Source organism: Dunckerocampus dactyliophorus, chromosome 19 (assembly GCF_027744805.1).
Source record: "Dunckerocampus dactyliophorus isolate RoL2022-P2 chromosome 19, RoL_Ddac_1.1, whole genome shotgun sequence".
Classification (NCBI taxonomy): Eukaryota; Metazoa; Chordata; class Actinopteri; order Syngnathiformes; family Syngnathidae; genus Dunckerocampus; species Dunckerocampus dactyliophorus.
In genome coordinates, this window is record NC_072837.1 from 12647933 (window position 1) to 12708880 (window position 60948).

The 60948-nt window shown below is 38.7% G+C and overlaps 1 protein-coding gene across 2 annotated transcripts; it reads right to left on the minus strand.

The window, feature by feature from the left end:
* Positions 1–17449: 17449 nt before the first annotated feature.
* On the minus strand, positions 17450–60309 carry meis2b (Meis homeobox 2b). Of its 2 annotated transcripts, none has more exons than XM_054762027.1 (13): positions 59959–60309; positions 59556–59800; positions 58854–58995; positions 57640–57690; positions 57230–57280; positions 54931–55077; positions 49181–49295; positions 31967–32106; positions 25439–25515; positions 22959–23017; positions 22755–22844; positions 22324–22417; positions 17450–19193 (listed from the first exon to the last, which is right to left on the minus strand). In XM_054762027.1, the coding sequence occupies exons 1-12, from the start codon at positions 59968–59970 to the stop codon at positions 22359–22361; spliced, it is 1188 nt and encodes a 395-aa protein (XP_054618002.1). In that variant the 5' UTR covers positions 59971–60309; the 3' UTR covers positions 17450–19193; positions 22324–22358. The 2 variants fall into 2 exon arrangements, with proteins under 2 accessions (XP_054618002.1, XP_054618000.1); XM_054762025.1 differs by having other exon boundaries at positions 17453–19193; positions 22319–22417.
* Positions 60310–60948: the final 639 nt, after the last annotated feature.

The window sequence follows — 60948 nt, forward strand, 5'->3', positions numbered from 1 at the left end:
GCACTGCGTAAGTCTAATGATGTTCGTAATATATTTTTATCACAAAACATTCTTGCTAGCATGGTTGACTTTGAAGTTCTTTGCTAACTAACTAACTACACAACAAGTCTCAGAAATATTAACACAAAACACTTTTTTATGGTTTTACTTTTATCGTTTTCAATGCATAAAACAATTCTAAATGCACATAAATGATGAATGAAAGGGATAAATTAACATTTAAGGTTGCTTTTACCTTCATTGAAGACGAGATGTTGTAGCGAGATCAACAACAGACACCACCTTCCTGTTTTGCCGTGTTATTTCTTGAATTCAATAGCGTTTCTCACCTTGTTTATCAAAATGCTGACACTTGCAACTTTGTCCAGTATGGGTTATTTTGAAGCCGTGGTCAAAAGAAAAGCATAGACTTGAGGTGAGAAACACAATAAAATTCATAGCAAGACAGGAAGGTGGTGTCCGTGTTGATCTCGCTACCGCATCTCGTCTTCAGTGAAGGTAAGAGAAACCTTAAATGTTCCTTTATCCCTTTCATTCATCATTTATACGCACTTGGAATATTTTTATACATGCAAAACTGTAAATGTGAAACTATAAAAGCGTGTTTTGTGTTAACATTTTTGGCTTTCTGGAACGGCTGCATTGGATTTACATGATTTGTTGTGGAGAAAATGGATCTGGTTAGAGGACGTTTCAGTCAGTCAAACCTTGTGGATTTTGACGCGCAGCAAGATTCCACTGTATTTGTTCCATGAAATTGTAGTTTTATTTGTATTTATTTTTATTTTAGTTTTTTTTTTAGTCCCAACAGTCTATTATCTTTGCTTTGTAGCGTGTTTCTTGGCTGCACTGCTTCCAGTATATGTGTACGTGGATGTGAGATATAATCAAAGCCTCGTCACAGCACATAATTGTGGTGCATTCAAGGACGGACGGACAAAGAAAATCCTCACGCTTGAGGAAAAAAACATTATCAGTGAAGCACAAAGACATAAACATGCAAAAATGTTGAGGTTTTTAAAAAAAAATGCTACATGTATTCTGTACGTTTTACCTGTCTTATCACCTGTTTATAAATTATCACCCAATAGAGCGAATGAGATGTGAATTTAAACACAACATAAACAAGAAAACACAAGGAAAAACTTACTAAGAGGTCATAGTTCAAATGTACCCTAAGAAACTTTTCCATAAAACTTTTTCCTACATCTTATGCTGATATTAGATCATAAATTAATACAAAATAACGTGTTTCATGGATAAATGATCCAAGTGTCCTGTGTTTGCGTAGCTAAAGTGAGCTTGATGTGATATGAGTAGCTCTGAGATGACCCTGTCAGGCCTCATTGCAAACAAAGAGCAGGGTGTTTTCTACCCGTGACAGATTCTTACCAAGGGAGTTTATTCCATCCAAAAAGCTCTCTGCCGTCTAGCCCAGTTTCTCCAGCAGAAGTCCACGGACTCGGTTGGTGGAGGAGATGAGCTTCATGCTGCTGTACATCAACGCTACAGACCACTCTTGAATGTAATCTAATACGAGCTGTAGATTTGGTAACACTCCCTTTGTCAAGGCTGTCTGACAGGGTGGGTAATGTGAGGCTGGAGGGAAATGACTCCAACTGTGGGACTTGAGAGTCATTTCTGCTTACTTTTCAGCAGCCGTACACGTTCAAGTTCCCTCTAAAGCTACCAGACCCTGACTATAAGGTGCTTAAGCATTTCACCTTTTAAGAGATGAGATGGTGAGATTTTAAAAAAAAGTCAAAAAATGTAAGATTTCATCAAAAGGTCTGTTTTTGCCATTTCTCTTTGCGATTGACCTTTTTCTAAATCTACACCGGGGGTCTCAAACTCGTGGCCCGTGGGCCATTTGCGGCCCGCCAAGTCACATTTTGCGGCCCGCGACTTGACAGAAAAGATTACTCTAAATGCGGCCCGCAAGGTCTAAGTCAGGGGTCTCAAACTCGTGGCCCACGGGCCATTTGCGGCCCACTGAGTCACATTTTGCGGCCTTGTCTTCAAAGATGACTCTAATACGGCCTGCGACAAGCCAATGTTACTCGTAGGATGCACACATAAGCCTACACTGACCTAAGAGTGAGTGAGTCACTTAAAAAACCCATTTTCTATACCGCTTGTCTTCATTAGGGTCACAGGTAAGCTGGAGACTATCCCAGCTGAATGCCGCAAAATATAAACTGTGAAATGATTTCTTTATTTATTTGATTCACCCTACTCCTGTATCAAGATATTATTGTTATTGTGAGCCATGTATCGCGTGTCGTTTCGTGAGGTACCCCGAGATTCCCAGCCCTACTCCCAATACTTGATGCGGCCCAGCCTCACTCAGACTCTACCTCCAGCGGCCCCCAGGTAAATTGTGTTTTGAGACCCCTGATCTACTCTGTAAAATGCAGAAGAAAGCTTCAGCTCAGTGATGAAGACATTGGAAGAAAACAGTAAACCACCACGACCTGGATGACATTGCTGGCGGACTATTTTGGCACTTTTCTATGGCCCTGTGATTTCCGCGTTCACGGAATTGCGGACGGAATCGCGAAATTGGCCAATAAAAACAGAATCTACTGTTAAAGGAAAACTGCCATTTTTTTGGAATTTAACCATCAGCCACAATCCTTACATGAGACAAGAACACACGTCTTTTCCTTTTCTGTGCATTCTATTTTTATTATTATTTTTTATTTTTTTTTTTTTTACTTTTTAAAATTTTTTATTTCTTTTTATATTTTATTTATTTATTTTTTAGGGTTTTTTAAAACTTTTTTATTTTATTGTTTTATATTTTATTTATTTATTTTTATTTTTTTTTTTTCTGTGCATTCTAAAGATATAAAACCTTTTTTGTAAATTCATTACTTTTTGGGTTTTTTTTTAAATGAGGGGGGTACATGGGTGTGGGCGGGTGCTGGGGGTTCTACCTCTGCCGCCCGGGCCTCCTTGGGTGTCTTCCGTTCCTGGGCGGGGCGATCCTGTGTTAGGAGCCGGGGCACAGCAGCAGTAGCAGCCAGCAGCTCCAGTGAGTAGCTTTACCCTGCGGTCGTGGCCTGAGGCCTTGTGAGCGCCTTGTGATGCGCTGCGGGCGAGTGTGTGGTGAAGCTGGTTGCTAGCCAGCTAGTGGCTAGCCGGTGAGGTGTGGTGAGGTGTCACTACGCCAGTAACGTAGTTCTCGACGTAACAAGACAAAGCCGCTGTAGCTTGGTTAATATGCGCGTCACATTACATGCCTTGTTGGCGCTTTTTGGAGTCTTTTTCAGAAGGCTTTAAAGGTGAAATAAGTGTTACCCATTACTTACATTCTCAGATCCATCTTTTTTGAATCTGTTTTTATATCTTTAGAAGGCAGAGAAAAGAGAAAAACAGATGTGTTCATGTCTCACATAAGGATTGTGGATGATTCCAAAAAATCCTCTAAAAAAGTGCAGTTTTCCTTTCAATGTGGAATCTTGCTGTGGTTGACATAATGTGAAGGAAATGCAGAAACGTTTTTCCCCAGCAGACCGCTCACACTTATCTTACGTTAATAAAGCAATTGGAATTTCATCGGTGACTACGTCTTCCTTAACCACAAGCCGTAGCAACACGTGCAGAGGCTGGCATCCCATTAGAAAACTACATCCATCCATTTTCTATGCCGTTTATCCTAATTAGGGTTGCGGGGTATGCTGGAGCCTATCCCAGCTGACTTGGGGTGAGGTGGGGTACACCCTGGCCAACCACAGGGCACATATAGACAAACAATCACATTCATGGACAATTTAGAGTCACCAATGAACCTAATGTGGGAGGAACCCGGAGAAAAGCCACGCACACACAGAGATGCCCAAGCAGAGATTCGAACACAGGTCTCCTGAATGTGTGGCCAACACACTAACCACTCATCCACCGTGCGGCCCCAAGCTGCATCCGTTTCTGGAATACAGGGCAACATTGATGGATTACATCAACAAATGTCAGGATTTTTGCATTTAATTAACTGTCACAAAAGTGCCGAGTCGGTGCTCGTAAAATAAGCGTAAAAGGCAAAAAAACAACAACAAAAAAACGGAATTTGGAAAAAAAAAATAAAACAAAAACTGGGAACAAATCAAACGGATTTCATAGGGCCCCAGTTTTCCTGCCCACAGAGCTTGACCACAATTACAGAATTGCTTGCAGATCCATCTTGAATATTGTGTGCTTTATTGTATTGATTCACTGAAACAAATGGTTACGGTTGCCACCAGCCACGAGCGAGCCAAACTAACCGACACTAATGAGCAAATCAAAGCAACTTGAAGGCAACAGAAAGCCGAGCGGGGGGGGGGGGGGAATCCAGGTGTTTTACGGGCCTGTTTTATTATTTTGGAGAGTTTTGTTTTATGTTTCGTTGTGAGTGAGTAAAAGAAAAGTGTGGATTGTATGAGTGATTTGTAAACCAACACAAGAGTGTCCTGATGACGGCTACTGGTCTTTGTTCATAGTGGATCCTTCTTTCCTGCTTCCTGCCAGCCTAGTTTCTCCGCTCCGGCTGCCCCTCTTGGTCCAGCTTCTTTCTTTGTTAACTTATTTAGTATTTCATAGATTTTGTGTTTTCCTGTGCACCATCGCCTTTAGTTCTTAGCTCCTTATGGACAATTGTGGATCCCAAAAACCACCTGGCACCTTTTACAAATGAGCACTGTCTTATAAATGTTAGAAACGTTACTGTAAATGTGCTGATGCTGCTGTTGTTGATTGTCAGCGTCAGTGTTGCTAATGTCAATCAATATAATCCAAATAAAAGTCCTTCAATGAATATTCCTAAACTCTTTAGACTAGCCTTTGGAAAGAGTACAAGTAGTGATGAAGGACTGAGGCTGCAGGAGCAGTGGGGTTGGGGGTGTTGGTCCAGCGTGAGGGGCTGTCACACAGGCTGGACAATAGTGTCGGGTAAAATGTCAGGTGAAAAACTTGGGACGACATGTGCCACTTTGATTCTGAAACAGAGGTCACTGCGCCAAGTTCTGTGTCCACCGTGCCGGTCCCAATCGTCCTCACTTTGCACTAATCTGACGGAAAACACGGATGTCCACAGCCAGATGGACAGAGCTGCAGGGGGAAAAAGCGCCAGGCTGACAGAAAACACTGACTTCCCAATAAAACTAAGAGGAAAGGACACTGCTGGTCTGGACGAGTTGAGATGATACAAGTGATGAATAACACTTCCTGATGAATGTAAACATTTCCATTACTAGCTAGCAAGCTCCTTTCTGATTCACGGCAAATGGTGACACGTACGGTATCATGCATACACCAATATATGAGCTATGGGAATGGTTTAGTTCAGGGTGTCCAAACTTTTTCCAGCGGGGGCCATATTGTGAAAAAAGAAAGGACGCAACTTTGTCATTTTGATATTTGAAGTAACACAAGTACATATGCTAAGACGTTAGATATATTTCAAGAAAAAAACTGCATCTCAGCTTTGTGATATTGGGGAAAAAAATATTATTGGTATTAACTTTTGCTCTTTACTCTTTTTCGCATTTTGCTGAGTTTTTTTCCAAATATTTCAACTTTCTTGTTAAATGATCTTGGCACATTTTCTTCTGGTAACATAAGGACTTTATTCCCATAATAATAACTAATAATAATAATAATAATAATAATAATATAACTTTTTCCCCAAGCTAATTTAGCAAAAATTACAACTTTATTTTGTTTTGTTTGTTTCTCATAATATTATGACTTTTTTTTTTAATATTTCAACTCTATGCTGCTAAAATGACGTTATTTTTCCTCATAATGTTCGTCATTATTCTTGTAATATTATTAAAATTATAAAAATTAAACTTTTTCTCATTCGATTACGACTTTTTTTTCTCTCTTAATATTTTGACTTTATTTATAAAATTACTGCAGATTTTTTTTCTTGTTTATTAATTTTTACTCATACTCTTCTGAGTTTATTCTTGTAAAATTGTTTCGTTTTTTTATTACAACTTTTGTCTCCTAATATTTTGACTTTATTCTCCTAAAATTACTGCTGGTTTTTTTTTCAATTTCTGCAGGGTTTTTTTTTTTATTTTCCAACTATTTCAAATGTCTTCTTGTAAAGTTTCCTCGATTAATTCTGACTTCTGATAATATTTGGGCATTATTCCCATAAAATTTCCCAAACTAATTTTTCAAAAATGACTTTGTTTTGTTTGTTTCTCATAATATTACCGCTTTTTAAAAAAATCTTTTTTTAATATTGCAACTTTATGCTGATAAATGACATTATTTTTCCTAATAATATTCATTATTATTCTCGTAACATTATTACAGTTATAAAAGTTAACCTTTTTCTCATTTGATTACAACTTTTTTCTCTTAATATTTTGACTTTATTGTTGTCAAATTACTGCAGATTTTTTGTTGCCTTGTTTATCAATTTTTAATGTGCCATGGGCCAATAAAAACACAGCTGTGGGCCACAAATGGCCCTCATGCTGCACTTTGGACACCCGTGGTATACAGTATATACTACACGGAAAAATCAGCAGTAACGTTTACTTTAAAAAAAAAGCTCAGTAACTTTACCATGTAGAAAATCTAAGTCAACAATACAAGGATCATTCTCATGTAAGCTATACATGGTTCTCATGTAAACTATACATCATTCTCTTGTACGCTATACATCATTCTCATGTAAGCTATACATGATTCTAATGTAAACTATACATGATTCTCATGTAAGCTACAGTATACATCATTCTCATGTCAGCTATACATGATTCCCATGTAAGCTATACATCATTCTCATGTAAGCTATACATCATTCTCATGTCAGCTATACATGATTTCCATGTAAGCTATACATGATTCTCATGTAAGCTATCCATGATTCTCATGTGAACTATACAATATTCTCATGTAAGCTATACATCATTGTCATGTAAGCTATACATGATTCTCATGTAAACTATACATGATTCTCATGTAAGCTATACATCATTCTCATGTCAGCTATACATGATTCCCATGTAAGCTACACATGATTCTCATGTAAGCTATACATGACTCTCATGTTAGCTATACATGACTCTCATGTAAGCTATACATGGTTCTCATGTAAGCTATACATGATCCTCATGTAAGCTATACATCATTCTCATGTCAGCTATACATGATTCCCATGTAAGCTATACATCATTCTCATGTAAGCTATACATCATTCTCATGTCAGCTATACATGATTTCCATGTAAGCTATACATGATTCTCATGTAAGCTATCCATGATTCTCATGTGAACTATACAATATTCTCATGTAAGCTATACATCATTGTCATGTAAGCTATACATGATTCTCATGTAAACTATACATGATTCTCATGTAAGCTATACATCATTCTCATGTCAGCTATACATGATTCCCATGTAAGCTACACATGATTCTCATGTAAGCTATACATGACTCTCATGTTAGCTATACATGACTCTCATGTAAGCTATACATGGTTCTCATGTAAGCTATACATGATCCTCATGTAAGCTATACATCATTCTCATGTAAGCTATACATCATTCTCATGTCAGCTATACATGATTTCCATGTAAGCTATACATGATTCTCATGTAAGCTATCCATGATTCTCATGTGAACTATACAAGATTCTCATGTAAGCTATACATCATTGTCATGTAAGCTATACATGATTCTCATGTAAACTATACATGATTCTCATGTAAGCTATACATCATTCTCATGTCAGCTATACATGATTCCCATGTAAGCTACACATGATTCTCATGTAAGCTATACATGACTCTCATGTAAGCTATACATGGGTCTCATGTAAGCTATACATGATTCTCATGTAAGCTATATATCATTCTCATGTAAGCTATACATGATTCCCATGTAAGCTACACATGATTCTCATGTAAGCTATACATGACTCTCATGTAAGCTATACATGGGTCTCATGTAAGCTATACATGATTCTCATGTAAGCTATACATGATTCTCATGTCAGCTATACATGATTCTCATGTAAACTATACATGATTCTCATGTAAGCTATACATGATTCTCATGTCAGCTATACATGATTCTCATGTAAACTATACATGATTCTCATGTAAGCTATACATCATTGTCATGTAAGCTATACATGATTCTCATGTAAACTATACATGATTCTCATGTAAGCTATACATGATTCTCATGTAAGCTATACATGGTTCTCATGTAAGCTATACATGATTCTCATGTAAGCTATACATGATTCTCATGTAAACTATACATGATTCTCATGTAAGCTATACATCATTCTCATGTAAACTATACATGATTCTCATGTAAACTATACATGATTCTCATGTAAGCTATACATGATTCTCATGTCAGCTATACATGATTCTCATGTAAACTATACATGATTCTCATGTAAGCTATGCATGATTCTCATGTAAGCTATACATGATTCTCATGTAAGCTATACATCATTCTCATGTAAGCTATACATCATTCTCATGTAAGCTATACATGATTCTAATGTAAACTATACATGATTCTCATGTAAGCTACAGTATACATCATTCTCATGTCAGCTATACATGATTCCCATGTAAGCTATACATCATTCTCATGTAAGCTATACATCATTCTCATGTCAGCTATACATGATTTCCATGTAAGCTATACATGATTCTCATGTAAGCTATCCATGATTCTCATGTGAACTATACAAGATTCTCATGTAAGCTATACATCATTGTCATGTAAGCTATACATGATTCTCATGTAAACTATACATGATTCTCATGTAAGCTATACATCATTCTCATGTCAGCTATACATGATTCCCATGTAAGCTACACATGATTCTCATGTAAGCTATACATGACTCTCATGTTAGCTATACATGACTCTCATGTAAGCTATACATGGTTCTCATGTAAGCTATACATGATCCTCATGTAAGCTATACATCATTCTCATGTAAGCTATACATCATTCTCATGTCAGCTATACATGACTCTCATGTTAGCTATACATGACTCTCATGTAAGCTATACATGGTTCTCATGTAAGCTATACATGATCCTCATGTAAGCTATACATCATTCTCATGTAAGCTATACATCATTCTCATGTCAGCTATACATGATTTCCATGTAAGTTATACATGATTCTCATGTAAGCTATACATGATTCTCATGTGAACTATACAAGATTCTCATGTAAGCTATACATCATTGTCATGTAAGCTATACATGATTCTCATGTAAACTATACATGATTCTCATGTAAGCTATACATGATTCTCATGTCAGCTATACATGATTCCCATGTAAGCTACACATGATTCTCATGTAAGCTATACATGACTCTCATGTAAGCTATACATGACTCTCATGTAAGCTATACATGGTTCTCATGTAAGCTATACATGATTCTCATGTAAGCTATACATCATTCTCATGTAAGCTATACATCATTCTCATGTCAGCTATACATGATTCTCATGTAAACTATACATGATTCTCATGTAAGCTATACATGATTCTCATGTCAGCTATACATGATTCTCATGTAAACTATACATGATTCTCATGTAAGCTATACATCATTCTCATGTCAGCTATACATGATTCCCATGTAAGCTACACATGATTCTCATGTAAGCTATACATGACTCTCATGTAAGCTATACATGACTCTCATGTAAGCTATACATGGTTCTCATGTAAGCTATACATCATTCTCATGTAAGCTATACATCATTCTCATGTAAGCTATACATCATTCTCATGTCAGCTATACATGATTCTCATGTAAACTATACATGATTCTCATGTAAGCTATACATGATTCTCATGTCAGCTATACATGATTCTCATGTAAACTATACATGATTCTCATGTAAGCTATACATCATTGTCATGTAAGCTATACATCATTCTCATGTAAACTATACATGATTCTCATGTAAGCTATACATGATTCTCATGTAAGCTATACATCATTCTCATGTCAGCTATACATGATTCTCATGTAAACTATACATGATTCTCATGTAAGCTATACATGATTCTCATGTCAGCTATACATGATTCTCATGTAAACTATACATGATTCTCATGTAAGCTATACATCATTCTCATGTCAGCTATACATGATTCCCATGTAAGCTACACATGATTCTCATGTAAGCTATACATGACTCTCATGTAAGCTATACATGACTCTCATGTAAGCTATACATGGTTCTCATGTAAGCTATACATGATTCTCATGTAAGCTATACATCATTCTCATGTCAGCTATACATGATTCTCATGTAAACTATACATGATTCTCATGTAAGCTATACATGATTCTCATGTCAGCTATACATGATTCTCATGTAAACTATACATGATTCTCATGTAAGCTATACATCATTGTCATGTAAGCTATACATCATTCTCATGTAAACTATACATGATTCTCATGTAAGCTATACATGATTCTCATGTAAGCTATACATGGTTCTCATGTAAGCTATACATGATTCTCATGTAAGCTATACATGATTCTCATGTAAACTATACATGATTCTCATGTAAGCTATACATGATTCTCATGTAAACTATACATGATTCTCATGTAAACTATACATGATTCTCATGTAAGCTATACATGATTCTCATGTAAACTATACATGATTCTCATGTAAGCTATACATCATTCTCATGTCAGCTATACATGATTCCCATGTAAGCTATACATCATTCTCATGTAAGCTATACATGATTCTCATGTAAGCTATACATCATTTTCATGTCAGCTATACATGATTCCCATGTAAGATATACATCATTCTCATGGCAGCTATACATGATTCTCATGTAAGCTATACATCATTCTCATGTAAGCTATACATGATTCTCATGTAAGCTATACATCATTCTCATGTAAACTATACATCATTCTCATGTAAGCTATACATCATTCTCATGTAACAGCTACTTGATTTTTAAGATGATTAAAAAAAAACATCTAACGTAACATTTATTAACATATTGCTTTATCTCATAAAACTTCACTGAAAAATATGAAAAACATCTTAAAGTACTATAAGATGTAATATTCAGTGTTTTTTTTTTTTTACATTCAACGGCGGTGCAGCTAATTTATGACCATGTCTAATCTCGTAAAGTCTCCTATGGTTCAAAACAACGACAAATCATTTAAATACGGCGCCGCTCGCAAGTCAGTGGCTCATTTTTTTAGCAGAAGCCAATGACGACTTATAAGAGAGCTCTCGAAGAGCTCGTCAAACCTTCGGAAATCGCAGGAGGTCATCATTCAGTATAACAGTCTGAGTCAAGGTGTCATCTTACAAAGAATGCTAAACTCATCACACAGCAAACTAACACTCAAACAAAAATAATAATGCGTATGTGTATCAGATGATGTGGTCCTGATGACCTCATCAGGCTGTGACCTTCAGCATTTACTGGGACGGTTTGCAGCTGAGTGTGAAGCTTCTGGGATGAGACTTAGCACCTCCAAATCCGAGGCCATGCTTCATAGTTGGAAAAGGGTGGATTGCACCCTCCGGGTTGGGAATGAGGTCCTGCCCCAGGTGGAGGAGTTCAAGTATCTCGGGGTCTTGTTTACGAGTGAGAAAAGGTTGGCGCGTGAGGTCAAGGTCGAATTTACTGGTTGATCTATGTTACCACCCTCACCTATGGTCATGAGCTTTGGGTCCTGACCGAAAGAACGAGATCACGGATACAAGCGGCGGAAATGAGTTTCCTCCGTAGCGTGGCTGGACTCACCCTAATAGGTAGGGTGAGGAGCTCAGTCATCAGGGAGGGGCTCATTGCAGAGCCGCTGCTCCTTCACATCGAGAGGAGCCAGTTGAGGTGGCTCAGGCATCTAGTCCGGATGCCTCCCGGACGCCTCCCTGGTGAAGTATTCTGGGCATGCCCAGCCGGGAGAAGGCCCCGGGGAAGACCTAGGACACGCTGGAGGGATTATGTCTCACAGCTGGCCTGGGAACACCTTGGTGTCCTCCCAATTGGAACTGGAGAAGGTGGCCTGGGACCGGGAAGTCTGGGCTTCCCTACTGAGAATACGACCCGGACCCTAATACTAAGTAAACACATTAATATTACAAAGATTTTTAAAAATACTGTAAATACATGAACTGCGTTTGTTTCACATGGTTTTACATAACTAAAGTAACATTTACTGTGTATAGTTTGCTTGCTTCCTGTGTTCAACATGTGCCTGTGCCAGTTTATCACTTTTCTATCACTTTCAAGTCTAATATTTGTTCCATGAAATTGTATTCATGTATTTCCACGTTTATTATCTTCATTTAATAGCATATGTCTTGGCTGCAGTGGTTCCAGTAGTGTATGTGTATGTTGCTTGGTTTTTTATCCAATCAGATTCCCTCTTCTATGTGTTGCCATATCAATGTAATCTGCCCAGGCCCTTCAGAATTAGGAGTGCTGGCCCATGTCACTCACAGGCTATTAGAAATGCTGCGGTTTCTTGAACCAATCAGAGTTCAGATTCACCTCACAGGGCCAGCTAGCAGGCATAGCAATAATGGTATTCATCACTAATTCTGTAATGTTGTGCATTGTTGTGTTGCATTTTGGATATTGTTGATCATTTGTATCATAGTGCCGTGATGCTGCTGCTATTTAGAGGTGTATTTATGGCGTTCTCGAAATCGCTGCATTTTTGTTGTTGTTGTGCGTGGAGAACGTAGTTGAAGGAGTCACGCACGGAGGAACACGAAGTAACTGAACGTGCGTTGGCTGCACTAATTACCTATATGGGGTGCACGTGTGGCGCCTGACACACACACGGAGTCCGCAAGTGTGACATTTTGCTCAAACATGACACCACAAAACGCACGAAAGACACGCAATGGCCGTACAGACGCACAAAGACGTGCGGAGTGCGTAAGTCTTGCAAGACTTGCGCCCGTAGAGTTTGTTTGACACGACAAAGAACCTCTGCGGCCAGACTACGGCTTGAAAATCAGCACGTCACACACACGCCCGCCGTGCGCTTCTTGTGACCTAAGCTTTAAGGACAAATGTTTTAAATGTAATTTTTCCCAAGCATCCATTCATCTTTTTCCGCCTGTATGAGGTCGGGTCGCGGGGGCAGCAGCCTAATGGGGTCCTTCATCCACCTCTTCCTGGGGGATCCCTCGATGTTCCTAGGCCAGGCTAGTCCAACATGTCCCTAAGGCCTCCCACGTGCCCTGAACGCCTCCCAAGCCATCTCATCTGGCTCCCCTCAGAGCTTTGAATTTCTCCCGGATGACAGAGCTTCTCACCATATCTCTAAGGGATATATCTCTCATTTCGGCCGCTTGTATCCATGATCTTGTCCTTTTGGTCCCCACCCAAAGCTCATGACCATAGATGAGGGTAAGAACGTAGATGGACGGGTCAAGCTTGTAGATTAAGCTTTTAAAGCTTAGCCTTTTGGCTCTGCTCGCTCTTCACCACGATGCGCGGATGCAGAGTCCACCTCAGTGAAGATGCCGTACCAATCCACCTGTCCATCTCACGTTCCATCCTTCCCTCACTCGTGGCCAGGGTCCTTGAACTCCTCCACTTGTTTCAGGACCTCATCCCCGACCAGGAGATGACGCTCCACCCTTTTCTGGGCGAGAACCGCGGACTCGGACTTCTCATCACACTTGGCTGTGAACCGATCCAGTGAGCGCTGAAGATCACGGCCCGTTGAAGGCAGCAGGACCAACATCATCTTGCCAAAAGCAGAGACCCAATCCTGCAGCCACCGAAGCAGAGCCCCTCCCCGTATTTTTTTCTGTAATATTTCTAAAATGACCTTCAAATGTTACCAGTTTAGTCTTGGAAAATTTTGACTTTTTACTCTTAATATTTTGACTTGATTCTTGTAAAATGACAGCTGTTTTTGTTCCCATTTCTGCTGTTTTTCCCCAACTATCTGAACTTTCTTATAGTAAATGTTCTTTTTTTCTTATAATACTATATCATTTTCCGCAACCTAATTTTCCAAAAATGACGACTTTATTTTGTTCTTTTGTTTGTTTCTCATAACATCACCACTTTAAAAACAACATCTCTCTTTTTTGAATATCTTGTTTCTTTAATTGTTCAACTGTCCGTCACGAAAATGACATTATTTTATCTCATATTATGTTATTCTTGGAAAATTACAACTTTTCCTTGTTAGATTACAACTTTTTTTCTCTTAAGTCTTTGGGTCAAAACTTGCAAAATGACTGCTGATTTCATTTTTTGTTTGTTTTCATGTTAAATGCTATGTTTAGAACGTGCATAATAAAACAGAGGTGGGCCACAAATGAACCCAGGGCCGCACGTTGGACACCCTTTGTTTTGCGGTTATATTATTGTATAAATAATATTGTATTATTTAATTCATTATTCTAAAATTTGTGTGTAACAGTGTAATATGTGCATTTCAAACATGTATAATTTACAGGCTTCTGATTGGTTAACATGGCTTCATATTTAAGAGTTATTGCTCCACCTGTTGCTTTGGCATTTGGCTTTAAAGTATGTTATTTTTTTATGTTTGTTATTTTTCCAAAGCCCTTGTGTGGACTGAAATTAATTTGAACCCATGGAAGGATTTATTTGTTGATTTTTTTTTCCTCACCTGGACAGAAAGTTGAAACGACATGAGACCAACCCGTAGTACACGTGCATACACACCGCATGTATTGCAGTTTTACATACCGTACTACACACTCACCAAAGAATCCATGCATCCTCTTAGTTTCGGACAATAGTCAGTATTTGTCGGTCAGAATAAATGAAAGATTTACCGGACACGTTTCGTTGACTTTGCCACCGCGGCCGCTTTTACCGACAGCACATATGAATAAGAATCACATAAAATAATAAGCAGTCTTCTATGTACGTCGCATCGAATACTCGTGTGTCAGTTTTGTGCGATCGCAGCATAAATGTGCAATTTTAAGATGCACTGTACCATTTTTAAACACGTATATTTATATATGACACATGCGAAAACGGGTATATTTATACATAACACGTGCAGTAAGTAAACTGTTATTTAATAGGTATATTTATAGATAAGACAAATACTAGGTTACGTACAAGACTCGTGTTTACGAAGATATACAGTAAATACACAACGCGTGCACGTGCTGTAATGAACCACAAAAAAATAGCAAATAGCACAGCACGTTTAATATTACAAACGCTGACCGGTTATTAAATTGAACGTTTGTACATTTTGAATATAAATCATTTCCGGTGTATTTTATTCATTCGTTTTCGATGTGCTTGGTGAACGGAAGGGGTGCCCAAAGTGCGGCCTGCAGGGGGCTAGCTTCTTTTTTTATTAGCTCTCGGCTTATTGTAGCAATCAAATGAATTGGTTATTAATGAGCTCCCGTGTATCATGGGTGTGATGATCACATCGTTTGGTTCGGTGGTGTTGCGCTTACTTACACTCGCACGAGAACAAATCAACGTTTTTATCCAGCATGACTGGATGGAATGTAAACCGGAATGCGTGTGCAGGCTCGATGCCTGTGCGCGCGCGCGTGTGTGTGTGTGTGTGTGTGTGCGTGAATGTTGCTGCAGCGCTGACCTATATTTCATACAAACGGGCGCGCGTTTCCGGCAGCTTTCACAACGCATTTATCTTGTCTGCACAACAACACCAATTAGGCCTTTTGGCACACGCGCACACACGCGCGCATTTGTCTGTGAAATAACACACTAAATATACTCCCCACCCCAATTCTGTTGCGTTCAAAAGGTCAATTCAAATTCGACTTATTTTAAATGTTTTTGTTTTTTTTTTTGTATTTGAATCATCGAGGCTTCGCATTCATTTGATTTTTTTTGGGTGGTTTCAAATGTTTGAAACGGAAATAATACAAATAAAATAAATATAATTAAAATAAGATATGAAATGAGGCATTTGAGTGATTGCTTTGCTTATTCGTTGAGTTGAAATTGTGAAATTTCCTCCACAAGAAATACTCCATTAATAATCATACGAACGAAACGATTACTCGTTAATAATGCTTACTATAAATATATATAAGTATATTTCTATAGTAAATCCTAATATGTGATGATAAATTATACTGGTGGTAAGACAATAATTTGGGTCGTGTGGTTATCGTGAAGAAAGAAATGCTTTCGTGCTTATGAAGCGCGTGCTGATGTCTTTTGGGTGATTTGAAATGAATATTTGAATACGAACATGAATCCATCAAACATTTCGCGGTGTGTGATACAAAAGCCTGCGGTGTGACACTGATGAACGAGCTCCTCCATGCTCTTTATGGGTTTATTTACTTACGTGCCCCCCCCCCCTCACACAACTGCCACAAAAAAAGAAAAAAAAACACTTGAAAATACACTTGCGCATGTTTGGAATTTAATACGTTTAGTAAAAAAAAAATCGGAACAAAAAGATTGCCGACATTTTTTTCCCATCTCTCTCTCTCTCTCTCTCTCTCTCTCTCTCATTCTCTCTCTCTCTCTCTCTCTCTCTCTCTGACACACACCCACACACACATATAAAATTAAAAGCACACCCACGCGCGGGCATGAAATGAAAGGCGGCAAACAAAGAAGCGTGTTCCAGCAGCTGCATGTTTCTTTCTCGTGTTAGAATTAGTGATGGCTTCATCCATCACGCCTGTCACTAACAATCCAATAACACGCAGCAACACACGCTGCAATCCACGTATCGAACCCGCACTGGAAATGCATCACACCCACGCAGCACCATTTTATCTTTACGCTCTTTTTTTTTTCCCCACAGACACATTTTCTCTTCCTTTCTTCTTCGTATTATTTGCATTTATTGATTCTTTATTAGTTGGTATTTATTTATTTGTTAATTATTTAGGCCTAATTTAGTCCCTTACGCACAAGGAAGACACGTTTTCCAAAATGCTAATACAACTATTATTATTATTATTACTTTAAAACCCTTTTTTACACTTTCCCACTCTCTCTCCCTTTCTTCTTCTTCTTAGCATTTATTTATGATTGATTTATTTGGTATTTATTAATTCATTAACTATTTTATTTATTGTATTAATTATTTATGTATTATTATTTTGGATTCATTTATTTGTCATTTATTTAGGCCCAATTTGGTCCCTCACCCACACATAGAAGACATGTTTTCTGAAATGCTACTAGTATTATTACTGTTTTTAAAAATGATTATCATTACTGTTTTATATTATTTTGATTATGTTATCTTTACAAACCTCGTTTTCACACCTGCTCTCTCTTCCTTTGTTCTTCTTATTATTAGCATTTATTGGTGATTTATTTATTTCCTATTAATATACTTTATTTTTAAAATACGTATTGTATTTATTAATTGTTTATTATTTATTTCTTTACGATAAATTTGGTCCCTAAGCCACACATAGAATACATATTTTCTAAAATATTACAATTATTATTATTATTATTGGTATTGCTATTATCATTTTTACTATTTTTTCTTTCTAAACCTCTGTCACACCCGCTCTCTTCATTTATTGTTATTATGAGCATTTATTCCTGATTATTTATTCATTTATTTATCAAGCCCTTATTTGGTCTCTAAGCCACACGTAGGACGTGTTTTTCCAAAATGCCGTCTTTATTAAATATAAAACTAAAAACTAAAACCGAACAAACGACCGGTGATGTATTCTTAACTTGATGTGTTCTTGCATCGTACAGATGTGGTTTGACGTGGACAAAGAACGTATACTGTCGTCACTGCAAGTCATTGAAAGAGTGACATTTATTGAGCGTCTTATTAGCATTTTTTGCTATCGTGACTAAAACGTCACGTCAAGGCTTTCCGTAGCAATTTGAAGACTAAAAGCCCAAATGTGATATTTTCCTAGCTTGGTTTCTATGAATTCATTGAAGAAATGACTTCAATTGTCATATTTCACACCGTATTAAAGTATTACAATTGTTACACGGATTTAAAAAGTAAGCTTTTGGAAATGACGCACCGCCATTTTGGGGAAGGTGTATTGGGATAGTCACATGACTGTCACATGACAAGCACTTTTTAAGGATTTTTGACTTTTTATTGCAGGCTGTAAAAATGACAAAGGTAAAGATGCCTTCAAGTCAAACATCTACTGCTTGTTTTCTTTTCTTTATTAAGCTGCGTGTTCTTTTTTTTTGTTTACACACAACTTCACAATTTGGCAACAAAGATGCGAGATCAAAGAAACGGTGAGAATGCAGCGTCTGTCTGTGTCCGGGACAAAGTTCAATTGAAATGTGCGCTTCGTAAACTTCACTCTTCCGCAACGTGGTGCATTCAGGGAGCGTCAAATATGGAGGGAAATCTTTCGCCTGGACGGAAGACAGGATCGGTGACAGAGAAAACGAACGGTGCGGGCGTTCCCGGCGTGTGTTTCGGTGCTGGAGAATCCGTGAAAACGTGATCCAAAATGGCCGCCCACATAGAAAATGCAAAAAGCATCTCAGGGTTTCACAGAGCAAGATACAAAAGAAAAGCATCGAAACAAGCACAAATCTATACAAGCACAACAATTCCAGTTTTTATACATATTTTTAACATAGTCTTCACGTGTGTGTGTGTGTGGGTGTGTGTGTGTGTGTGCGTGTGCATCAGGGGCGTCCAAACCGTTTCCAATCACGCAGAAATAAGTCAAAAGCGAAATATCATAAATAAAAACAGCTGCATTTGTGTCATTAGCATGATGACTTTTTATAGTTGTATTGTTTTCCTGTGCTCCAAATAGTATCTCATCCTTGTGTTCATTTGATTCTTGGAAAAGATCAACAAAAGGCCCCCCGGGGCCACACTTTGGAGACCGCCGCTGTGGTTTTCGATGGATATTTGGAAGTAAAGCTTCTCGCCCGCATGAGGCTTCAAAAAAGAAAGGAGGAAAGGAGCGAGTGTGGTATAAAAATAAATAAATAATTTAAAGCAGGAGATGTTTCTCTTCCATGAAGTCCTTTTGTCACTGCAGTCCCACGACGTGTTTTTGAAGTACAGGTGATGGGGTTTTTTTTCCTCTCCATGCGTGCAGCCACAGGGCAACAAAGACCACGGGGGGCGCTGGGTGACGATGGGGGTCGTGAGGTGGTCTGGTGGGAAACGCATGGCGGCCGCATGAAGAACATCCCTGAGCCAAGCATGGAGGCCTGCGTGGCACAAACAACACACAATGCAACGTTTCATCATTTTCTCAACATTTCAACTTTTTCTCCTAAAGGGGCCGCCTTTTCGCTGTTCCCCCTCCCACCCCCTTTTTTGTAATCCTATTCTTCGCGGAGGTACCCCAGTGGAGCGGAGTACAGGAGAAGACAAACAGTTTTTAATCAACACTACCAAAGGTGTCAGCCTTTTTCACAGTCACAGCAAACAGAGTCACACGGCAGGCGCTGCTGTCAGCGTCAGGCCGGGAGAATGCAGTAGTTCTAGTGATGAAGCTGAGAGCGACGCTTTATTTTTATCACAAAGATGTGAGTATTAAAGCGGCGAAGTATATAAAATGTTGCTTGATGTTCTTATCAGTTCCAGTGAAAGCTTTGAGATGATTCACTTGTTAGCTAATAGTAATCCGCCAGGAGTATTTTAAACATCCATTTTAAAACCTGTTTTTGGGGGCTGTATAGAAACATGCCAACATTTTTCCTCCGTTTTCATTTTCCAGTGAGTGCACAATATGTCTCGTCGTGTTATTAATACACTGCGTGAGGCCAACTGCATCTTTAATGTATTTTTATCACATCTAATATCCTGTTAGCAGCTTTCTAACACATACAAACAGGAAGTGGAAGTCAGCTATGTCGCCCGTCTATGATGTCATCAGCACTTGACTCTGTGGTTGTTTTCCGACTAACACAGTTACGCCACAAGTCTCACAAATGCACAGTTTTAAAAAAACGTGCAAAAAACTTTGGCAGCGAGGTGAACACGGACACCGCTTCAGTGGTTTACTTGAATTCACTCGTGTTTCGCACCTTCTTTAGCAAAACGCTGCAGCTTTCTTTGGCTCCATTTTGGCTTATTTTGCAGCCATGATCAAAAGACAAGCAGAGACTCGAGGTGAGAAACACTATTGCTGTCCTGCAGATTGCCTCATGTGTTCCATGCTGCTTAAACGTGATGGCTTTGGCTTTGTTGTGCGTGTAGAAGTGTGGTATTTGTGAGCAAACGTGGTGCTGCAGTCAGCATACAGTACGCTCCCGCTGCACGTGGAATTAGGCGAGATAAAAACTGCAGTCCTCATTGAACGACACCGTTAGCACCGCCCGCCATTAACAACTGGATAAATATATCCAACGTTTATTCCGCTTGAAAAGCACATCTTTATTCTTCCCCCGTAATCACAGTGGTGTTTAGACGTGGTTAGCATCGTAGGGGGAATGATCAGACGAGGCTGCGTTGGCGCCGTTGGATGAAAAAAATGAAGCATATGCGCCTCCTATTTCCATATAAAGAGCTCATTAATCAAGCTAAGTGTCATTACACCACTGGAGTGTGCCTGTTAAATAAAACCCTCCGTGCTCGGACGCCTCCGGCTGGCGATGTGTCTTGATTTGAAAACTGTCAGCAGCGGTGGGAGGAGGAGGAGGACGAGGATTCTTCATCAGATTGCAGGGTGAGAAAAGATGGGGGAAATGGAAGAAGAAGAAGGAGGAATGCTGAACACCACTTTTAGCAGCTACACAAGACCTTTCACATGGGAATGGTAAAGAGCTGTGCCCTGCCATTGGCTGGCGACCAGTCCAGGGTGTACCCCGCCTCTCGCCTGAAGTCAGCTGGGATAGGCTCCAGCATACCCGCCACCCTAGTGAGGATAAGCGGCATAGAAGATGGATGGATGGATGTTAAAGAGCTGAAGTGGGAATGTTAGGGATGTGGAAAATGTTTTGATGCTGCAGTGGTTGGAATGGTTTGAATTTGGGGCTGGAAAATGAGGAATTCTGGAAAAACTGGGAATTTTTTGAATAATGAATGTTTTGAATGAGCTGAATGTGTTGGTGCCAGAATGGTTAGAATTGGTTGGGAAATGTGGAAGGAATGAAAATTCTCAAGCGCAAAAGGAATTTGTGTTGGCAAAATGTGGAATTTCCAGAAAAGTGGGAATTTTGGGGATGTGGAAAATTGTTAGTTGAAATGTCCTGAGTGAGCTGAACATTTTCATGGCGCACTATGTCCACCATCTTTGTGCTTGTGATGGTGCAAGGCCATTGGATGTCCGACAAGGAAAGGATATTCCTGGTTGACAACTTCCCAGATTTTCTACAAAGGGTAAAAATATTCCTGGTAAAGAACTTCCTGGATGTGCTACAAATGAGAAGAATATACCTGGTAAAAAAAAAAAACAACCTTCCCTGATGTACTGCAAATTGAAAAAATATTCCTGGTAAAGAACTTCCTGGATTTGCTCCAAATGATAAGAATAAACCTGGTAAGGAATTTCCCCGCTGTGCTACAAATGGTAAGAAAATTCCTGGTAAATCCTACAAATGGTAAGAATATTCCTTGTATAGAACTTCCTTCATGTGCTAGAAATGGTAATAATATTCCTGGTAAAGAACTTTCCGGAGTTCCAACAAATGGTAAGAATATTCCTGGTAAATAACATCTTGGATGTGCTACAAGTGGTAAGAATATTTCTGGTAAATCATACAAATTGTAAGAATATTCCTGGTAAAGAACATCTTAGATGTGCTACAAATGGTAAGAATATTGCTGGTAAATCCTACAAATTGTAAGGGTATTCTTGGTAAAGAACATCTTGGATGTGCTACAAATGGTAAGAATATTCCTGGTAAATCCTACAAATGGTAAAAATATTCCTGGTAAGAGAGTCTTGGATGTGCTACAAATGGTAAGAATATTCCTGGTAAATCTTACAAATGGTAAGAATATTCCTGGTAAAGAGCATCTTGGATGTGCTACAAACGGTAAGAATATTCCTGGTAAATACTACAAATGGTAAGAATATTCCTGGTAAAGAACATCTCGGATGTGCTACAAATGGTAAGAATATTCCTGGTAAATCCTACAAATGGTAAGAATATTCCTGGTAAAGAACATCTTGGATGTGCTACAAACGAGTAAGAATATTCCTGGTAAATCCTACAAATTGTAAGAATATTCCTGGTAAAGAACTTTCTGGATTTCCTACAAACAGTAAGAATATTCCTGGTAAATCCTATAAATTGTCAGGATATTCCTGGTAAAGAACTTTCTGGATTTCCTACAAATGGTAAGAATATTTGTGGTAAAGAAAGTGAAAGTGTGTAGTACGTACTTTACCCTGTTGTTGGTGCTGGTGTGAGTGGGGGGCGGGGTTACATGTAGTGCCACTGGCCATCCATGCCCATGTTCATCCCCATGCCTCCCATTGGTCCTGCAACAAGGACAGGAAGTAAAGTTAAACATCACGGCTTTATGCTTCAATGTAAATAATAAATACTGTATCACTCCACCATTAAAATGACAAATAACATCAAATGACACGACCGTGACTTTAGAATTGCGTGTCACAGAGTGTATCACAACAATAACACATTACAATATGTTGAAAAAGATGAAATACAAGTGGACTGGAGTGATCACTGTTTTATGTTTAGATGCAAAACTCAGACCACGAAAATACACAAATTCAATGAGTAATTCCATTTCTGAGACCAACACGAGATTCCAAGGGCATATTGCACAAGTTTGTTTGCAGGAATATCGCTGACCTCCAGGTCTGAGACCCATGTGCTGCTGCCCGTCCAGTACGAAGCCTCCCATTGGTTGGCCGTCTGGACTGTAAGCTGTACCCTGACTCACTGAAGGCGGGATAGAAAATAGATCCATTGTCAAGGGAACAAAAGTACAATCCATCTGTTGCCATATGACTTTTTAGTTGAGCGCTATTTCATTGCTTTTGATTTCAGGTTTACCTGCTCTGTTGGACTGGTCAATCATTGGCTGAACTATTCTCCTCCTTGCATTGATGAACCTGGAAAAGACAAACCACATCCAACTCATGACAATCCTTCCAATGCCAGAAAAAAAAGCACCGGGCAAGTTTCATACAGTGGTCATTTTGTTCCTTAAAATTCTATACATACTGCAACACCCCATAATTTTGGAAAAGTTTGCAAATGTATCCACTGATCATCTTTTGATGTGTTTCTGCAGCTTCACTGGAGTCCGCCTGGGGCAAACGCAGCTGATTGGACATGATTTGGAAAGGACACGCCTGTCTATGCAGTACATGAGCAGGTTGTAGCCCATGACCCATTACACTCAAGCTCACGAAAGACGACAGGCTTTGTGTGTGGTAATTCATATACAGTAATCACTCGTTCCAGACCTGCCCGTGATAAGTGAATTTTCGTGAAGTAGGATTCCTCATTTATACATTTTTATAATTTTTTGTAGTTAGACCATAGAATCCTTGATACTGCCTTCTAAATATGTTTTTTTTTTAACATTGTTAGAGCCTTCCAGACATCACCTTTACACATTACCCAGTCGGCTACAGTAGACATATAAGACATAAATAAGACATAATATGTTAATAATAATTAATAATGTTCCTTTTTTATTTCATGTTCTGCACAGTATTTCTCATGGTGGCTACTGTCTCATCAAGTAACATTACTGACACCTAGTGACCAGCGTAGAATACTACATACATACTTTATCATCACAACGTCTTTGAATGCATTCTGAATGTCTTATATTTGTATTTTACTTCATTTAGCCATTTTTACGATTGAAAATGCTTCATTTATTTATCAATTAGCTTAAATATGCATCTTTTTGACTAACGATAGGCAGCGATGATTTATTCATGAACATATTTTTGAAAAACCGTGAGAGGGTGACGCTGCGAATTCAAAGTGCGAAGGCGTGAAGGGTTACTGTACGTAATAACATCGTCGATGACTGATCGTTTGTTGACTTCCCGCCTTTAAAATGTTAGCATTTTCTAACAGTGAGAGAAAAAAAATAGATAGTGATGAAGGAAAAGAAAAGAAAGAAAACATGGAAATAAAAGACAAAAGACAATAAGAGTCCTAAGAGTCCTAAGAATGACTATAGAAACATAAATAAATAGGACTAAAAAAAGTCAAATTAAACAATTAAAAAAAAACAATTAAAGAAAAGTAAAAATGTAAAAGTTAATAAGATTATAACAAAATAAATAAATAAATAAATATACAGTATGTACGCATGAGATAAACTAAAACTGTTTAATTGAGATGTTTTTCTTTACTGTTTTTAGAAGCGTTAACTCGATGCTGTGTATGCTGTGGTAGACTGGATACAGTCGGTCTCTAAAAAAGCCTGCAGTGTCTCAGGAGACCTGACTCATAATCTGCTTGTCTTCCGTCCACACACACTCTGGTTTGATAGAAGCTTGCAACATATCTTCAAAAAAACAATTATTGATTTGGGTTTAGCCTCGTAGCCGCCGGCTATAACGTGACTAAGTGCTTTCCCGATATTCTTCCATCAACACGTCCCGCATGTGCATTGACGTCTGGATTAGAGCGTCTCATGCTGTGCTGCAACGTAACGCTGCATCATTGATGACGCATTCAAGTTGCATCGCGGCAGGACAGTTTTATTCCTAAAAACATGAACATGTCATGTCTGTTATTTTGTATTGTTTCCCGTCGGTGGTTCTTTTTTTGTGTTTCCTCTGCAGATTCCTTTACTTCCGGTGTGGGGGGCGGAGCAATGAGACACACCTGCAGCCACTTCTCAAAAACACGGCAGGAAGACGCCAGATTGTTCCTCTTCTTCGTTGAATCCCGTTCTCGTCTTCTTCCACTTTCTTCTGTTACCTCTTATGTAGATGACATCAAGCTGACTTCTCGCCACTCATTGCTCGGCTGGTGTAATTTGCACCAATTGAACCATTTTTTTTAACCGCTGTCTCTGAATAACCGCTTGCTGCCGCTCACTGCTCAAGCGCTGTCGCTCCCTGTGCGTTCTACGCCCTCTGCGTTGCTGAGTGCTGAGTTTTGGCGCTCTGGAGGCGAGCATCGACTCGGTGGCCTCGCAATCCCCGCCTCCTTTCTGATTGGCCACTTCAAACGCCTACCGTCTCCAGGTCAGAGCCGATTCGAGGAAGAGTAGCAACCAAATTCTGCCGCCATGATGACACCACTTGCGGGGGCGGTCTATTCAATGCCCGCCCCTGGAGTGCCAACACTCAGCAATGGCGAGTGACTCTCGGTTAGCGTTTTTCTACGTGCAGATTTTGGCACTGGATTGAGAAGGGTAGAAATAGATTGAATAGATTGACGCAAATGTGGTGTTGTTTCATGTAAACTTTGTTCAGCATGTTCAAGTATGATAAATCAAGTATGATGTGTGTGTGTGTGTGTGTGTGTGTGTGTGTGTGTGTTTGAGAGGACCGTACCAGTTGTTGACTTGGAGGATGGTGAGGCCCGTGTCTTGTGCGAGTTGTTTCTTCTGTTCCTCTGAGGGGTATGGGTGCTGTGGGGGATCAGAAAGGTCTAATAAATAATTCCAGTTTTAATATTACAGTGGGACAGACTGTGTCGGGTCACGGCTCTGCGTCTGACCAATGTTTGGTCTGGTGAACACTTTCGGCTGCGAGCGCGTGGCTTTGTGTGACAGTATTTGACATTGCTTGACAAACGAGCGGGTGGGATGTAAAGAGGCACAATAGCGCCTTTTGTTTGGGGCCCTGGTAAGGCCAGAACCCCCCGTCACCCTTCTACCCCTCCCTAGCGAACTCCAGCCACCTTTCCCCTGGCCGACAGTGCGTGTGTGTGTGAGAGAGAGAGAGAGAGAGGGAGGAGGGTGGCAGATGGCAGACAGAGGTGACCTGAGCTCTGGGACCAAGGTGGCGGGCCAGTCGTCATTCTGCTGCTGTCAGACCCTCAGCTGCCTCCCGTGCTCATCAGTGAAGGATGAGCTTCCAAACACTTCATTTTCAACTTCTTTTGAGACACACACGCACACACACACACACACACACACACACACACACACACACACACACACAGGATACAAATGTAATCAGATACACTTGCCTCCACAGTAGTAAGGACCGGAGAAGTCAATTCGTGTCGAAATTGCGTGTGAATGCTGGAGAAGTGAAGCTGTGCATTTTGTACATCGTTAAATGTTGTGCTGTTAGAATGATTACGTAACGTTTGTGTTTGGGAGAATCTGGGATTTCTGCAAAAGTGGGAATTCCCGAGATATGGAACGTTGTTTGTTTGAATGACACGGATGGGATAAAGCAGGGGTGTCCAAACTTTTCCCACATCCTGAAAAATGAAAGGATAACAAATAAGAGGTGAAAAAGCCTATTGGTATCCACTTGGCGCTTTTGCTCTTTTTTTCTTTTTTTTTTCAAATATTTCAAATAATCTTCATACACTTTGTACTTACTAATATCATCACACTATTCCCATAACATTTTGACATTAATCCCATGACATTATAACTTTTTTCTTAACCTAATTTCCCCAAAATTACAACTTCATTTTGTTTTGTTTGTTTCTCGTAAAATTACAAATGTATTTTTTCTTTAATATTTCCGCTTCATGCTCAGAAAATGACGTTACTTTTCTAAATTTTTCTTAATATTACGACGTTATTCTCATAAAATTGGGACTTTATTCTCCTTAGATTATGACTTTGTTCTCTTAATATTCTGACTGTATTTTCGTAAAATGACAACTCCCTTTTCCATTTCTGCTGTTTTTTTTAAATGTTACAACTATTTCAACTTTCGTCTTATCCCGTAATATTTTGACTTTATTATCATAAAACTGTAACGTTTTCCGCAACCTAAATTTCCATAAATTACAACTTTATTCTTCATTTTGTTTTTTCATAATATTACGACTTTAAAAAATGTTTAGCTTTTTGCTACAAAAACGTCATTTTTCCTCATAATATTATAACGCTAGACTCGCAAAATTACTACTTTTTCTAGTTTGAATTTTATCTCTTAATATTTTGACTTTATCCTTGTAAAGTTACTGCTGATTTATCCATTTTTGTTAGTGTTGTGTTTTTTTTGTTTCTTTATGAAATTCAAATTTTTAGAACGTGCCGGGGCCAATAACTAAATGTTTTTGTATTGGATTGGTTTGAAAGAAATGCAAAACTGTTAAACGTCTTCATTCGTTCAAAAAATCTTAGCCTGAAAGATTTAAGTTTGTGGGACTTTGGCAAAAGTGAGAATTTTCGGGATGTGCCAAATTGTTAGTTTGAATGGTTTGAGAGAAATGTGAGAAATGCAAAACTAAAAGTTCTTCACTTTTGGTAGTAAGAAGGCAATAACTAAAACATGGTTGTCAAAAGGGCCTCTAACAATGAGAAAAATAAATCTGCGGTGTTCCCTCGCTTATCACGGTTCACCTTTTGCGGATTCGCTGTTTCGCAGAATTTTTTCAGTGCTTCTTTTTTTTTTATTACAGCGTATGAACACTGTACCAGGCCGAGCCTGCCCCTTTAAGACGAAATTGAGTGTCTGCCTCTTCCCTCTCTCGTCTGTCTGCACCGCCCATTGTTTTCTGCATCCTGATTGGCTGTAGACCATTGTCAATTATTCTCCTTTGTGCCGCCCTGCTGTTTCTCCTGTGTCACTGCTAGCTTGCTTGCTAGCTTGTAAATGAATCTTGAGTTCGAAGGACAAGGACTGAAACAGAAGGAGTACTGCAGCAACATGTTTTAACAAGGATACAAAAACGCTACAGTACAGCGGAACAGCGCCAGGATGAAAAGGCACGGTCACAGGAGTGAAATACACGTGAGTGATTTCTTGTGTCCGACCTTTAGATTGATCATTAATAGTCAAACGATGGTTTGAACTTTTTGGAGTGCTTAAACAAGAGAGAGATGTGAGAAAAATGTTATTGCCCGTGTATGGTGCCTTAAAACATATATAATCATATACAACATATATAACCATTGTAAAAAAAACATGAAGTTGGCTACTTTGCGGATTTCACTTATTGCGGGCAATTTTGGGAACCTATCCCCCGAGATAAACGAGGGAACACTTTGTGGAACAATTTACATTTTTGCTAAGTTACGCTACAGATAAGGGGAGAAAATACTCAAAAAAGTCTTGAAACTGTAAGTACGCAAAGTGTGGCCCGGGGGCCATTTACCGTCCATGGCTGTTTTTTTACAGGCCAAGGGCACATTCTAAAAATAGTATTAAACATAATTAAACAAAATAAAGATGAAATATTAAGAGAGTGAGGTCATAATATTAATAGAAAAGATGGCATATAGTTGAAAAATTGAAGGGGAAAAAGTCGTAATATGACAAACAAACCAAACAAAAAATAAAGTTGCAATTTTTGGAAAATTAGGTTGGGAAAAATCTTATAAAGACATAATATTACAAGAAAAATTGGACAAGTTGAAATATTTCTAAAAATGTTTTTTTAAAAAAGCAAAAATTGTAACGTAAGGAGAAAAAGTTCATACTAATAAAACGCTTTGTCGCTGATATCAAAGCAAAGATGCAGGCTGTTGTTTTCTAAAAATAAGAAAAATGTCTGCATCTCTACTTGGCTTGGTTTAGAAAATGGAAAAGTGGCCCCAGCATCCTTAGATTTTTTAGTATGCGGCCCTCGGTGGACAAAGGGCGGACACCCCGGGTGTAGAAGTATTCGTGGGGCTGTAATGAAGATGGCGACACTTGAATCGACAAACAAACGTTCACTTTTCTGTGAAGTGTGACGCAGTTCGTGGAATCCAGCATTGAAAGTTGACCATTCATGTTTGAACGTCGCCAAATGAGAGCTTGCTTGGAAAGCGACCGTTCTGGCAAAGCGAGGATGAAGAATCTAAAGAAGTGAAACCTTTCCGGCTGCTTTCTGCACCGGGATCTTTCAGAATAGGCCACAAAAGCACGAGGGTGCGACACAGCGGCCCCCTCAGCCCCAAAAAACGGCCTTGCAAGCGCAGGCCTCACAGCGCAACGTCTGACAAAGCATCAGCCGGCTCCTTTCAGAGCTCCACGCCGATGAATGCTTGATGGCGTTGCAAAAGGCCTTTCACACACCCGAGTCTCAAGCTTGCACACTTTTCATTGGCACATCCTGCTGCAGCAAACAACAAATTATGCCTGAAAGAGGATGGGGGACAGAGAGGGGATAATTCAATGATCCTTGTTTTCATCTGCAACATCTGACGGCGGGCTTTGCAAATGAGGGGATTACTCAAGTACAGGAGCTTTCAGGAAGGAAACAAGTTGGAGCTATGACACACATGAAAAACACGCCGCCTTTGAGACCTTGGACAAAAGCTAAAGCACTCCTAGCGGGAACTTCTACGCCGCTGCGGCTTCTACCGCCATCACCACACCATCATCTCGCTTCAGGACGCACCTCAAGCAAGGGGACGCAATGCAAAACATAAACGAGCTTAGCATTTTTGTGTTAACAGCTTGAATGACTTTGAAAATCAAACATTAAGAAAATGCTAACTGCCAGGTGGCCATCCTGCAACAAATACAACATGTCTAATTATTAACATCGCAGCTTTATTCTGGTAAAATTCCAATCGTTCTCATAATATTACCACTCTATTCTTGTGGGGTTAGGTGCGGGGCAGAGGTGTCACAAGACACCCGACCCACCAGACGATGCACGAGATTTTAAAATCCATTTGAAGAAAAGTACAATGAAAAAATATGACTTGACAAACCTATTTGATTAAATGAGTCACAAAACAATGCAGGTGTGTTTTAAAATGGTTAATGGCCCACAATTTGGTATTATTGTCAACATTTTTTGATACCAAATAAACCCCTGTTATGATAATAAATAATAACATATTATAATAATGCAATACTTCTCTCTGTAAAGTTGCGGAATTGGCGTTTGTGATATTTATTTTCTCACAGGTAATTTGTACTGTTTGTCATGTCAGTTATTAGTGTCAACATTTTAGCTTCTTTGTGTTCCATTTAGCCGTTTTGCTCTATTTTTCCACTTTTGCTGGGCTTTGTTTATTTTGTTTCTGCAATGAGCCACACTTTGTACCCATTTGTGTTCTGCACACCAGACTGTCTTGGTCTCACCAGGAAGGAGAGGTGGTGCCTTCTTGGCTTTGTTGTTGCATTTTGGAGGGGTTTATGCAGCTTTCAGACCGGCATCAGACCGACAATGCATGGGGATACTTTTGTATAATTGGAGGTGAAGCTGCGCGAGAGTGCTGAGGTGCAGAGGCGCTTCAAGCAAGAAACACTTCCCGACTTTCGCTTTTATTACACGCCCTCAACATGGATCTCGTCTACGTATGACGTGTTTGCTTGTAAATTTAACAAGCCTAAACAGAACCGCTCGGTGATTAAGGGTGCAGACAAGTCCGACAATCTACGTGTTTTGATTTGACAACGCTGAGTAACTTTGATCAAATGTAATTACTACAGCTTCTGCTTGGCGACAGATGTCCTGAAAACGTTCGACGACGGAAAAAAACAGCCACACGTCACACGTTGATAGCTAGAGCTAGAGATAGCTAGAGTTGATAGCTGGATTGCAAGGTCTATAGTGTGCGTTTAGCGCTTAATCCAGCAATGCCCTGCACACAGCCACTTTCCTATTACTGTGTTATCACCCATAGCAGCAATGCCATAACTGACAGGCTGACTGGCTTTTTTATTGGCCCACGGAACGTTCTAAAAATGGAATGCAAAAAATCCAAAACTCAACAGTAATTTTAAAAGAATAACATCAAAATTAAAGAGAAAAAAAGTGGTAATCCAATGAGAAAAAGTCATAATTTTACAAGAATAATGTAATATTATAAGGAAACATAACGTCATTTTAGTAGCATAAAGTGGAAATATATATATATATATATATATTTTTTAACAAGTCCTAATAACATGAGAAACAAACAAATCAAAATAAAGGTGTCATTTTTGGAAAATTAGGTTGGGAAAAAAGTTATAATATTATGAGAATAAAGTCAAAATATTATGGAAATAAAGTCATAATTACAAGAAGAAAATTTACAAGCAGAAATAGTTGAAATGGCAGAAATGGAAAAAAACGGACGTAATTTTACGAGAATAAAGTCAAAATATAAACAGAAAAAAAGTCGTTCTAACGAGAAAAAAGAACGATTTCATGAGAATAAAGGAAAAATAATGTCATTCTAGTTACATAAAGTTGAAATATTAAAGAAAAAAGACGTTATCGTTTTTAAATCCGTAATCTGAAAAACAAACAAAACAGCAACTGAAGTTGTCATTTTGGGGAAAATTAGGTTGGGGAAAAAGTTATAATTTACAAGAATAAAGTAAAAAGAAATCATGGGAAGAGAGTCATAATTATGAGAAGAAAATTTACAAAGTGAAGAAAGTTGAACTATTTGGAAAATAAAAAAAAAACAGCAGCAAAAACGGTGAAAAAAGAGCAAAGATGGAAGTTCGTACTAATAATACGCTTTTTCACCAATAATGCTGAATGAACATTTCAGTATGTGGAACTCAGTTAGTTGTTTTTCTTGTAAAATTGTGCCTTTTTTCCGCTAAAATGTGTGAATGCTGAGAAGCATATAAAATTTGACACAATTTTTCATCTACGCATTCCTACTGTTCTTCTTCCTCCTCATTGGTTGTCCGCAAACTCCTCCCACATTTCTCATCCAAGTCAAAGCAATCCAATATCAAAATGTTCAGCTCATTCAGGACATGTAGGCTATCTATCGGGACTTTTCCGACAAATTCCCACATTTTCCATGTAGGACTTTGCTTATTCTGTCCATGGTGGCATGGCTCAGAACCACCAGCCTTCATCCCAAACACTTTGGGTGGAGAAGAGGGTGCACCAGTCACATTGTACCCTTACGGACCAGGTACCAAACATGGTCTCTTTTGCTTCCTGGTCCAAGAAGGATGGTTTCTACCAAGATGGATGGCGTGGGTAGCTTGTCTTACCGTAAGATGCTGGAATAGCCACGCTCTCATGATGTTTGTAGCCACTTTGGGGAAGATGCCTCGTTTCTTCTGCCTCTTCTTGTCTTGGTCATCTTCATCTCCTGTGCCCGGTGATGCTAAGCTGTTGTCCAGGCCATCACCTACAGGGGTCACATTACCAAAAAAGCTTAGACTCTCAGCAGTCAATCAAATTATAGGCCGGGTTTAAGGTGGACTCGGTCGCAAAGACGCTTGCTTTCAACTCGCAGTCTTTAAATGGTGTCAATGGATCCAGTAAAATGAGGCTTATGATCGGTGATATTCACCATGATTTAGTCTTTGTTTGGATGCGCTTTTAGTGCAGGACTTACAGGTCATTTAGTTGCTGAGGGAGAGGGAGAAGAGTAAGTCCACACTGCCACTATGTGGACATGTGAGGTGGACAAACATGTCACCACTTTGACTCCTCCCCTTGGCTGCCCTTCATGTTTCTTCATGTTATACTGCATATCTATATTGACATGCACAAAACATGGTATTTGGAATGGAACACATTATTTGTTGTGTATATAGATAGTGCATTGTGCGTTATTTGCCTGTTGTTGGTTGTGTACGTGGGCCGCACGGTGGTCTAGTGGTTAGCATGTTGGCCACACAGTCATAGTCAGGAGACCTGGGTTCTAATCTCTGTTGGGGATTTTTTTGTGTGGAGTTTGCATGTTCCCCCACGGGTACTCCGGTTTCCCCCCACATTCCAAAAACATGCATGTTAGGTTAATTTGGTTAATTGGCAACTCTAAAGTGTCCATAGGTGTGAGTGTGAATGGTTGTTTGTGCCCTGTGATTGTTGCCCAAGTCAGCTGAGATAGGCTCCAGCATACCCCGCAACCCTAATGAGGAGACGAATGGATGGATGGTTGTCTACATAGTTACTGCATTATGCATTATTTGTTGCGTACATAGTTAGTGCATTGTCCATTAGTGTTGTGTACATAGTTAGTATGTTGTACATGATCTGTTGTGTACATAGTTAGTGCATTGTCCATTAATGTTGTGTACATAGTTAGTATGTTGTATACTGTATTATTTGTTGTGTACATAGTTAGTGAATTGTCCATTAATGTTGTGTACATAGTTAGTATGTTGTACATGATCTGTTGTGTACATAGTTAGTGAATTGTCCATTAATGTTGTGTACATAGTTAGTATGTTGTACATGATCTGTTGTGTACATAGTTAGTGCATTGTCCATTAATGTTGTGTACATAGTTAGTATGTTGTATACTGTATTATTTGTTGTGTACATAGTTAGTAGATTGTCCATTAGTGTTGTGTACATATTTAGTATGTTGTATATTATTTGTTGTGTACATAGGTAGTGCATTGTCCATTAGTGTTGTGTACATAGTTAGTTTGTTGTATATTATTTGTTGTCTACATACTGTAGTTAGTGCATTGTCCATTAGTGTTGTGTACATAGTTAGTATGTTGTACATGATCTGTTGTGTACATAGTTAGTGCATTGTCCATTAGTGTTGTGTACATATTTAGTATGTTGTATATATTTGTTGTGTACATAGGTAGTGCATTGTCCATTAGTGTTGTGTACATAGTTAGTATGTTGTATATTATTTGTTGTCTACATACTGTAGTTAGTTCATTGTCCATTAGTGTTGTGTACATAGTTAGAATGTTGTACATGATCTGTTGTGTACATAGGTAGTGCATTGTCCATTAGTGTTGTGTACATAGTTAGTATGTTGTACATGATCTGTTGTGTACATAGGTAGTGCATTGTCCATTAGTGTTGTGTACATAGTTAGTATGTTGTATATTATTTGTTGTCTACATACTGTAGTTAGTGCATTGTCCATTAGTGTTGTGTACATAGTTAGTATGTTGTACATGATCTGTTGTGTACATAGGTAGTGCATTGTCCATTAGTGTTGTGTACATATTTAGTATGTTGTATATATTTGTTGTGTACATAGGTAGTGCATTGTCCATTAGTGTTGTGTACATAGTTAGTATGTTGTATATTATTTGTTGTCTACATACTGTAGTTAGTGCATTGTCCATTAGTGTTGTGTACATAGTTAGTATGTTGTACATGATCTGTTGTGTACATAGGTAGTGCATTGTCCATTAGTGTTGTGTACATAGTTAGTATGTTGTATATTATTTGTTGTCTACATACTGTAGTTAGTGCATTGTCCATTAGTGTTGTGTACATAGTTAGTATGTTGTATATTATTTGTTGTCTACATACTGTAGTTAGTGCATTGTCCATTAGTGGTTTGTACATAGTTAGTATGTTGTACATGATCTGTTGTGTACATAGGTAGTGCATTGTCCATTAGTGTTGTGTACATATTTAGTATGTTGTATATTATTTGTTGTGTACATAGTTAGTGCATTGTCCATTAGTGTTGTGTACATAGTTAGTGCATTGTCCATTAGTGTTGTGTACATAGTTAGTATGTTGTATATTATTTGTTGTCTACATACTGTAGTTAGTGCATTGTCCATTAGTGGTTTGTACATAGTTAGTATGTTGTACATGATCTGTTGTGTACATAGGTAGTGCATTGTCCATTAGTGTTGTGTACATATTTAGTATGTTGTATATTATTTGTTGTGTACATAGTTAGTGCATTGTCCATTAGTGTTTTGTACATACTTAGTATGTTGTACATGATCTGTTGTGTACATAGTTAGTGCATTGTCCATTAATGTTGTGTACATAGTTAGTATGTTGTATACTGTATTATTTGTTGTGTACATAGTTAGTGAATTGTCCATTAATGTTGTGTACATAGTTAGTATGTTGTACATGATCTGTTGTGTACATAGTTAGTGCATTGTCCATTAATGTTGTGTACATAGTTAGTATGTTGTATACTGTATTATTTGTTGTGTACATAGTTAGTGCATTGGACATTATGTGTTTTTCACATAGTTAGTGCATTTCACATTATCTGTTGTGTACATAGGAGTACATTGTCCATTTGTGTTGTGTACATAGTTAGTATGTTGTATATTATTTGTTGTGTACATAGTTAGTACATTGTCCATTGTCTGTTGTGTACATAATTAGTGCATTGTCCATTATTTGCAGTCAGTGCATAATACATGATTTGCTGTGTACATAGTAAGTGCATTGCACTTTATTTGTTGTGTACACAGTGACTGCATTGTACATTATTGCAATACACACAACAAACTGTACATACTGTAGTTTGAGCTTGGACTTAAACCAAAACAAGATAAAGTGTTTTTAAGGTGCAATATAAATGTAAAGATAAAAGCGTAAAATCCCCAGAGGTTTTTTATTCCTGCTCGTGTGGCAGATACGGCATCCGGGGTGAGACTCGGCTCTTGTGTGGCACGGCATCACAAGATCCTTCGCCTCTTTTTGCGTGGGGGGACAGTGGATAATGAGGAGTTTGTGGTGTGTGAGCTCAGTAAGACTGAGAGCTATTAACTAAATCTCACTCACTCACTTGACATGAAGTCATGACTGCAGGAGGGAAATAACCCAACTGGAGTCATACTCATGCATGGCGTGTTATTCACGTGTGACCTCCACTTGAAACAACTCCCATCCTTTCCTTCAAGACAAACACAAAGTCTGGCCTGTGGATGGAGTATCAACCAAATATCACCAAAGTCTGTCTTTTGCAGCACAAAGATGAGATAAAATGTGTTTTTTTAGATTCAAATTTGAATATTATGATGATAATTTGGTAAAAAGTTGTTAATTTTACATTAAAAAAGTGTTATTTTTATGACAAAATACTGCAATGTTAGAAGCACAAAGTCAGAATATGACAAAAAAGAAAAAAAAAATCATAAAACCATAATGAGAAAAAGCTGTAAGTTTACTAAAAATAAGTTGTAGCTTTACAAAATGAATGTTGTAATTTTATGACAACATAGGTTGTACTTCTATGACAAAAAGTAATCATTTTTACAAGAAAGGATTGTAATATTATTAGAAAAAAAGTTTTTTAAAAAATCTGCATTTTATGAGAAAAAATTTAAATTTTGCAAGAAAAAGTCATATTTTTATAAGAAAATATGCTCATGTTACAAGAACAAAGTCAGGATATGAGAAGAACCTTGAAGATTTAAAGTAAATATAAAAAAAAAATCTTTGTAAAGCCATAATACAAGAAAAAAACTGTAAAAGAAAAAGCCCAGAAATAAGTTTTGTAAGTGAATTTTACATTTTAGGAGAAAATAAGCTGTATTTCAAAGAAAAAAAGTCATCATTTTTACAAGAAAATATCGCAATTTCACAAGAAAAAGCCGGACTATTACAAAACAATCCGAATTTTACAAATTTTTTTTTGCAATTTATGAGAAAAAAGTTAAATTTTACAAGAAAAAAAGTCACAATTTTATTTTGAAAAAGTTGCAATTTTACAAAAAAAAGTAATATTTTTTTTATTTCTCATTCACACAGAATATGAGAAAAAGTTCAAGAAAAATGTTTTTTAGAAAATCTTTGTAAAGCCTTATTCGACAAACCAAATTTGTAAATTTCCCAGACATAATTTGACAGAATGAATGTAAATTGAGTCAGAAAATGTCATCATTCTTACAAGAAAATATTGCAATTTTATGTGAAAAAATGTATAATGGTAATCTTACAGAAAATGAGGAGAATTTTACAAGAAGGGAGTGCAATTTTATACAATGAAAGTCGGTATGTTACGAGAAAAAAAGGAATATTCTGCAAGAATAAAGTGGTGACATTACCAGGAAAGTTGCAATAGTCCAAAATGAAAATGTTAATAAACTGTAAGATGTCATTTTACAAGATTGTATTTATTGGAGAATTACCAAGTGTTGTATGTTTCATATAAAAAACTGATAAAAGCTCTTTTAGGTTTGATATTTTCTTCCCTTCCTCTACCCAAAATCCCGGGAAGCATCACCTTAAAACAACACAACACAACAAAGCCTGTCCCTCCACACTCAAGCCTAACATCACATATGAGGATGTCACATACATACATGTGCATGCCGCCATTAGCAGCATCCTTGTTTGATTTGAGAAGAAAGTTGCCTGGGATCAAGGCGGCCGGCTTCCTTTTAAGCAGAGATTTGCAGCCCCGCCTGCTAAGGCTCCGTCTCGCAGCACAAGCCCTGCCATTAATTGTGCATCAGCCAAGATGATTTACTTTTAACAGTGGTGGTTATTTTTTCTCGCCCTCGGGGCAGAGAAGCCTTGAAAGCCTGCCTAGAGGGCATGTGAATAATGCATCTGAGAGACTCCTCCCCCCAGGCGGGACAGAAAGCCTACTTTTCTTAAGATTTGCCTGAGCATGTCTTTTTGTTTTTAGGGACGCATCAATCATGCGCATCTATGTGAGCCATATTCATGAATAAATATTGCAGGTAATGAATATTGACATTAAAAAGGATGTGTGCGGGTGGGGGGTGGGGGGGTGGGGTTGTGGGAGTTTGGAGGATGTCGACCAGCTGAAGACACTGAAAACACTTCTCCCGTCCTTTAGTTTTCACTTTCGTCTGATTTGATTGGAATTTTAATAATTACTTCTTTAAGGTCAAGGACTTTTTTGGTAGAACCCATACCGAATCATTTCTTCTTCACATGTAATATTTGATATTATGAACCCCCCAACTCAAATGGTGGCGTACGGAACACATAGAAGTCATGACTGATGTGTTTTTGGTCAAATACTACCGATTGATGTGAAAGATGTTACATCTATGTTCCATTCTTCATGCTAGATGTATTCTTGACACTTTTTTGTGTGGAACAAATGTACTTTAAATTGACCAAAGAACATATATTGATTGAAAATCACGCAAATAGTGACATTTATTGAGCGTAATCCAAGGCTTTTACATTTCTGTGACAGTAAATACTCACTTCTGACAATAACAAAATGTCGTTTGCAGCGTAGATGAGCTTATGGTTTGATGTCTTTCCCGTATTTATATCTTAATGTAAATATAATATTACACCGCTTCTTTATTAAATAGTGCAGGTGTACCTAATCAAGTGGTCAGCGAGTTTATATCCAATCACTGACGCCGCTGAACAGGCCGAGTGTACATACAGTACCGTGGTGGCAATAAGTATTTGATCCCCTGCTGATTTTCTCAGTTTACCCCCTTGCAAAGATACAGTATTTACACTCCCATCACCCTGCGGTTATGCGTGAATGAACACACAAACCAGTCCTGTCCCTTTAAGAAAGTACTCCTAATCTCAGCTAATAATGTTGATAAGAGACACCAGTCACACTGACACTCGCTTCCATTCGGGCAAGACCAGAGAGCCGTGGACGTGTACAAGACTGTATTTTGGATGTGGATGAAATACAGTACAAGATATGGATGAGGGAGCGGCCCAGAATGACAAGGGATGAGCTGATTGACGATGCCAAGGGAGTCGGGAGCACAGTCAGCAAGAAAAGCATTAGTAGGACACTTTGCTTTACTCATGGATGAGATCCTGCAGTGCTCGAGAAGACACGTGCACAGACCCGTCTGAACATGGGACATGAAAACACCTGAATGACTCACACAAGGCTTGGGAGTATGTGACGTGGTCACATGACACCAAAATGGTGGTCTTTGCATGCATCAAGTGGACTCTGGGGGTGTTTCTCTCACTGAAATCCCTCCTGAGATGGGTGCAACCCCTGTGAGCAACTTAAAGAAACCTCTGACCTCTGTACTTGCCGACAAGACCAACGACTAAACCACCTTTTTTATTGCCATCACTTACGTATTTACCTCAAGCTAATACAGGGGTGTTCAAAGTGTGGCCCGGACGCCATTTGCAGCCCTTGGCTGTTTTTTTGTGTTTTTATTGGCCTGCGGCACATTCTAAGCATATATTTAATGATATATATTTAACTGACATGATATATAAATATATCATTTAACAAGAAAACAAGAGAAGCAAAAACAACAAAAATATTCTTTTACAAAAATGAGTGAAGTCAAAATATTAAGAGGAAAAAGTTGGGCTCTAACAAGAAAAAGTCGTAATTTTACGAGAATAACATCCTAATATTTTATATAGTAACGTTATTTTAGTAGCGTAAAATATAAATATTAAAGTCATAATATTATTAGAAATATTATGGGTCCAAATATTATGGCAAGTCAAAATTAAAAGAAGAAAATTTACAACAAACAAAAAAAAAGAAAAAAAACCCCCAGCAGAAATGGCAAAAAGAGCTGCGAAAATAAAGTCAAAATATTAAGAGAAAAAAGTCATATTGTAGCAAAAAAAAAACCTTCTAATTTTACGAGAATATACTCTGATTTTATGAGGGAAAATTATGTCATTTTTTTTCATGGTCCACGTGTGACGGATTGGTTATTTCTTAGTTCCGGTATGCATGCCCTTATTTTGTTACATTCCTGTTTTGTTTTGCTCGGTTTTCTGCAGCCTTTATTTCCTGTTTATGCAAACCTGGGGCTAATTTGAGTTACCCCTTTTTAGTACAGCAGCTGGTAGCTCCTTCCTTTGCTGGGTCATTGTAGTTTTTTGCCATGTTCTCTGCGTAGAATCCTTTTTATTGCTCTGCATATCTTCATTATTAAATATTTTCAACTGCACTTCGTGCCCGTCTCTGCATCTTGGTGTCACGTGATAAACCACATCTTGTAGTAGCATGGAGTTGAAATATTAAAGTCATGAGAAAGAAAACAAAACAAAGTAAAGTTGTCATTCTTGGAAAATTATGTTTGGGAAAAAGTGATCATGTTATGGGAATAAAGTCAAAATATTACAAGAAGAAAATTGACCAAGATGATTTAAGAAGAAAGTTGAAATGGGGAAAAAAAGAGCAAAGAGTGAGGGGGCTTTTTCCCCCATCTCACAAAGCTGAAATGCAGTTTTTTGTGAAATACACATATCTTCTTAGCATATCTACTTGTGTTATTACAAAATATCAAAGTGGCAAAGTTGCATCCTTTCATTTTTCACCATGTGGCCCTCGCTGGAAAAAGCTTAGACCCCCCTGGTCTAATACTAATTCCTTCATAACCTTTAATGTATTAATCATAGAAATAATGTACTGTTCATATCTGTTTTAAGTTAGAATATCAGCATGCGGGGGATGAAATACTTCTTCAGTATGTGTGTAAGCAGTATTTTGATCATCTCCAGTAAATAAGGTCAGTGTGGCTAAAAAGTAAAGAAAGAAGGAGGCCTGGCTCAGACTAATTAATCGTGCGTATGGCATGTCGCACCCCCCTCCCCAGCTCACCCTGGTCCACCTCCTCTGCGCTGGCCTCATCCTGCTTTCTTGTGCTGCAGAGGGGAAAGCCGCAGGGCACATCTTCTGCTACACTAATCGCATCTGACTGCTCCCCGGCAACTCAGCCAATCTAAGCAGTGTGTGACGCTGCAGTCTCAAAGTCGTACACCCGTGCAATTCTGCCATGCCCCCGCTCTCACCCCCGCCTCTCCTTCTCCATATCGCCCACCCCCCATCCACTCCGCCCTGCCTGCCAGGGTCTGCACGCGCGACACTGGAGGGTGGGAGTGGAGGGGTGGGCATTACCGCGGGGATGGCTGAAGTATAGCCCCCGGGCCTAGAAGAAAAACATGGAGAAAAAGCAGCAGCCTATAACATGAAGACGCTTGCCTGGACGCCTCAGCTCTTTCACTACTGTTGCATATTAATGCCTCGTCTGTCCAGCTTCACTCCTACTTTATTTATTTTATGCCGCGGACGTTTCAAAAAGAAGATTTCACTTATTAGAGGAGATGTTGTCATTTGCGCCCTGCCATGCCTTACGCTGAAGGCATTTGAGAGTGATTAGTTTGTGTTTGACTCATTTCAGACGCTGTTGTTGTGTGAAGATCAGCCAGTGGATGAGGCGTGCATAAGACAAAGGGGGGCGGCAGGAAGCAGGACTGATTGCCGCACAGCATTTGCATCAGTGATGCAAAGCCAGCACGGTCTGTCTAATGAGCTCAGCAGGTCCTGATCCATCATCAGTGACAGCACACAGCCCCCCCCTCATATATCCAAGTCCTGGGGAACACCTCCATGTGGGGAACATGATGATTACATTGAACGTCAAACTGGAATCATATTACGGTAATCCCCGGTTTACGGCGCTTAATTGGTTCCAGACCCGACAGTGATAAGTGAATTTCCGCAAAGTAGGATTCCTTATTTATAAACGGAATATTTTCATAGTTCCAGCATAGAAAACCTGTTTACGGTCATTTAAAAAACAGCATGATTCATTAATCAATACAGGGGTGTCCGCCCGGATCTCATTCTAATAATAGAATAGAACAACAAAACTAAAAACAACAACAGCAAAAAATAAAAAAAATCTGCAGTCATTTTACAAGAATAAAGTCAAAACATGAAGGGAAAAAAGTTGTCATTTCACGAGAATAACGTTGTCATACAAAAATAATGTCATTTTAGTCGCATAAAGTTGAACTATTAAAGAAAAATGACGTCATTTTTGATGAGAAACAAACAGAACAATGAATAAAGTTGTGATTTGTGGTTATAATGTTATGAGAATAAAGTCATAATTATAAGGGGAAATTTACCAAAGGAAAGCTGAAATAGTTGGGGGGGAAAAACAACAGCAGAAATGAAGAAAACAGCTGTAATAAACGTAAAGTCAAAATATTAAAAGAAAAAAGTGGTATTCTAATTAAGAAAAAAGTTGCAATTTTATTAGAATAAAGTCTTAATATAAAGACAATAAATAATGTCATTTTAGTCGCACAAAGTTGTAATATTAAAGAAAAAATATGTTTGTTTTTTTTAAGTAGAAATATTATGAGAAACAAACAAAAAATAAAGTTGCCATTCTTGGGAAATTAGGTTGGGGGAAAAAGTTCTAACACTATGGGAATAAAGTCAAAATATCACAAAAAAAAACATTTACAAAGATTATTTAAGAACAAAATGTTGAAATATTTGGAAAATTGAAAAAAAATCCAGCAAAAATTCGAAAAAAAAGGTGAAGAGTCAAGTTGATACTAATAGTAGTCTTTTTCACTTATATCATAGCGCTGAGATGCAGTTTTTTCTTGAAAGATGTTGTAAATATGTACAACTTCTTGGCATATCCTTTCATTTTTCAGTCTGTGGCCCTCGCTGGATAACGTTTGGACATCTCTGGATTAACATATTTTGGAAAAAACAACAAGGATTTCTGTATTTTCCCTTTTTCTGGCAAAATGGCGCAGGGCGTAAGAGGTTAGAATAAAGAATAAAAATGTGACATCCTGACATTTTCTTCTTCTTTGCCCTTCGCTTCATTCTCATGGACCCCCCTCCTGCTGAGAGCAGCCACCCCATGGATGTGCGGCAGGGATAATACCCTATAGAACGATGATGTCACTGGCATGCCAGCGCTCCTACCATGAAACAGTCCGTCTTCCTGACCGAAAAAGTCCACACATCCTGTTCTTCACGTGACATTTTTCAACACGAGTGCATCTTTCTCAGATGCCTTTTGTTTGATCTGCCTCTTTGTGTTTTCTTTTATCTCCCTCTTTGTGATGGACATTTGAAGATTCTCCCTCGTCCTCCCCCCCCTCAGAGCCCTTCCAAACATTCCTGAGATACCTCAGCCCCTCGCTGTGGTCGACAGCAGTCACCCTGGGGGTTGAGCTATCAAAGGAGGTCTCGGCATATCACACAGCTTACGAGGCAACAAGGCTGGGAGGCCACGGAGAAGCCAAACCGCGAGCCACCAACGTGGATGCGATGGTTTTGCTGTGGTTAGACGCTCACCGCCACAGTGGCATCGCAAAGTAGGTCTCCGTGCAGGAAAACATGGCACTTGACCAGCTGCCCTCGGAACGGACGCCAATGAGCATCCAATTAAATCAAAATGTTGTACAGGACGTCCCTAAGGCGTGGACACCAATGAAATGTGGCGTTCTTGCATGGAGTTCACGTGAATCTTCCAAAGCGCATCACACATTTTTTGTTCCTCCTTTATATATTTATTTTATTTTATAAAACGTCTAAAAACAGAGGACTATACAGTATTTCAAGACAAAGCCATGTGTCACTTTTTGTCATTACGGTAGGACTGGGGTGTCCAAACCTTTTCCCACATAGTGAAAAATGAAAGGATGCAAGGGCCACGATATTTTGTAATTATAGATATTAGGGATGCTCCAATCAGGGTTTTATGCTGCCGATTCCGATCATCCGGGACTGAAATCATCCGATACCGATACCGATCACATGGGTTAGTTACATATTTTTCAATTTATTTAAAATGAGTGCTCTTGGCCACGGGTGCCGTATAAAAGGGAAAAGTCAGCACCATCACAAGGCCTTTTGACTTCCAGGGGGCCCAAAAAAATAGGTAATTACTAATACAATTAGTAATTAATTGATAAAGGTGGGAGGAAACATGACTTTTTTCATAGGACCCAGAATTCCTGGCTGCACCCCTGCTACTGGCTATACAGTCATGGAAAAACTGATTAGACCCCCTTGTTTCTTCAGTTTATTGATCCATTTTAATGCCTGGTACAATCATTTTTTCCCAGACTGTATGATATGAAAAAAAGGAATTTAGACAAAAACATTTTACTTATTTTTTGAAGACAGCATTGTGTGAAACCTCCAGAGGATGAGAGGTCTTCTTTCAGGAGACTTTGGCCAACCTGGTGTCTTCTACCGCTGAGAAAGGCTGCATCTCATCCGATGAATTCGGTTATTTTTCGGGTTATTAGTTGTTCTTCAAATGGCGTATTAAAGCTTTTTAATGTGCTACACCCACCAGGTATTTTTCACGGCATGTGTTAGCAGTTAGACATGATTGTTTTTGCTTTGAAGGAAGTGAGAGGACGGCGCCGCCAAAGACGTTAGTTAGGTCAAGACACTACACTGCACGAAAGGGTTGCTGTGGCTGCAATAGTTCTAGCCACAGGTGACCAGATTTGCTGATTGCCGCTGCCTGCGTTTTATCGGCACGGCGGCCGATCGATCGGAGCATCCTTAATAAAACGGTGTTTTGTTTTAGCATTTTTGAGACTTTTGTCGGGTTGGGCATCGAGTCTGGGAACCGGGATTAACATTTCGATTCGCCGTTTTACATGTATTTATTTCGACTCCTAGATAATTCGATTTGCCCTTCGGCGACCGGAAGGAATAGCCGCGAACGCCAACAAAGAAGAAGCTGGCGAGCACCAGCGAAAAAAAAGAGGCTGAAAAGTTTGGCTTAACTTCATGAAAAAGAGCAGTCGGCTCAGTGCAACATTTGTAACACAACAATATCATGCAAAGGAGGGTGCACGATCAACATGATTAATGTTCGCACTTTCATGGCGTACAAATAACATAGGACCTCGCCTTTGATGCGCTGCGTCGGACTTCCTCTAAGCAGTCAGAATTTGGGAAGTCAAACAATGATGACGTCGGTCTCACGCCGATGTAAACCAGGGCTTCAGGATGCTAGCCGATGTGGAAGTTTGGTGCAAATAAACGGGATGTACGGCTACGGCTCGGCAAGTTTACTACGTCTCTGTTAGCAACAGTCAAGGGACCTTCTTGACTCACACAACACACTTTCGGCCTTCAAAATAAGAATGCTTTCGGCTATATCCTGCTTACTTGTGTTCACAAAATAAAGGTTTCATAAAAAATAGCTTACACCAAGACTGAGGCAGCAGACTAAGTATCCTACTTTTCGAAAGTCAACATCTTTTGTGAAAGTGTACTCTCGTAAAATGAAACTTGATAACATTTCTATTCAAGTGGAATGGTGTGATATTTATATGCTGGTTGAAAAAAGCCATGAAAGACATTCATAGTGAAATTGATAAAAAGTTAGTATCATTATACAGTTCATGGAGAAGTTCAGACATTCCACCCAAAAAGAACTCACATTAAACCATGCAAACTTTTATGACCCCGCCTCTAAAAAGCACTGGAATCCAGAATCACTAGGAACCGGAATCGAAACGAGGAATCTGAATCAGAACCGTTCAAATTCCAACCATACCCAACTCTAGACTTGTGGCGTAACTGTGTTAGCTAGCAAAGTACTACAGAGTCAACCGCTAATGACGTCATGGACGGGCGATGGAGCTGACTTCCTCTTCCTTTTTCCATGTACTGTATTAGCAAGCTAATAGGATGCTAACAAGGATGTTTTGTGATAAAAACTACATTAAGAACACAGTTGGACTCACGCAGTGTGTTAATGACACGATGAGACGCGCGCCATATGGTAGGCTAACCGTACGCAAACCGAGGCCTATTTTGTTGTACATGTAAACAAAGGTTCTACTGTATTTGTGCTCACGTGGTCTTGGTCAGATGGCTTTCAAACATCGTGCACCCTTCCATTGAAGTGCAGCGTCCATTAAAGACAAAGAAGAAGTGTTCTTGAAGTGCAGCTTCTCCATTCTCATGTTGTGTTTGATTCCTGGTCTTCCAGCCAGGAACTAAAGCAGAGGCCCAGGGAGCCTCTGCAGGTAGCATGCAGCCAAGCCTGCTGCAGCAAGCACCACTCTGATCATCCTGGCCTCCTCTCTTCCTTTGTTCTCATCCATAAAATGCTCTGTCCTTGCATCCCCACGGGGGGGCCTGGTGCACCCCCATCCTCTATGTATTCTTTCCCAGGTCAAAAGGCCACGGACCTTGAGTTTTCCCCCACTGTGGTCTAAAAAAAGCCCAAAGGAAAGCAGCTAATTCGCAAATCTTCAGCTGACTCCACGTGAAGCTCGGAGCAGATAAGCGACAAGGAAGTGAACGTGTTGCAGGTAAGAAAGATGCTTTGGAAAAAAGGAAATATATTGTCTTTTAATCCTCTCAGTTTCTCTTGTCTTGCAAAGCATCCTCCCATTGTTCTGCCCACTCATGCCTGATGGGCAGAGGGTGGAAAGTTGCTTTCAAGTCCTTTCTATTTTTACTCGGGCCAAAGGGGAGAAAAACAAAAACAAGCCATAAAAGCCACATGGCCTCCAATTAGCACATCAGAAATTACACAAAGACGGAAAGAAAACAGCGTCAAGAAATGTCTCGAATGAGTCGGCAGGGCGCCGTTCATCGAGCATCGAGCATCGAGCGTTCACTTCCAAGACCGACCCAAAGTTCTGATGGCTCAGGAACCGCTCAGAACATCAAGAAATACAAAATAAATGCTCATCTTCTACTTCCACAGCAGCAGAAAACTAAAGTACAACATTCAAGGGTCATTCTTAGAAAAACACCACTCACCTGCGACACCGCTGGGGGGTCCAAACTGTGCCCCCCGGCTCTTTTTTACTGGCACCCATTTATTATTAATGACATGAATGATTTGATATTACCAGTGATGGGCTTTACAAACGTTATATTTACTAGTTACTTTGCCAAAAAAGGAATTTAATTAGTAATGGAATTACTTCTTCAGAAATGTAATTAGTTACCATTTAAAGCAGGGCTGTCCAAAGTGCGTCCTTCGGGCCATTTGCGGCCAGTGGCTGCCCACACTGGCGCACATTCTAAAAATATAATTTAAAAAGGAAACTAAAGAAACAACAACAGCGCAAGAAATAGAAAAATCTGCAGTAATTTTACAAGAACAAAGCCAACATTTTATGAGGAAAAGTTATAATCCAACGAGAAAAAGCTATATTATGAGGAAAAATAACGTCATTTTAGTCGCGTAATTTTTTTTTTTAAGTTGTAATACTATTTTTGGAAAATGGGGTAGGGGATTATTATGGCAATAACGTCTTAATTACAAGAAGAAAATTTGCAAGAAGAAAGTTGAAATAGTCGCAAAACAAATGTCAGGAAAGGAAAAAAACAGCTGTAATTTTCTCAAAAATGAAGTCAAAATATTAAGAGAAAAAAAGTTGTATTTTATCAAGAAAAAATGGTGTAAATTGACTAGAACTCATAATATTACCAGGAAAAAAAATGTCATTTTCGGAGCATGGAACTGAAATATTAACTTTAACAAAGAAGGCCGTAACATTATGACAAACAAAACACAATAAGGTTGTAATTTTTGGAAAAGTTATAATATTATGGGAATAAAGTCAAAATATTATTGTGGGTTACATGTACAAATATTTATACAAATATATATATAACTTCTTAGCATATCTTCATGTGTTGCTTTACAAAACATCAAAGTGGCCCTTGCATCCTTTCATTTTTCACTATGTGGCCCTCGCTGGATAAAGTTTAGCGTGTAAAAAGTGTAGTCGTAGTGAACACTCACTCTATCATGTTTTTTTTTTATATAAATCAATAAATAATGCTATTTCCTGCTTGAATACGGCCTATTATTAGTCCCCCCCAAAATACATGTACATATTGAAGCAAATTGTACATATTTTTGGCCCAAATGAAGCATTTTCAAACATGGCTAAATAAAGTAAAATACAAGGCATTCAGAAGACGTATTCAAAGACATTGTGATGATATGTAGTATTCTACACTGGTCACTAGGTGTCACTAATGTTACATTGATGAGACAATAGTTGTACAGGAAGTACTGTACAGCAAAAAACAAGGAACTCTTAATGTGTGAGTCTGTTATATCTTATTTATGTCTTAAATGTCTTATATTCTGTTATTATGTTGAGTAATAGGAGTGTTAAGGTGATTATAGGGGTGTTATTTCATGTGTTGAGGGCTCTAATAATGTTAAAAAGCATATTTAGAAGGTTGTAAAGGTGTTCTATGCTCTAACTACAAACATATTCCATGGAACCATTTGAAACCATAAATGACTTAATTAAGTCACTTTTTTTATACGTGTCAATCTTTTGTTCTGCCACAATACCGTAATGAATCTAAATGAAAAGACCTGAAACTGAGGGCTTTTCTCAACAATTTTTAGGTGAGATTAAAAAAAGAGATTAATTAGATCAATTAATTACAGATGATAATTAATTAATTGTTTCAGATAGTTTAGCACATATTGACCAGGAAGACCTTGCACATGTACACAAAAATGTGGTTTATTTTGGATATGTCTTTTGTAGAAGACTTCTCAAGCCCAAGTTTTATGAGATTAATGTACTAAATGTATTAAAGTACGGACACCCCCGAGCTACTGCCAGGAACAACCTGTTATTCCACTCTCAAACCTCCCCCACCCTGACACACTGGTCCCTATGGATGGATAGGGATATTATATAGACATTATATTTACGTATCATAATATTACATATTATTATATTTTTATAGATTTATATCTCATATCACTCACCGCTTCGGGCTTCGACTTTCGTGGCTTCACTCTATCATGGTTTTTCCAAATATATTAATTAATAAATGTGTGTGTAATTCTAATGCAGAAGTACGTGAGTGTTATTACTATACAAGCATGTAGTAAGCGTATCAAATGAAGCATGGCGTAGGCTAAGGGTATGTGCGTTAGTGTTGCCAGGTCTCGCGAGAGAAACAAGCGACGAGCTCTTTGCCCAAACAACAAGTTGGGAATTTGCAAGCAACTTTACAAAAAATAAGCACAAAGTCACTGGCTGATGTGTGTGTGTGTCTAACTCTATTTTATGTCTTATTCATGTCTTATTTTCTGTCGTAGGAGTGTGAAGGTGACCCTATGAGTGTTTTCATTTCATGTCTAGAGGGCTCTGATAATGTTAAAACCCGTATTTAGAAGGTCGTAAGCGGGTTTTCTAAGCTCTAACTACAAAAATATTTCGTTCATAAATAAGGAATCCTACTTCTCGTAAATTAACTTATCACGGTTGGGTCTGGAACCAATTAACCGCGATAAATGAGGGATTACTGTACAGTCGGGGAAATTAGTATTCGATCCCCTACCAAGCAGCAAGTACTGTGACCCCCACAGAGCGGTTATGTGTCCATGAAACACACAAATGAGTTGTATCCCTTTGATAAAGTACTCCTATTCACACCTCTCCACCACCATGGGCAAGACCAAAGAGCTGTAGACCTGCACAAGGCTGGAATGGACCAGAAGAGCATCAGGAATCATTTGGATATGGAAGAAATACAAGATATCTATGAGGGAGCAGCCCAGAATGACAAGGGATGAGCTGGTTGATGATGCCAAGGGAGTTGGGAGCCCAGTCATCCATTCAGTCATTCCTACTCTAATTTTAAAGGCATGAAGATTGTGTTTCGAGTATATGAAGTACATCAAATAATCCCACGAGTCACCCGGCAGCAGGATGCAAGTACAAGAGAGACCTGACAGAAAAGGCAAAGCTTTGATATGGAGGAACCTTGTGGGGTCTCTTACCGAGTTCACTTGTGTTGTCTCCACTCTGAGAGACGTGTCCCCCACTGGACGGTCCCGGGGTTCCTACCGAGGGTGTGGAGTGGGCGTCGTCCAAGTCTCTCCAGGATGCTGGGTTCTGAGAGGTCAGGGAAAGGTCCGCACACCAGGGGACAGGAGATAAGGAAACAGAATGAAAAGACAGGAGGGAGAGGGGGAAATAGATGAGGAAGGTCCAGTAGGTCCAGTAAGAGGTCCATTATGCACTTTTACAAAGTAAAGTGTGATTAGCATGAAGCAGAAAAGATTACCATTCTGCCTGTGGTGGACTTCCAAGAGAAATATTCCTCTTGGAAGTGTGCAGCATGTGAACCTTACAACGTCCTGAGCCTTTCTGCCAGCGCTTTCAGGGAGGAAGCGCATATTTATTGGGCCGCTCAAACAACTCAAAGCCCGAGCCAAACAGCAGATCTGCCTCTTCAGTCTCTTACCGTCAGCTGTTTGCCTGATGGTGATCAGATGAAGAGCTCGGCAGATGACAGCAAGGAGCAGCAGGACAATGGCGGCGCCTCTCATTCATGCCCCTTTTCTTAGCGGGGCAGCAAAGAATGAAAAGTCCTCTTTAAACGCAGCTCCTTCAAGAAACGCCATGTGTTTACACGTTTATCAAGCTAATGAAGGTCTTATTCCACGTCCCATCTGTTCAAACCCAATGAGAAGGAGCACAGGAAAGTCTATCTTGTATCGCAACCCTTTAAACCAGGGGTGTCCAACGTGAGAGTTATTGGCTCGCGGCATTCTACTAATGTAATTTAAGAAGAAAACTAAAAATAATAAAAACAAAAATGGAAAAATCAGCTGTAATTTTACAAGAATAAAGTCAAAATATCAAGAGAAAAAAGTTGTCATCTCACAAGAAGGAAGTTGTAATTTCATGAAAATAAGGTCATAATATTATGAGGAAAAATAATGTCATTTTAGCAGCATAGAGTTGAAATTAAAAAAAGGTTATTTTTTTAAAGTCATAATATTATGAGAAACAAACAAAATAATGTCATCATTTTTGGGAAATTAAGTTGTGGAAAAAGTTATAATATTTTTAGACTAAAGTCAAAATATTATGGGAATAAAATCATAATTATTAAAACAAAATTTACAAGAAGAGAGTTGAAATAGTTGGCAAATTAAAAAAAAAACAACAGCAGAAATGAAAAAACAGCTTTCATTTTACAACAATAATCTCAAAATATTCAGTGAAAAAAGTCATATTCTAATGATAAAAATTTGTAATTTTACAAAAATAAAATGGTAAAGTTATAAGGAATAATAATGTCATTTTAGTTGCATAAAGTTGAAATATGAAAGAAAAAATATATTATTTTTTAAGTGATAATATGGGAAATAAACACAACAAAATAAAGTTGTCATTTTTGGAAAATTTATAATAAAAAAGTTAAAATATTATGGGAATGAAGTCATAATATTATGAGAAGTAAATTTACCAAGATTATTTAAGAAGAGAGTTTAAATATTTGGAAATTTAAAAAAAACAACAACAGCAAAAATGTAGAAAAAAAAGTAAAGCGCAAAGTTGATATGCCAAAGCTAAGATGCAGTTTTTTCTAGAAATATCTATACTTCTTAGCATATCTTCACATGTTGCTTTACAAAATATCAAAGTGGCAAAGTTGCATCCTTTCATTTTTCACTATGTGGCCCTCGCTGGAAAAAGTTTGGACACCCCTGCTTTAAACCCAGACCTCAGTACAGGGACCAGCTTGGTTGCTATGCTAACTGCTACACAACTACAGTAATCCCTCGTTTATTGCGATTAACTGGTCCCAGACCCGACCGAGATAAGTGAATTTCCGCAAAGTAGGATTCCTTATTTATAAATGAGATATTTTCGTAGTTAGAGTGTAGAAAATTTGTTTACGACCTTCTAAAAATGTTTTTTAACATTGTTAGCGCTCTCTAGACATTAAATAACAGCCTTATAGTCACCTTTAGGCTTGTATTCTAGTAGACATATGTATATGTAGGTGGTATAATATGAGAAAATCAGCCAGAAATCAGGCATAACATAGATTCACAAGGTTGGCATTGTGAAATTCACATTGCCACCGACTACATTCTGTGGTGGCTATTGTCTCATCAGTGTAACATTACTGACCTAGTGACTAGTGTAGAATACTACAGACCATCACAATGTTTGAAAACGCTTGGCCGTACTCAACCACAAAACGGCATGATTTATTCATTCATATATTTTTGAAAAACCACAATAAAGTGAAGACGCAAAATTTTGAAGCGCAAAGTAGCAACGCACGACTCAAGACAAACATGACCGCAAGAATGTCAGCCAAAGGGTCTGTGTAGGCTCTCAGTCGTACAGGAGTTGTCCATCGAGGAAAAGGCTTCTTGAGACGTCATCTATACTTCTGTGAAGAAGGTGTCGGACGTTTCGCTCCTCATCCGAAAAGCTTCGTCAGCGAACTAGTAAGTGCTGGTAGCTCATCTGTACTTCACAGAAGTACAGATGACGTCTCAAGAAGCCTTTTCCTCGTCAGCCAAAGGCTCAACCAAACCGATTTTATAAAAACAGAAGCCAATTCAAAGCACGAGCACTTACATGTGTAAAACAATCAGTCGGAGAGCACCATATGTCATGAAATAAAATAAAACACTTATGTAACAAACTTAGCAGCATTGGAAAGCTAACACATAACCCTTCCAAATGCTACAAGTATCATTCCTCTACCACTAAACAAACATCAGATATGTACAGTTTCACATCTATAATAACAATCAAAGTCTTTACTTTCATACCAACATCATCCATGTACACCTTCTACACATCATTTATGTGCGATATGTAGTTTTTTTTCCAAGCGGACTGACCCTCTTCAGCCCAGGTTAACAAGGTCATGTCCCAGTTCAAATCAAGTACCAAGTTCAGTTTAGTTCAGCGTGGTACGGTTCGGATCAGTAGACTTCCTACTTTTCAGACAAGCTGAAGTGTAGAAATGAAAAAGATGTGACTTTTCTTCATGTAACTTTGTTCAACATGTTTTAAACACATTGAAGTGTCACCTTACTTATCATGAAGTCAACCAACAAAAGAATCACGACGCGGTCTATAAACAAGAAACAGAACTCTCGCCTGGGTGACAACTCCTTTGCAGCATAAAACCTTCACCAAAACAAAGAGGCCCAAAGGATTTGAGCACTTTATCTATGACACGGTTCAAATCAGTTGAATGTCCCATTTCTGATCATCAAAGCCGTATCCTAAATAGTACAGCACAGCACACAAATCTCACAAATTATCAGCAGCCCTATCATCCATGGTTCAGATTTGGGCTCATTTGGTCAAAGTCTATAGTGGTAGTTGGTATAAATATGAGCGCTAGTCTTTGAACCAAAACGACTGGCTCTAACACAAATAGCCAGCTACCTGTGTGTTTGAACACGGGTTACACCGACTTCTCTGTTCATTCAATCACACCAGACGTCTCTACCAGATTCATGTTGATCCGTGAAACTGATGCCAGGTTACAGGGGCAAATGTAGCAAAAAGTGAATATGGCCCAGTTCCGAGTGAGTTCTGGAAGTCTGTAGTGGTAAAATGTAGGGGTGTAACGATACATCGACACGTACGTATGTTTTTTTATAGCATTTTAATGATAAAGACGTTAAACTCGTGTAACAGTTTGATTTGTCGTAAGTTGATTATTCATGCCGCACGGCTAACGTCATGTAAAGGCAACTGTTGTGGTTACCAAGGGTTACGGTGTGGTTGGCACATTGAATTGACATGTCCTCACCAAAGAGCACAAGATTGTGATTTTTTTGTCCTAAAAAGAGTGACCCTAGATGCCCTACACTCGGACGCTACACTCGATTCAGTCGGCCTGTGATGTCATCGCCACACTTTATGCTGGATTTATACTTACACACTTTATTAGTGTCACATCGACAATAAATACCAACTTTAAACCTTTCAAACTCATGGATCGGAGTTTCGGGACACGATAAAACGTATGTAGGGTATAAATTCACTTTAATATCTATCTGCAGATCAAATTTCGTTCAAATCTGATGGTGCAAATATGTTCATTTTGCCCCAGAATTACTAAAATAGTGAGGCCTACATGAAATGACACTTGATTTTCTTCCCTTGACTTTTTGATTATCAAAACAATTTAAATGTAAATGTCGATCACAGCTTTCGTCTTGACTCAATGTTAAAGCAATGGGCACCAAAGGCACTATTTCCCGCTCTGAAATTTGCTCTAACTTCTTTAATACTTGGGGTACAGAAGTGAATGAGGTATCAAATTAAAGCTCAAGTCATGTTTTATCAGATATAATTAATCACAGACTTGATTGAATGAGCCTGTTAATTAATTCATTGTTAATTCAACCTGAAATGTCGGTTGCATTTGATTCAAATAAAATGTGAATGCACTTGCCATTAATTGTTGTTTACTTGTTTGTTTGATATCCATAATTAATTTAGACCTGATTCTATTACAAAAAACAACAAGAATCTAGGAAAGTTCACCTGCACTGTCCAGTATCCAGGTATTTATTTCACAGTCACACTGGTTCAATTTTTGGCTAAAAAGTTACTGAATCAATTTGAAGTTACTGAATCATTTTGTGTCGTTCTAAATGAACCAATATCGTCCTTGAATCATATCGGCAACCATGAATCGTGATATGAATCGAACCGTTGCACCCCTATTCAAATGATTTTTTTAAAAATAGCCCAGTAAGTGGTTCTTTGACTCCATTTTGGCTTATTTTGCAGCTGTGGTGAAAGGAAAAGCAGAGGCTCAGGGTGAGAAACACGACTGAATTCAAGAATAAGTCATAGCAAAACACTGAGGTGGTGTCGGTGTTGATCTTACTGCCACATCGTGTCTTTGGCAACAATCACGTCTTCAAAGAAGGTAAAAGTACCCTTAAATGTTCATTTATCCCTTTCATTCATCATTTATGTACATTTAGAACTGTTTTCTGCATGTAAAACTTGAAACGCAAGTTTTGTGTTAACATTTTTGCCTTCCTGTAATGGATGAACTGAATTTACATGATTGCTTGTGGGAAAAATGGATTTGGTTGGCGTACGTTTCGGTTAGAGTCGTACCCTCTGGAACGGATTAATGACGCTAACCAAGGTTCCACCGTATTTTATTCATCTCCAAGAGAACCCATGAACGCCATCGTTGATGGGAAAAAACTCAACATGCCAAACATGGCGAGACATCCAGTAGCGCCTTCATAGAGAGAGGTGTGTTCAATTCAAACGCAAAAAATAGAACAAGTTCAACCGTAGAGAGACTTTATGGACATAAATTATTATGCTAATACCGTATAGCATAGTTTCATAACGTCCTATTTGCTATCTGATAGATTGATCCATTTGCATCTCTGCAAGTGAAAACAGGTGCCATCTCTTGAAAGTGGGAACAACAGGGATGTGAGTGTGTGTGTGTGTGTTTCTGTATACACTGGAGGATGGGTGTGGAGGTGGGGGGGTCGGGGCCGGGTTTTAATCCCAACCAGAATGGTTATCACTATCAATTGTAAAAAGAAGTATGGCCAACAAAACAACATAAAGTGAATTCAGCCTGAAGAATGCTTCACTTCATCAGTTAGCGTTATAAAACATAAACATGCAGATATCTCCTTCAACCCGCAGTGCAGTCGCCCATCCCGTAAATGACTGTTAGACTATCCATCACGTGCAACACACGTGTACTCACATGATCTCCGAGGTTGGTGGAGGATCCCGACAGGTCGTCAAAGTCCGACTTGCAAACGTCTCGCTCCTCGATGACCAGGTCGATGGGCATCTTGCCCTTCAGGCAGCTAATGTAGCGGTGGCAGAAGTTGTCACAAAGCTCGTGCACCTGCGAGGAAAGCCCAGCATCTCGTTCTCACCAGCAATTGTCAGCATTCTACGTGCTAGTTACATTCTAGTAACTGGCATTACTCCTTCATCAACGTAATTAGTTACCAGGGAGAATCATCACTGACAAACCTTCAAACGTGTCAAAGAATTGGGATTTAGTTTTGTGTGGCGCTGAGAGATGTTTCCTGACATGGAGGCTGAGGGCTGAGCTTGTGACTTGCGATTCTCTACCAGTGTTTTCTTGAAGAGGGAGCACCCACAACTTTTGTTGACTAGCTATTTAGCTTCCTGTGTAGTGGTAAAGAACAATGAAGCCACATCCAGACGCTTGATATCGATATCAGTACATAGTAGCGCACCGCATTTTATTGTCGCTGAGAGTAACGGCGTGGTGAAGTTTGAAATAGTACTTCATTACATCACCCGTTACTGGAAAATAATTCAAATATTGTTAACACCGTTACTCCCAACAGTGGTTGTTCAAGTGTGTCTGTGGAAATGTTGATCCTTGTTTCGAAATGCAATATTTTCATAGTTAGAGAAGAGAAAACCTGTTTTTATCATTAGTAGAGCCCACTAGACATGAAATAACACCCCTATAGTCACCATTGCACTCATATTGCCTTAAATAGTAGACACAATGAAAGAAAACAAAACATATATCAGTATTTTGCATCTTTTACCTGGAATAAGCTTCCATCACAACTCCCCATGGATGCCTTGATTCCTTTGATTTATTTCAAGTATCTTTATGCATTCTGAATGCACACTGTTTTTGAATCGTTTGTTTTAATTGTTTTATGTTCATGGTTTTACGTGTATATTGTTATTTCATTAGTGATTTGTTTGCATTAGGGTGTCATTGGAAAAGAGAGTGTGCTCTCAACTGGACTTTCATGAATAAATACACAATGAATGAATGAAATGTGTTCTGGAGCTGGGGGAGCTGAGTAGGTGACGGACAGGAAATTGCTCGGCGTGAGTTCGGGCCCCAAAAGAGGCCCGTGTCAGGGATTATTGTGTCTGGTGCTTGTGTGTCTCACCCAACATTACAGTAACATTACTGACACCTAGTGACCAGTGTAGAATACTACATATCCTCACAATGTATTTGAATGCATCTTCTGAATGCCTTTTACAGTCTCCCTCGCCACATCACAGTTCGCATTTCGCAGCTTCACTCCATCACGGTTATTCAAAAATGTATTCCTAAATCATTTTGTATCTGAATACTGCCTATTAGTCAAAAAATAGGAATATTTAAGCACATTTTACCTATATTTTCTGCCTAAATGAAGCATTTTCAAGCATAAAAATGGCTAAATGAAGTAAAATACAAGTATAAGGCATTCAGAAGATGCATTCAAATACATTGTGAGGATATGTAGTATTCTACACTGGTCACTAGGTGTCAGTAATGTTACTGTAATGCTTGGTGAAACATACAAGCACCACCGTGACTGCCGGAACAACACGCTTTTATTGCAGGTTTGAATGATCTCAAGAGGCAAAATAATAAAATAATAACAACACTCCCAGATAAAACTCAACTGTGAACCCCCGACATCACTTCCTGTCCTCCAGACCCATTTATGGCAACACACATGAGCACAAGTCTTATTTGTCTTATATGTCTTATTTTCTCTTATTATGTCTGCTATATTGGGTAAAAGCAGCGTAAATGCGACTGTAGGGGTGTTATTTCATGTCTAGAGGGCTCTAATAATCTTAAAAAGCATATTTAGAAGGTTGTAAACCGGTTTTCTATGCTCTAACTATATTCCATTTATAAATAAAGAATCCCACTTTTCGGAAATTCACTTATCACGGCTGGGCCTGGAACCAAGTAACAGCAATAAACGAGAGATTTCTGTATTTGTATTTTACTTCATTTAGCCATTTTTATCCTTGAACATGCTTTATTTATGCCAAAAATACGTAAAATGTGTTTAGACATGCATATTTTTGGACTCATAATTCATTCAACCACAAAGCAGCTTGATTGATTTATTGATTTTTGAAAAAACGTTACAGAGTGAAGCCACAAAATTCAAAGCGCAAAGTGGCGAGGCATTACTGTTAGAATAAATATATATTTTTTTAATAAATAGAAAAAATATAATAAATACAAGCACCAAAACGATACTGACCTTCTCTAATTCCAGTAGATGAAAGCGTAGCACTTGGATAGCTTGAATCATCTACAAAAACATCAGAAACCCGCCAATCAACAACATGCACACACTCTTTAAACCTGGGGGGGGGGCACTTTGATCCATTTTCGACATTAAAGATGCTAAAAGCAGTCCAGCATAGGTCAAAATATACTAAACCATCTATTATAACTAGCTGACTAGTATCCCTGACAAAACAAATGGGTGTCATATCTAATAATATAATGTATCACATTAATAATCAATTCATTTATTTTTACAATTAAAAAAAAGAGCTGCGGGCCAAAAACGGCCCCCTGTTTGCACTTTGGACACCACTGCTTGTGGCACTTTAGAAAATGTTTTTAAAGGACAGAACATAAGAAGACAGAAAAGACAAAACTCACCAAGTTATCCAATTCTGGGTTGGAAGAAAATAAAGGCTTCTCTGCTCGGATCTAAAGTGGATAAGAAGAAATTCAAACAGTCAGCCAATCGGGTTGTTTTGTTATGTTCTGCTTCTAAAAATGTAACCCGGAGGAAACCAACCCACTTTTCTCTTTTTATTGTGTGTTTTTTGTAAAACTGGTGTGAAAGATGTGTGGCTTTACATACAGTAATCCCTCATTTACGGCGGTTAAATGGTTCCACACCAAGTAGGATTCCTTATTTATAAATGGTATATTTTTGTAGTTAGAGCATTAAAGCCTGTTTACAACCTTCTAAATACGCTTTTTAACATTATTAGAGCCCTTGAGGCATAAAATACACCCTTTATAGTCAGCTTTACACTCCCAATACCCAATAAAGTAGACATAATAAGCGAAAATAAGACGCACGCATGTCAGCATCGGAAAGTTCCTTGTTATTGTTCTGGTTTCTGTACAGTACTTCCTGCGGTGGCTGTTGTCCCATCAATGTAACATTACTGACACCTAGTGACCAGTGTAGAATACTACGTATCATAACTTCTTTGAACGCATCTTCTGAATGCTTTATATTTGTATTTTATCATTTATTTAGCCATTTTTATGAAAAAAAATGCTTCATTTAAGCTGAAAATGTGTAACATTTTGCTAAAAAATTCATATTTTTACAAACTAACAATAGACTGTAGTCAAACACTACTTAGCATGATTTATTCATTAATATATTTTGAAAACTGTGATAGTGAAGCGGTGAAATTTCATGGCATGAGGTACGACTGTAGATGTTACTTTCTTTTTCCTGTTTTTGTGTAGTACAAATGTACTTAGAATTGAAGGAAAGAACATAAAAAAATAAGTGAATGAGTGACATTTATTGAGCGTCTTATTAGCATTTTTGCTATTGTGACAAGTACTCACGTGAGGGTTTCCATAGCGATTTGAGGCCGGATAGTGATATTTTCCTAGCTTCTTTTCGATGAATTAATTGAAGAAGAGTTAAATTGTCATATTTGACACATTATTAAAGCATTACAATTATTACAGGGATTTTAAAAAGGTTTTTTGTTCACACATTTCATGTGTTTTGGTTTCTTATGGGTTAAATGAAATAATAATGGCTGTAAAGATGATTCGTTTTTCTCGTATTTATACACACAAGAAAAAGTAATGATCCCCCACTTGTGGGTGCTTGCCTGTTTTGCAAAGACCGCAATGTCTTCGTTGAAGGAGTCCGAGGAGCAAACATCTCCTCCCGCCACTCCTGGTTCTCTGGGCGTGCACGTGGCCAGCTCACACTTCTCAAACACCAAAGCAAGAAGCGGAAATAAAGGATGACTGCAACACAACAACAATTTTACTGTCTACAAATGGATTTATTCCTCATGCATTGCATTTAGAACAATAAAAAAAGAATATATTCACGTATATATACACTATATATACATATGTAATATCAATATATATATAGATATATATTCCATTTGTTGTTGAATTAAATAAAGCCTCTCGTGTGCTTTCGCTTTGAAAATGACGTCATTGCAACGAAACAAACTTGGGTAAGAAACGAGAAAAAACAATTTGTGTCATTTCGGAAGATGAAGATGAACTGAACGGAAAATGTGGAATTAGGAGAAAAGTGGCAATTTTTCAGATTTGGAAAGTTGTCATAATAAACAGAAACATTTTTGTTGCTATTCATCATTAAAAAAATAAAGCATTATATTTTATTATACATTAGATATCTTATGATATTATTATCACTATTGTTTTTATATCTTATTATGATCTTATCTACATATTTTAATTATCATCTCGTTATAGATTATGATGTTATTAGGCTGTATCTTTTTATATATTATTATTATTATATATTATAAGGGATGAAGACGACGCACCCATAAATTTGGTCCTTGTCTCTCTTGAGCGCGTCGTTCACGGCGCTGCCCATGCTGCCGCCCATGCTTCCCGCCATGATGCTGTGCGGCGTGTGGGCTCCGTAGTGCTGCGTGGGATGCGGCGGGGGCCCGTGGTTCAGGTGGTGCACCTGGGCCAGGGGCCGCGGGGCGTGCGGGTCTCCGTACATGGAGGTGGGCACTCCGACTCCATCCATCCCACCACCGTAATGAGACAACTCATCGTACTGGCGGGAAAATCACACATTGCCTTAATATTAATGATAATAAGAATAATATTATTAATAATATTACAACTAATAATAATAATAATTACTGAAGGAATTTATTTTCGAACTTCTAAAGTGTGTGTGTGTGTGTGTGTGTGTGTGTGTGTATGACTTACCCTTTGCGCCATCGCTGTGCGCAATTTCCAAGCGCGTCAACAAAAAAAAAGCAAGAAAAGTGACTTGAAGAGCAGTGTAATCTTTAAAATCCCCAAAAGTGACAGTTTTAATCCGGATAATAATTGTAGTCCTGTGCGGGAACCACACGCAATCAGACACGAGAAGGAAGCATCTTGTGTCCTTGCAAACTTGTTGATGATTCCTTCGGTTCCCCGCCGAGGATCAGAACATGTTCGATGTTTCCTGGCTGAGGACTGGACTTCTTCTTCATCTGCTGCTGCTTCTGATGCCTCCTCACGCCTTCTCTGGCCACAGATTGGCCGAGGAGCGGCTTATAGCGGGGAAGATGTGGAGGGTATGCTAATGAGGGACCTTGGAGGAGACTGCCCATTTTACCTCCCGGAGAGTCAGTGAGCATGGCTGCTTCCGGGTGGCAATTTCAAAATAAGCTACCGATAGACACCGTTTCACGCGGTGCTGTATCACTGTGTGATGCTGATTGGCATTTAGGAGCAATGCAAGCACATGCATTTATGTGGTGGTGCCTGGTTGAAAACACGGGTGTCCATCCCTTTTCCAGCAAGGGTCACATAAAAAAGAAAGGATGGGGGCCCACTTTGATGGATTTTGTACATGCATAAACATTTTGTACATTGAAGATACATAAAAATGAAAGAACGGGGTTCATTTTGATACATTTGTTTATTTATTTACAACGCGGCAAGCCACGCCTCTCACAGAGTCAAACAGAATCTCACGCTCTTTTAGAACTTTATTCTGACCTGAACACATCAACAGCAGTGCAATTCCAGCACCATATTTGCATTTCCAAATATCAAACACGTCTCTCGTCCCTCTGTCATTGGAACGACACTTCCTCATTGTCACTAGACACCACGAGATGCCTTCACACCGATGCATCACAACAATGTCTTTATCATGCGTGTTTGTGTGGTCTAAATAGACAGAACGACCAAGAAAAAGAGTCG

Coding starts and splice junctions, on each gene's coding strand:
- meis2b (XM_054762027.1), bottom strand. Junction 57,691..58,853: donor TTGCGGTCTTTGCAAAACAG/GCAAGCACCCAC, acceptor TATCCACTTTAG/ATCCGAGCAGAGAAGCCTTT. Junction 57,281..57,639: donor ACCCAGAATTGGATAACTTG/GTGAGTTTTGTC, acceptor ATGTTTTTGTAG/ATGATTCAAGCTATCCAAGT.